At 35.9% G+C, this 70,192-nt stretch overlaps 8 protein-coding genes across 10 annotated transcripts; 3 read left to right on the plus strand and 5 right to left on the minus strand.

Moving 5' to 3' along the window:
* Nucleotides 1–6,219: 6,219 nt before the first annotated feature.
* On the plus strand, nucleotides 6,220–10,546 carry LOC140799019 (cation/H(+) antiporter 19-like). The gene is made up of 5 exons (XM_073153114.1): nucleotides 6,220–6,329; nucleotides 6,433–6,628; nucleotides 7,855–8,586; nucleotides 8,739–9,407; nucleotides 9,500–10,546. The coding sequence occupies exons 2-5, from the start codon at nucleotides 6,437–6,439 to the stop codon at nucleotides 10,310–10,312; spliced, it is 2,406 nt and encodes an 801-aa protein (XP_073009215.1). The 5' UTR covers nucleotides 6,220–6,329; nucleotides 6,433–6,436; the 3' UTR covers nucleotides 10,313–10,546.
* Nucleotides 10,547–12,682: 2,136 nt separating this feature from the next.
* On the plus strand, nucleotides 12,683–15,880 carry LOC140798475 (uncharacterized). Its single transcript, XM_073152315.1, has 3 exons — nucleotides 12,683–13,329; nucleotides 13,911–14,345; nucleotides 15,351–15,880. The coding sequence occupies exons 1-3, from the start codon at nucleotides 12,882–12,884 to the stop codon at nucleotides 15,530–15,532; spliced, it is 1,065 nt and encodes a 354-aa protein (XP_073008416.1). The 5' UTR covers nucleotides 12,683–12,881; the 3' UTR covers nucleotides 15,533–15,880.
* Nucleotides 15,881–16,620: 740 nt separating this feature from the next.
* LOC140798465 (protein LEAD-SENSITIVE 1-like) lies at nucleotides 16,621–18,874 on the plus strand. The gene is made up of 2 exons (XM_073152299.1): nucleotides 16,621–16,955; nucleotides 17,865–18,874. The coding sequence occupies exons 1-2, from the start codon at nucleotides 16,859–16,861 to the stop codon at nucleotides 18,542–18,544; spliced, it is 777 nt and encodes a 258-aa protein (XP_073008400.1). The 5' UTR covers nucleotides 16,621–16,858; the 3' UTR covers nucleotides 18,545–18,874.
* Nucleotides 18,875–19,356: 482 nt separating this feature from the next.
* On the minus strand, nucleotides 19,357–21,661 carry LOC140799423 (large ribosomal subunit protein uL3c). The gene is made up of 2 exons (XM_073153766.1): nucleotides 21,096–21,661; nucleotides 19,357–19,851 (listed from the first exon to the last, which is right to left on the minus strand). The coding sequence occupies exons 1-2, from the start codon at nucleotides 21,598–21,600 to the stop codon at nucleotides 19,562–19,564; spliced, it is 795 nt and encodes a 264-aa protein (XP_073009867.1). The 5' UTR covers nucleotides 21,601–21,661; the 3' UTR covers nucleotides 19,357–19,561.
* A 4,992-nt stretch (nucleotides 21,662–26,653) lies between these two features.
* LOC140798894 (ABC transporter G family member 51) lies at nucleotides 26,654–41,696 on the minus strand. Its single transcript, XM_073152976.1, has 24 exons — nucleotides 41,292–41,696; nucleotides 40,780–40,900; nucleotides 40,211–40,299; nucleotides 39,923–40,007; nucleotides 39,116–39,278; nucleotides 38,535–38,611; nucleotides 38,301–38,445; nucleotides 35,345–35,646; nucleotides 34,930–35,211; nucleotides 33,036–33,352; nucleotides 32,761–32,921; nucleotides 32,488–32,591; nucleotides 32,244–32,400; nucleotides 32,016–32,108; nucleotides 31,594–31,724; nucleotides 31,182–31,514; nucleotides 30,816–31,106; nucleotides 30,624–30,707; nucleotides 30,214–30,347; nucleotides 29,874–30,101; nucleotides 28,359–28,530; nucleotides 28,187–28,274; nucleotides 27,820–27,986; nucleotides 26,654–27,126 (listed from the first exon to the last, which is right to left on the minus strand). Exons 1-24 carry the CDS (start codon nucleotides 41,636–41,638, stop codon nucleotides 26,860–26,862), a joined length of 4,338 nt encoding a protein of 1,445 aa, XP_073009077.1. The 5' UTR covers nucleotides 41,639–41,696; the 3' UTR covers nucleotides 26,654–26,859.
* A 2,504-nt stretch (nucleotides 41,697–44,200) lies between these two features.
* LOC140799247 (high mobility group B protein 1) lies at nucleotides 44,201–48,063 on the minus strand. 2 transcript variants are annotated; one of them, XM_073153463.1, is made up of 9 exons: nucleotides 47,877–48,063; nucleotides 47,703–47,725; nucleotides 46,929–47,010; nucleotides 46,311–46,439; nucleotides 46,160–46,217; nucleotides 46,016–46,060; nucleotides 45,855–45,935; nucleotides 45,671–45,754; nucleotides 44,201–44,518 (listed from the first exon to the last, which is right to left on the minus strand). In XM_073153463.1, exons 3-9 carry the CDS (start codon nucleotides 46,988–46,990, stop codon nucleotides 44,489–44,491), a joined length of 489 nt encoding a protein of 162 aa, XP_073009564.1. In that variant the 5' UTR covers nucleotides 46,991–47,010; nucleotides 47,703–47,725; nucleotides 47,877–48,063; the 3' UTR covers nucleotides 44,201–44,488. The 2 variants fall into 2 exon arrangements, with proteins under 2 accessions (XP_073009564.1, XP_073009563.1); XM_073153462.1 differs by lacking the exon at nucleotides 47,703–47,725 and having other exon boundaries at nucleotides 47,877–48,060.
* A 2,624-nt stretch (nucleotides 48,064–50,687) lies between these two features.
* Nucleotides 50,688–54,987, minus strand: LOC140799462 (arginyl-tRNA--protein transferase 2-like). 2 transcript variants are annotated; one of them, XM_073153813.1, is made up of 6 exons: nucleotides 54,773–54,987; nucleotides 54,149–54,187; nucleotides 53,158–53,308; nucleotides 51,887–53,047; nucleotides 51,160–51,451; nucleotides 50,688–51,002 (listed from the first exon to the last, which is right to left on the minus strand). In XM_073153813.1, exons 1-6 carry the CDS (start codon nucleotides 54,927–54,929, stop codon nucleotides 50,847–50,849), a joined length of 1,956 nt encoding a protein of 651 aa, XP_073009914.1. In that variant the 5' UTR covers nucleotides 54,930–54,987; the 3' UTR covers nucleotides 50,688–50,846. The 2 variants fall into 2 exon arrangements, with proteins under 2 accessions (XP_073009914.1, XP_073009915.1); XM_073153814.1 differs by having other exon boundaries at nucleotides 53,158–53,286; nucleotides 54,773–54,853.
* Nucleotides 54,988–56,094: 1,107 nt separating this feature from the next.
* LOC140798933 (glycerol-3-phosphate 2-O-acyltransferase 6-like) lies at nucleotides 56,095–59,457 on the minus strand. Its single transcript, XM_073153025.1, has 2 exons — nucleotides 58,726–59,457; nucleotides 56,095–57,120 (listed from the first exon to the last, which is right to left on the minus strand). Exons 1-2 carry the CDS (start codon nucleotides 59,341–59,343, stop codon nucleotides 56,251–56,253), a joined length of 1,488 nt encoding a protein of 495 aa, XP_073009126.1. The 5' UTR covers nucleotides 59,344–59,457; the 3' UTR covers nucleotides 56,095–56,250.
* Nucleotides 59,458–70,192: the final 10,735 nt, after the last annotated feature.

The raw sequence follows: 70,192 nt of genomic DNA on the forward strand, positions 1-70,192 counted from the left end.
GATTTCATAAATTTTTCTTGGTTAAGTATATTTTTATCAATTTTTTATTAAATTATTGAGACTTAATTTGAAAAGTAACCAAATAAGTATTTATGCAAATAATATATATATATATATATATATTGAGAATATCAACAGAAACATATAAGTAAATAAGAGATTTCTGAAGAGTATATACATAATTTTTTTAATTAGAAAATAACTATTTATGTGTTAATTTGATACGATTCGATCCTCCACGTGTGACATTAGGTTCATGAAAATGAGCATATTTATCTAGTTGAGTATGTAGAAGCAATAAAATCAATTTTTGTCAAGGTGCGTCTGAACGCAAGGATCGCATTCGAACGCCTGCATCGCGTTCGCATCGACAGAGGACGAAAATGGCGCGTTCGAATGAAAACGGGCGCGTTCGAACGCACCGTTGCGAAAGTGTGGATTTTGTTAGGGATTGTTAGAGTTGTTTGGAGTGTTTAAGTTAATTAAGGAGTTCTTAGAGTAAGCCTCTATATATATGTGGAAGAAACCCTAATTAAGATCCTATCTTATTATTGGAATTGGCTTTAGCCTTATCTCATTCTCTATTTGTCTCTTGCCATTTGTGCCATCTCCCACCTCCCTTTTTTTACCGCCCAAGTTTTTGGTCGGTCTCTTCTAGCTTCTATCCCCTCTCTTCCACAACAATTTTTTCCCCTTCACACCAAGAACTAACCCTAGCATCCATCTAACCATTGGAGAGCTATCAAACTAGGATCTAAGTTTCAGAACCGTTGCAGATCCAATTAAATCGGTTCATAACATAATTGTATTGCACAAAAACTCTCTTTTTGGTACACATTACCTTAACAAGGGCATAAAATATTATTGGAAACTATATATAAAAAAAAAGGAATCTATTTGCAAATATTTAAAGTAGGAAGCTTCTCATAATACATCTAAAATATAGATGATTATTTGCAAAAATAAATCATCATCTGCACCATTCTTCAAAACCTTGAGACAATGAGATAGAAGGACAAAGTTGACATAGTTCATGATTTGTGCAATTGGGCAAACTAATAAAGGTACAAGTGCGTCGGATTAAACCTTAATTCAATAAATTAATGATTAATTAATCATATAGTAAACGATCCCCAAACTAAGAAGACCCAAACTATTTTAATTTAAATAACGTGTTATCCTAATTTTTTTTTTCTTTATTCTTTTTCCCCTCCAAGAACAATTAATTGAGTCAAAAACTTTTAGAAATTAGCACTTGCAATTTGTTTGTCAAACAAATGACGGAAAATTAATCTGCCACGTAGACATTTCCTTATCGAAACGCAGTAGCCACACAATTAATTACATTTTTAAAACCTATTCTGACCAACATTTACAACTTGCACTACTTTGATGACACATAGTTGGCAATTTTTTCGTTGTCTACCTTTGTGCATATATTTATATATAAATGAGAATTATTGTGGTATTTTGTCAGCGTTCGTTGTTAATGTTTAAGTTGTTGGCTAGTTATTTTGATATTTATTATGTAGTTTGCAAACAACTAAAAGAAAAAAAAAAATATTATCAAACTCTAGGATATATATCTTATCCATTTATGCTCTTTCCATGTATATATAGAGAGAGAGAGTAGAAATTTTATATTAAAATTTACAAGGAAGTTTAAATATTTTTATATTTCGCCTTGAAATATTGGGATGTAATTTTGTAAATTAACACGATCTACACTCGATGGTAACTAAGGTGCAACTCGAATAATTATAACTACTATTTCGTAGAAATATATCAAATCAGTTATTACTATGCTGACGTAATTTATCTTTATAATAATTTAAATTATTAATTATTTGTGTGATTTATGATTCAGTGTGGGTTGACTCTGTGCGAACTAGTCTAATCGTATCATTTAGTAAAAAAAGACGAATCGATTGTGTGTCATAAGATGTACTTAATTAATGCATTCAATAGTGCATCTCGATTGATTCACAATGAATCTAGCTCTCTATTTATGCCAGTGGTTGGGCCGCTCAAAAATAGACTTATCTCCCGAGATTTAATAAGTTCAAATTTAAATATAATTAAAAAGTATATGTAGCAGAGTTTAAGAGATAGTTTTCTCTTTCTCAGTTTCTCCGTGACACTCTAGATCCTTGTCACAGCAACTGGTGTCTTCTAGTGTTCTGATGTCAACTTATACAAATATTCAACTCCATTATTGGAGTTAAGATAATAGTATATTATCAACTTTCCACTTTTAGCACGTCCTCTCATTATTCTGCAATATAATAAATTCTTCTCGCTCTTAAAAAATTAAGAAAAAAAAACATAACATTAATCCATGAATCTACGACTAATCTCTCTGGATCTTCCTCGAGAAGAACAAATTATTTAGAGGCGTTACGAAATTAATTACCAACTAGTCTAAGGGGAGTATTCTTTCTAATTATTTTAGATATATATATATATATATATATATATATATATATATATATATATATAAGATAGCAAGAGAGTTTGACTATAGAGAAGAAGCCAATAGCTAATTACTCAATTGAAAGCTTTAGATGCTTGGATTTTTTTTATTTTTTTTTATTTTTTGAGGTTTGGAATTAATAATTATTGAGGAGTGGAGAGGTAGGGAGACGTGGATGGGTTTTTAATTAGGTCACAAGCTCTTATCAACTTATCGGATAAATATTTTATTAGGGTTTGACATTTTGCTTATAAGAAAGTTCTATGTGAGTATGTATGTATGCACTTACCTTGTACATTCACATGTTATGACAAGGACATATGGAATGGATAGGATGCATATAAAGTTAGTTTTTGTACAAGAGCCTTAGCCACTTGCACAATGCCACGTAGTCGAGATGTGTATGGGTTTTTTTTTTTTAATGTATATTGTTCCAAAGTTGCTTATTTGTAACTTGAAGAGGTGTTTAAATGTTAAAAAGAGGCCTAACCCTAGCAATTGTCTATGATTATCATTGAGAGAATTTTAAAAGAAGATTATTGGCTTTAGACGGAGAGATCGAGGGCTTTAATTTTGATGTTGTTTGTTCTCATATTACTGAAACGGTGAATCAATCTCGATAGTCACTGAGATTAAAAATCTGTCAAAGAATATAGTGTACTGTGGAATCTAGCAAGCAAAATATTTTAGACGGAGTTGTAAAAATCAACAGATGTTTGTAAATCAATCTTATAAACTATGATATTTTTATTCGTGACTGATTTTGATCTGAGTTTAGATTTATAATTTTTTACGTAGTTTAATAGGTAAAAATCTTAGTGTTTATTTTTTCGTTATTATTTTTAATAAGCAATGGATTAAAAAAGCGTGCCTTGTGTTTATAGTTTTCTTAAGAGATATAGACACATATACCAATTTTTGAGATGTAAACCCGCAAATATTTTTAAGAAAATATCACATTGTCTTACATTTGCAAACTTTATGCAATTAAAACGGTGTTAGACGACATGCAACAATCTTTACGTGTGATTTAGTTAGGACTAAAAAACTCAGCCATTTCCTTTGCATTCTATATGATTTTTGTCATGCCATAATCGTTTTTCCAACAAGAAGATTATCTTCTTGGCATTTACATAGCTTGTAGTCCAATTAATTTAACCCTTTTTTTAAGCATCACCACCATCTTGATCATCCGCCAAAAACTCACCTTAATTGTTAATTATAGCGTAATTAGATGCTACAAGCTACATAATTTTACCCCTCATTTAGTTTGTTTTTAATTTTTTATTATAATAATTTTCTACTGTAAATAAATTGCGAAATAACCAAACTGCTGGTATCATTTTTGAATCAGACTATATTTCTATAGAAATAATTAATCTTTTTATATATAATTTAATAATAGACTATCGGTTCTAACTTGGTCTAGCCGACGAGAAGGTTAAATATTTAAGTTTGAAGTACACGAGTAAATTTAAGAAATCAGGCCAAACTAATAAAGTTCTAATTAAATCGATGCCGCAAGGATTCAAAAGGGGATTCATTAGAAATGCTTAACTTATAGGAAGAGTTATTAATTTTCATCTATTTTTAGGAGAAGTTTAAAATTTAAACTTGTAATAAACCATCAAATAACAAGAATAAATATATGGATATAAGACCTTGGTATATATCTATATGATATCATGATGAGATGTCTTAACTAGTGGAAAAATACAACACAACCTAAGTAAAAACATTTCATATGAAGTATCATTAAATATTTCAATTAGGATATTTCCTTTTGCCAAATAACCACTGGACCTCTCTTCCGGAAAAGCTTCTCTCATCTAGTAGTCTTGCTATAATGAAAAACTTGCGTAACTTTCTTCCACTCTTGTTAGTTAACATCTAATATAATGTGACAGCTGAGATTTTAGCCACAAAAGAGTTGATAACTTTTTCTATCAATTATATGCATGGAAATGGTTGGACTAAGATTACAAGAGATTTTATGTCACTGACGTCCATGCATGTTGATGACAAGTCTATTTATATATATGCCAGGCTCAAATATTCTAAGTTTTCCATTGAAAAAATCTCGACTTTAGATGATCACAGTCTTTGATTTGGATCCAAAATTGCAATGTAACTTGTCATCTACCATTCATCATCTAAAAACCCTTTGATTCTTCTTCAGCATTGACTATATATGCATTAATGCATAGCAGTTGGTAATATGTCACTATACTCCTTGATATCTATGGCCAATTTGTTTTAAGATTTAGAATTATTTCACAGAAAAGGATGGTGAGAGTAAAATCATTAGGTCGGTAACCAAAATAACTTATTTTTAAAAATATTATTTCGACTTAAATAGAGCATTTTCTTTTTAGATTCTTGATGAGTTATAATTCATACAAATGATTAAATTACTTTATTTTAAAGAAAAAGGTAGGGATTTTTTAAGCAATAAAGCATAAATCGAACTAGAAAAGCCCATAATATACGAGATTTTTCACAAATTTCTCTAAGTTTTAAGAGTTTAATAACAGAACACTAATACCCGTTTACTTGTGAAATAAGAACATGCTTACTTGATATAAGTCTTCTTATATTACCATAACAAATAAAACAACAATTTAGGCTTCTACCACTATAATAATACTTGCTTTTCTCTCTAATATTTTTATATTTATCAATTACTATTCTTTATTTTTTTTCTTCGTTCATCCATTATAAAAAATATTTTAGTCACTTATTAAATTATTATTTTAACTCTATATCATATTAAATATAATTAAATACTAGTATAAATTCTCTAGTATTAGTCTTATTCCAGGAATAAACAACACTGGGAATACTTCATGAAACAATACCTAACAGTGGGATTCCCCTTTTTTTTTCCTTGTGAACTTAGTTTTCAGCTACAAAAAGTGTTAAACATTGTAAAGCTTTCTTCTTCTTCTTTTCTCTTTATCCACAGTTTGAATCATTCAATGGGTGTGATCATATTGTGTTTGTCCTACGAGTGTAACTTTCGTACAAGTATGTATGGAGGAAAAAATTACGCACATGGCATTATGTCATCATGCATATGTCAACGTACATAATTTGAGTCATATGCATCAATCGTATAGCTTATCTAATCCTAGAGCTTATCAAGTCAAGTCGACCTTTTACTATAATTTTATTTTATTTATTTTTATTTTTAGGGTTTAATTTGGACCGCGAATTGGGCTTCTAACTTTCTCGCGTATCAAACTCTACGAAGCATCGGAATTTAGGGCAGCATTTTCCTATCCGAATGGAATTTAAGGAGGGATGGATGGATGGATGGATGGATGGATTAGGGTTAGTTGGCTCTTGCTGTCCAACATGGCTTAATTACTTGAATACCCTTCTTAAATCCAAATTGCATATACACCCCCTCTGAAACGGCTATTTTTGGGATTTAATATTAGTTGGCTTACTCAGTCATACTGTGAGATTCGTGTCTACTCATACGTGTTGTGAATCTAGTTATTTAGAATGCGATCGAGATCATCAAATACACGTGTTCGATGGCCTACTTTAAAAATTAAATGATCGAGTGCTGATGTGGTATGCAAGAAAAATGAACCAATTTACAAGCGTAATTCGGGAAGAGGCTAGCTAATTTTGTGCTTGTGACACGTGGAACGGATAGAGAGGTGCGACCAGTCCAACCCCCCCCTATAAATAATCATCGTTCCTTTCCCCACACAAACTCCAAAGCAAGCATCAGACCCTTCCCTCTCTCCTCTCTCCTCTCTCTTCTGGAGTCCACTTTAGTTTCAGAGTGGACTACGATAAAATCTCTTAATCGCCATATATCTGGCCTCTTGATCGATAGAAGGTAAGAAGAATTCCTAACCCTAAACCTCGCCCAATTACATTAGTAATCTCTTTCGGATCAAAGTTCATCTTCTTAGTTTTCTAGGGATCGATATAAATTGCAGGAGAATGGAGGCGACGAATAGCTCGTGCCCGTCGCCAATGAAGGCGACATCGGAAGGCGCATGGCAAGGCAACAATCCGCTGCATTTCGCGCTTCCGCTCATCATCCTCCAGATCTGCTTGGTCGTCGTCGTCACTCGCTCTCTCGCCTTCGTTCTCAGGCCACTCCGTCAGCCCCGTGTCATCGCCGAGATTATTGTGAGTCCTTCTCTCTCTCTCGGAATCTCTTGCTAGAGGTAGTTTGCAAAGGAAAGTTCCAAAGCCATAGTGTGATTGGAAAGGAAGAAACGGACAAATAGGGCCTTTACTTAGTACCGCCTAAAGAAATGGAGTAGGGTTATAATTGGTACTTAACATAAAATCGAATACAAGCCAAGCTTTATAGACTTCGGTTAATTTGGCCAACTCTATTAAGATAAGTAGTGCACGCTAAATATGCCGGTCGTCAACTACTTTGCACTTTAACAAGAAGCTTAATATACTACGTAATAAGAGCTTGCATTGCATGTGATGTAGTACTCGATCCTTAGAAGGTCAACAAACTTAGTGGTTTCGATTAACAAATTAATCTCGTGACCCTTACGTAGTAGCGTATGAAGAAGATGCCCTAGTCTGGATATCTCCCTTATTCTCACAAATTATTCTCCGTCTCAATGCATGAGAACTGCGTGGCGATAGCATGATCCCAAAGTTTGTACTGTGTCTAATGGAATAATTAATATCTATCTATTGTGTTAGATACAAGAGTAGAGGTTATGTAGAACATATCCCACATAAATTAGGAGTTATAAATAAAATTCGGTTCGACCTAAAAGGATAAATCCTTATTATCATTTGGTTTTTTCTTATTGACCAAATGGAATAGGAATACAAGATCATGATAAAGAGAGATGGGATAAGTGATAAGCTCTCATTTATCACTGCTTTCTATCAATTTGGAGGTCGGATAAGAGATAAGGAATAATTCCTTAAACAAATATGCCCCTACCTTTTTCTCTTTGGATTTTTTTCCATGTATACCTTTTTAAATTAAGTTCTTGATTTATTTACACATATGCCCCATAGTTTACTTTTTAATAACTAAAAATTAAAACCTTATTGGTAACTAAAAAGACATAAATATCCGTAGGCAAAGTGATGTATGAAAATAAGAATAAGATTTCTTATATCTTTTTATACTTAAATGGTTGGTTAAAATTTAATAGTTAGTTAAGTTGGAGGATGCAAAATAAAATTATTTAAATATATATATATATATATACGTACAAATAGATGTGAAATCCATTTTCTTTTCTTACATTTAATTTATCTGAACTTCTGAACTAATCCTCACAGCTTATTCTACCCTCTTACTAGAATAATTTTATCCAGACTAATTCTCCTGATATCTTTTTTTTTTGTATTTCGTTGGTGTTGGTGTTCAGGGCGGCATCCTACTCGGCCCGTCGGCTCTCGGCCGGAGCACCAAGTTCCTGGACTCGGTGTTCCCGGACCGTAGCCTAACGGTGTTGGACACCTTCGCCAACATCGGTCTCCTCTTCTTTCTCTTCCTCGTCGGCCTCGAGCTCGACCTCCGGGCCCTCCGCCGTACCGGTCGGAGCGCCGTCGCTATCGCCCTCGCGGGGATCTCTCTTCCCTTCGTCCTTGGCATCGGCACCTCCGTCGTCCTCCGCTCTACCGTCGTCAAGGACGCCAGCACCGGCCCTCTCCTCGTCTTCATGGGCGTCGCCCTCTCCATCACAGCCTTCCCCGTCCTCGCCCGCATCCTAGCCGAGCTGAAGCTCCTCACCACAGACCTCGGCCGCATGGCCATGTCCGCAGCCGCCGTCAACGACATCGCCGCCTGGATCCTCCTCGCCCTAGCCATCGCCCTCTCCGGCGACGGGTCCCCACTTGTATCCCTCTGGGTCCTGCTCTCCGGCGCTGCATTCGTCACCTTCGCCGCCCTCCTCCTCCGCCCCCTCCTCACATGGATGGCCCACCGCTCTCCGGAAGGCGAGCCGGTTAAGGAGGTCTACATCTGCGCCACCCTCACCATCGTACTCGCCGCCGGATTCGTCACCGACACCATCGGGATCCACGCCCTCTTCGGTGCCTTCATCGTTGGCGTCATCGTCCCCAAGGACAGTCCATTCGCCGGTGTACTCATCGAAAAGGTAACGAAAAAAAAAAAATCATTGGACCCCCTACATTATATATTTATTGTGGTTTTAGTCCAACGTGTCCCTAAAATATTCACATAATATAGGGTGTGAAATGCACATATATATAAAACTTTTATAATTTTCAAAATGATTAATCGTTGTAGCTGGAAGACCTCGTCTCCGGGCTTTTCCTCCCGCTCTACTTTGTCTCGAGCGGTCTCAAGACCAACGTGGCGACTATCTCCGGCGCGAAATCGTGGGGCCTCCTAGTTCTTGTCATCACCAACGCATGCCTCGGAAAGATCGCTGGCACCGTCGTCGTCTCCCTCCTCGTCCGCGTCCCCATCCGCGAGGCCGTCACCCTCGGCTTCCTCATGAACACCAAGGGCCTCGTCGAGCTCATAGTCCTCAACATCGGCCGTGACCGCAAGGTTCTGAATGACGAGTCCTTTGCCATCCTTGTCCTCATGGCCCTCTTCACCACCTTCATCACCACCCCCGTCGTCACCGCTATCTACAAACCCGCACGCCGCTCCGCCCCCTACAAGCACCGCACCGTCGAACGCACCGACCAAGACAGCGATCTCCGAGTCCTCGCCTGCTTCCACGCCAGCCGCAGTATCCCCTCCATTATCAACCTCGTCGAGTCCTCCCGCGGGACCCGGCGGCGCCGCCTCACGCTATACGCCATGCACCTCGTCGAGCTCTCCGAGCGCTCCTCCGCCATATCCATGGTGCAAAGGGCTCGTCGGAACGGGGTGCCGTTCTTCAACAAGCGCACCAAAGCCGGGCAGGTCGAGGTGGCCTTCGAAGCGTACCAACAACTAAGCTCGGTACACATTCCAACTTAGAAACTTGGGCTCTCATATCTTATTAACTTACTAACTACACTAAAATCTTAAGCTGATCCATTTTATTTTACCAGGTGTCAGTCCGATCCATGACGGCCATCTCCGACCTCGACACCATTCACGAGGACATCATATCCAGCGCTTCGAGCAAGCGTGTTGCACTCATCATCCTTCCATTCCACAAGACGCTCCAAGCCGACGGTTCGCTCGAGTCTCTCGGATCCGCCTACCACCAGATCAACCAGCGCGTGCTCCGCGACGCGCCCTGCTCCGCCGCCATCCTGGTAGACCGCGGGCTCGGCGGTGCAGCCCAGGTCACTGCTAGCGTCGTGTCTTACACCGTCGCCGTGCTCTTCTTCGGCGGGCCCGACGACCGCGAGGTGCTCGCCTACGCAACCCGCATGGCGGAGCACCCGGGCGTCTCTGTCACCCTCGCTCGCTTCCGCTTCCTCCCCGCGGTAAGCGAAGACGTTACAACCGACGACGCGGCCATCGAGGAGTTCAGAGCGAAAGCTGCGGCGGTGAGCGATGGGTCGGTGAGTTACATGGAGAAGGTTGTCGCGGAGGAGGAGAAGAGGGGTGTTGTAGTGAGTACGATCGCGGAGATGAGGAGGAGTAACCTCTTCTTGGTTGGGAGGACGACGGCGATGGAGCCGATAATGGAGAGAACAGACTGCCCCGAGCTGGGGAGCGTCGGGAGCTACTTGGCGTCGGCGGAGTTCTCGACGACAGCGTCGGTGCTGGTGATTCAGAGCTACGACGAATCCAAAGCGGGGACGTCAAAATTGGCGGTGGTGGAGGAAGACGACGAGGAGTCGGTGAGCGTGGTGAGCCGGACGGTGGTGCCGGTGGCGTCGCCGGCGTTTAACCAGACTACTAGAAAATAGTAGATCTCTACGTACGTGCCAATCGTCTTTAATGGATTTTTCTCGTCGTCATCGATCGTGACGAGAAAAGTTTATTAAAAGCGATAGTTCTAGTTCTCGTTTGTTGCAGCTATGTACTAATTTGTACTACACTCGGCTTTTACTGTTAACCGTCTAATTGTGTATATATATATATATACACACACGTATAGGTATACATGGGTAAAATAAAAGAACAACTCTAATTTTCTCAGATTGAAGAAGTCCTCCCGGAATCCAAGGAGATCGGATCACTGAAGGAGATAGAATAGACTTTAGAAGAGCGTCGACCCCAGCTCTCCGCTAGTTTTTTTTTTTTTTTTGGTTGGTGTTCATAAGCTTTGATGCATGCTTTGTATGTTTTATGTTTAAGATTTCGGATGGTAGACCATGAACTATAGCTAATTTTGGCGTAGATTCTCTCTCTTTTTTTTTGTGACATTTAATTTTTACCTGTTCGACTATTAAATATCTCTCATCTGATCTCATGGGGGGCACAAAAAATAAATGAGGAAAATTCTACTAGTTAGACAAAGACCTCGCAATTAAATTAACGACGTTAATACAAAGATACACATGTGAGATTAAAATTAGGATTCATTTATTTTATGTTTTCTGTTTTTGTATAGTATGGAGGCTGAATTAATTATCTCACGTGTTCCTTGATGTTATGTGCACAAAGAATCTTAATTAAGAACATGTTAATCCATTTAAGTTAAAAGTCTCATTTAATAATCGACCCATATTTATGTTTAATATTCTAACCCATTAACATAAAGTTTACCTGATTTTAATCCCTATGTCACTTTGCACACAATGAAGACATGGCGTGTATACTGGTAATACAGTATTAAAACACATAAGCGCACAAAACTTGCTTGCAACTTGAGGAATCAATTGGAGTATATCTAAAGTCACAAACTTAGTCGTTAGGCTCTACCGATCACTAAAATAAATTATAAGTTCGATTCTTTCTATGTATAAACATAAATGACCTGACCTGACCTGAGTTGATCAGATTTGAGTCGGTTTCAAAATTAATTTTGAGCCCTAATATTATGCTAACTGCTATTAGCTCCATTGCATTAAAGTCAAGCCTAATGCAAGCTCAAACTAAGCTTGAGTGCGTAATTTTAGTGTGATGTGAATTCAAGTCTAATTCGAGCTTGAGCAATAAATAAGCCCAATTGAAGCCTTAAATTTGGCGGCTCAAATTCAATCCAAACTTAAATTTAATAATGATTGATTAGAATTGGAAGAATTGATTAGATCAATTCTACCCACCTAAGATTGAGAGAGCTAGTTTGTGTCCACGCTTAGCTAGAAATTAAACTTGCATCGACCTGCTGAACTTTAGCTATTGGACTTTATTTTAAATAATAGAATAAATATTTTAGTATTGCTCCAATTGCTCAATCTATATATATTCAAAGATTAATAACTTTTTTTTGTGTGGCCAAACCCAACTTCGAACCGGTCAATATGAACCCAACATATGATTCAAAATGTTTGTAAGACTATAATAAATGCACAAACCAACTAGAACTACCTACCTTACGGACGAGCAACTAACCCAATTTGATGACGTTAGGGATGACGGAAACCAGGTCAAAGTCAACCTTCGACTCCCTATATATTTTTCTAAGTTAATATGATAACCCTTTTTTTTAAAAATTAAAAATGTTATTTAATATTTATACTTGCAAAAGGCATCAATATTCTGACCGTATCAAAATGCCAAAATGTTATCCCAAAGGATTGCGATCTCTATTAAACTCGAAAAAGCATCATATTAATCTCTAATTTTTTTTAATAGAAAATATTATAGTCTCATGCATCCCATCTTCTCTTTGTACTCATTTTATTAGGCTAATAAATCTTATGAATTTTAATACAAATCCTAACGCGTGCAAGTTTGGTCATAAAATAATAGACATTATTGTTATTATTATTAATCAAAATAATGGTTTTGGGTCCACCGGAAGGGCCGCCTCGCAAAAAGATTTCGCGCCAACATTTGAAACAATTATTGGGAATTTTACAAATCAAACCTTTCCTTTTTTTTTTAATTCGAGAGAATGCTCGTATATAGATTGTTTATTAACTCAGACGTTTAAATATGATACATAAAATAAGAGGGAGATTCAAAGACACAAATCTGTCGTAAATTACCGACTTCATCCAACTTTTCAGCAAACCTACAATAATTTATATTTATTACAGCATACGCGCGGTAAAAAGAAACAGGGTATAAGAAAAATAATTACATATAATGTAGGGTGTGAAGTATAAAATGCTCATTAAAATTTGGTGACATTGGAAACTTCCCGTGGAGTGGACCAGGTTTGATTTGAATTGAGGGGTATTATTGTAATAAGATTATATATTTTTGGTTCTTTTATGGGTTATTAGATTTCTTGGTCCAGGGGCAAAGAAATATGTCTGAACCCAAACCTCCTACTAATCTTTTTCTCTTCTTTTTCTTTGTTTTAGGGTGAGACGTTTCATTTGCCTTCCTCTCCTTCTCACTATAACCTGCAACCAAGAGACGATGCCGAGTATGGCCGCCATAGCCCTCGACCGGCTCCTCGAAGCCAGCGAAGGCCGCGAAAATCCCAAGGCGTCTCTTCCTATTCGCTCGCCGGCGCTGTACGCTATTCCGGATCCCCTGCCCGTTTCGGTGGGCCCCTCGTTCCCCTCCTCGCCGAGCTCGGTCTCTCCCTCGCCTTACCTCGTGAACCGCAAGGGCCGGCTGGTTAAGGTGGAGGAGAAGGAGGTGGAGCAGGAGGTGGTGGTGGTTGTTGGTGACGGTGGTGTTAGGGATGGGGATGGGGATGGTACCGAGACGCCGCGACGGGAGGGAGATTTGGGCGGTGACGTCGACGACTTCTTCGATCCTTCTTCGAGCGTCGCGAGCTGCAGCAGCAGCGGCGCCGCTGGAGTTTGGAATCGGGCGGCGTCTGTGGTCAGCCATAGCGAGTTCTATGATGCCGACGAAGGTCATAGCAAACGCTTTTCTTTTGTTGATCAAATGGTTACAAAATTACATTTTTAGGGGTTTTTATTATTGAAGCGGATTAAGTTTGATTGGTGATGACTAATTGAACTAAAGTAAGTTTTTCGGATAGTATTTTTTTATTATGAACCACTTGTTTTTATTGTAAATATATTGGAGATGTACTTGGATATATATTATTATCAGTTCTTGTTTAAACAAAACTCAAGCATATATATAGCTATGTAATGTTAAATGTATTGACATATATATGTATTTTGGAATACCTATTTTAGTGTAATGCATCCTTCTTGTTCAATATAAAAAAGACATTTAACACGTATAGCCATTGAGTAGCCTGTTGTTATTCTTGATAATTGTTCCTTTATCAATGAAGTCTAGTATGATGCATCAACTGTGTGTAACTATTGCATTTCTTGAATATTACATTAATAGTGTTGGTTGATTGGTATGAGAAATCAGATTTTTATTCCTAAAATGGTCTGTGTATTGTTTGGAGCATTCTTTGATGTTAATCTTACTCACTGCATAAACTAATGATATCATTGGCTTGGGAATCTGCAGAATTCTTCTCTGATTCTGTTTCACAGTCCTCTCCTTCCTTCAGTAAAGATTTTGTGACTGAACTGTGTGGTTTAAGGCTCACTCTTCTTGAAGAGATTGAAAAAAGGAAGATAGCAGAGAAGGCCGTTATGGACATGCAAAATTGGTGGCGGCGGATTGGAGAATCTGTGTCGCACATGGGTTTACCGTTGCCTGTTGACCACCATGGTGAAAATGTTCAACTTGATGCAGATCCTGCAGAAATTTTCCAGGAGATTGTTGTTTCAAAACTTATTTCTGAACAAGTTGACAGGGGTCTGGTTCGAGCTGAAATTGAAGCAGTTGCGAATGAAGTTATTGATTCAAAGAACCATGAAATTTCTCGTTTGAGAGATCGAGTGCAATATTATGAAGCTGTGAACCGTGAGATGTACCAGAGGAATCAAGAAGTCATAGGTAAAAAAGCTCTTTGATTATACCAGTTCTATTTCTGTTAGCATTATATGATTTGAATGGAATTTAACAAGAACTATTGGTGTATAATAAAATATAAAGCTAGAGAAGCATATTAAAAAAAATTGTTCTCCTTTTATGCACTTATGGAACCTCCAAAGAGAACAAATTATAAGCCACATCTGAATTTTCACTGTGCTTGTCTAGAAGTATAGCCAGAATGCCAAGATATTTGGGAAGACTGGTTAGATCGGGGCAGTCTTTCATAATGAGGCCCTCAGTTTTGTGCAAGTGTCACGGGCTTGCTAGCTATAGCATCTTCTGGATTTTGGGATCAGTGCGAACTCATATACACAAAGGAAGTAATAAAAAATTTCCATTGCTCTTCTCTTTATTTCCTAATGGGATTTTGGCCCATAGTCTATGCCCCAATAAAGAATCCATATCTCTTCATCAATTCATTTCCCTCATTCTCTTCTTTTTCTTTTGGACTTGGTTGAAGTGCTTGGAGACCTTTTGGCTGAAAAAAATACTTTTAAAAGATAGCTGGGATAGCTGAAAATTGTCTGTTATAAATGTTTTCAGTTGTCTAGCAACAGCACTATGAGAGGCTTGCTATTTCATGGTTGAGTCTAATGACATGATTTAGCAGAAATGCTATTTTTCACTTAATGCTGAGAGGCCGTTGTTTTATTGCCCTCATACTGTACATTTATCTTGTATCTGCTAGTATCCATTTCCTTATACTTTTGTAGCAGTAGTTTGAATTGTTAGTCATTCATGTCAAGTTAACAATTAGGGTGGCCAATTGGATTTACATGGCCATATTTATTCATTTTGCTTGGTTAATGTAAGGAACTGCGGTTAAGTTTCTAAGAGAATGATATATTTTCTAAATTTTAGGCGCATACAAATGAAGTGGTCTATCTGATGCTCTATATGTGTAACATTAGTTACTGTATGAAGTCTAACAAGCTTCAAGTTATCTTATCATCTACGAATGTGCAGAGTTGGGTCGCCGGAAACGTCTGAGAAGAAAGACAAGGCAGAAGTGGATATGGAGCTGCATTGGCTTGTCGATTACCGTTGGTGCTTCTCTCCTCACTTACTCCTATCTGACGGACTCTGCTAAGGAGTCAATGATGATCTCCCAGGATTCTTCTTCCGGCACTGCAGAGTCAGAGGCATAGTTAGGTTATAAGCTGATTGATTAGTCGACCATACAGCTTTAGTTAGCTGAATGATGTCATAAACCCTTGGGGATTTGGGGGTACAAAATTAAGCAAATCCTGTGTAATCTAAACTTTTTTTGAAAAAAAAAAATGTTCTCTAACCATGGCTCTAAGCCTTGGATAAAGTAAAGACGAGATACCAGGTGAAAGATTGAAATAGCAAATAGCACAGTGACTAGAAAAATGTAGAAAAGCTATGTTTGTTGCTTCTACTGAAGTGTTTATAGGAACTTCTGATTGAATTATTCAAAGCAGTCGAGATGAGTGTACAAAGATTTCATTCTTGAGTTATTGGATTCATCTCCAGCATTAGCCAGAGTTGGTGCATCAGAAATCTTATGGGTTGCAATCTGTCCAACTGCTCTTTTCCTGAACCATGTTTGCTGTTTGTTTCATGCTTCAATGTGAATATTAGTAATACTATATATATATATATATCGTAAATTACAAATTCCCCTTATGACTTTAATTTAAACTTTCAAGACTAATGCTAAATGCTAAACTGCCATTAATAGAGCCATCAAATTACTATAATGCTTTTGCAATAATAATTATCTCATTATTTGAATAATTATGAATCTTTTACCTATGTTAAGTTTAAAGAATGTGATTGGTGGGTAAATTTAATAGAAAGATGACATCTTAATACTCAGTGGTGGTCAAAAAATTTAGTCTAGACCTTAGGTGAGCAAAATGAATACTTGATACAAGTGAAAGGTTAGAGTAATCCGTACGTAACATTCCCTACAATACCTAAAATATTACGAGATTAAGGAACAATAATAGAATAAAACCAATTTTATTCTCCTCTCTCTCTCACAAAAACAAAAAGAAAACGAATAGGATATAACCAATCTAACTCTAATATGCTGCGATAGCCGATACCGTATCTAACTCGGAGAAGCTTTGATCACAAGTGGTCTGGAACTAGGAATAATTCTTTATTATCTATCAACGGACAGGATTTTATCCCTCGTCATATCTGACGTCTATCAAGCTCCTCCTATTCCATTTAATAAATGGAAAGCGTACCCAAATAAGCGAAAATATTTAACCCAAACATAGACTTTATTCCCAAATCCTTCACGGTTAAGGAACGGCAATCGACGCCTTCGCCTTTGTCCTTCTTCTTCCTTCTCTCCTCCTCCGCCTCCTCCTCCTCCTCCTTCTCCCACGTCTCGGTGGCGTCGGGAGAGAGGAACTAACCAACCTTTGCGTGCGATTTGAAGTATAAGAGGAGAAGAGAGGAGAAGAACGAGAGAGAAGAGAGGAGAGAGAGTGAAGATGATGGGTGTTTTCTCGAATAAGATCGATAGGGAGGAGTTGAAGCCTGGAGATCACATCTATTCCTGGAGGAAGGCCTACATCTATGCCCATCATGGTATGCATTCTACCCTTATTCCCTTTATTCTTAATCTTATTCTGCACTCCTCTTCCCACCAAATCCTGCCTACTATTTTCGTGAGGTTGGTGTGATCGCTATCGGCAAGTGATTAGTTTATAGCAAAAAACGACGTTGTTTTGCTGAAGGGGTCGTGTTTGGTTGGATAATGAGGAATTTGTAGGTAGATCTCGAAAGGGGCATTAATGCATTATGCAGCCCCTTATTCACATTTTGTTTTTTGGGTAGAGAATAAGGATAAGAGTTTGGTAATCTCCATATAAGAGAAGAAATTAAAGAAGAGTGTTAACTATATTAGATTTTGCTACCTCAATGGGAGCAACAAAACGAAAGAAGAAGAACGAGGATGGAATTGTTCTTGAAAATATCATCTAGGTTTCTTTATCGTAGGCATCACATCATGTCTTTGTAACAACTTCTAATGGAAGAAACTTAGAAGGTTTTACAAAAGTTCCCATTGAGGAACACAATCATTGTGTTGAGGAATATGAGTCATAAATTCTTCTTTGTGTAGCTTGCGCCAATTGATATCTTTAGTAGATTCATTCTTCATCCTGGTTCATGAATTAATTGCATACTCAAATGCTTAACTCCTTCAACATTGTCTTCTAACATATTTCTCTGCCTTTTAGAGGAATGCTAATAAGCTTTTATAGGGTACTCGTTCACAGTCCTATTTTTTTTTTCTTTTTACATGTAAGTGATAGATGGATCTAAGAAATTTTTGACTGCCATGGTGAAATAATGATCTTCCAATTGATGCTGAATAGGTCGGTCAGGTGTTGCTGCTTCTGTCTGAGTCAAATGATGTTTAAGTTCGGCTTCTAAATGCTGTTTCAGTTACTGAAATCTGATGTCGAATTACTTCTTACTCTTTTTGTTTCCTAGGGATATATGTTGGAGATGGAAAGGTCATTCACTTCACTAGGGCTGCAGGGCAGGAAATTGGGACTGGAACTTCCTTAGATTGGATTCTTTTTAGTAGTTCCTCTCGATCTAATACTGGCACTATCTGTACGAGATGTGGAGATCAGAGCAAGCTCCATGGTGTGATAATGTCCTGCCTTGACTGCTTCCTAGCGGGAGGCAATCTCTACCGTTTTGATTATGCTGTCTCGCCAGCTTTTTTCTTTGCAAAAGCTCGAGGAGGAACTTGTACTCTTGCAGCTTCAGATTCCTCTGATGATGTTCTGCACCGTGCCAAATACCTCCTTAATAACGGATTTGGCATATATTGCCTATTTAAGAACAACTGTGAGGACTTTGCAATATATTGCAAGACTGGTCTGCTTGTGGTTACTGCCTTCAGTGTAGGAAGAAGTGGTCAGTTGGCATCCTTAACAGCTGCAGTCAGTGCAGTAGCATCTTCTCCTCTTCGGTTTTTGACAACTAGCGCCAGTGGATTGGCAGTGGTGGCCAGTGGCATGTACTGCATTGGCCGATATGTTTCTGATATTGGAATTCGGCGTGATGTTGAAAAAATTCCTGTCGAGAGTCTAGTTGCGAAGTCATCAGGATTGCAAGAACCTGAAGCAGCAACAGAGACAGTGGAAAGGAGCCAGCGATGAAATTCCCTTGTGTTTGTGTAGATTAAATATGGATGTCACGTTGGCATCCTGTCTATCATTACCAAAATTATGTATATTGGACTCTTATTTGCATTGTGTCAGAGGCGACCCATGTTAAAGGGTTTGTTTTCTCTACTCCTTTTGGGCTGGAAATTTAGTGGTATGTTGTGCTTGTTGATGCAATGATGCATGAGCAGAAAAAGAACAAAAAGATGGTATCCAGCACTGGAGATGTCACCTTTTCACTTCATAGTTCATGCTACATTGCAAAGGAATTAACATGACATTATGACAATAAGTACCTTATATTTTAGTTATTTCATTTGAACCTTTTCTTATATCTCTTACTAAAATCATTTCCTCCCATTTAGCGAAACAAAATTGGCGCAGGAAACAAAAGATCAAAATTCACATTTGAAATCTTTTTTGTTCTTTCCTTGCTGTGTCCATAAATATAGATATCTATATATCGATATATCAGATTGAAACATTATATGAAGCAAATAGTTTTACTTCGTGAGGAAATGTTGGTGCTTTTGTAATGGTAAAAAGAGAATGATCAAGTGAAGGCAAAAGCTAATAGTACAATTCTTAAGAAAATGATCCGCATCCATAGTATTAGCATACAGAAGCAAGTATGACATTAACACGAACATAAACTACCTGGCAGCTTAGCCCTCAATAACTTTTTATATGAGAAATTCCCATTAATCATTGTTGACAGCCTTAGACCATAGATCCCTTTCTTTAAATGACCGAAGAGCAGACCTTCTCCAGCATCATTCACAAAGCTTAATTTCAAGGAACAATAGTTCTAAATGAAAATTTAATCTCATCAATAGAGAGAAAAAGAACTTGCATATTCCCCATTAGGTATACATACTTTACAACAAAATGGAAGTGGATGGAAATTGACTGCAATGTTTGAACTACCAAAAGAAGGAAGGCATCTAGGAAGAAAAATGATAGAAGCGCAAGCAAAAGAGCTTCTGCCTGCCCTACAGATAACAAGTAAAACTAGTTTTTGGGAATGTTTTTCCCAACAATCTTGGCAGGTGCTATGCGAAGAAGATTTCCAGGCTTTCCGGGTACAGCACCTTTTATCATAACAACCCGCAATTCACTGTCTATCTTCACAATTTTCAGCTTCCGGATTTTGGTTTTTGTTCCTCCCATTCTTCCAGGCATCTTTTTCCCTTTGTATACACGTCCTGGAGTTGTTCCGGCACCAATAGAACCCAAAGCTCTGTGACTCTTAGAACCATGAGTCATCGGCCCACGTCGGAAATTATGTCTCTTGATTCCACCTTTAAAAGGAAGTTTAAAGATGAAATCACATATACATTTCAACTTTGTTCTTTTGATACATATATGACACAATTGACTAAGAGAAAATATTGGAACTTAGGCAAACATGCTAAATTTGATATGTGAAAGTGAAAACAGAGATATAGACATGGCAAATATAGTTGAAGCTCTTGATTGTCGAGTAAATGACTAAAAAAATGTCATATGAAGATTTAGTACGATTCATATCTTATAGTTCCTTCTCATAGATGCAATATTATACAGAAAGTTCATATCAGAAGATCAAGAAACATATAAAAATTGCTTCTAACAGCTTGTTACTTAAAAAAGCAATGCGGCAGTTTTGTGCTACACAGCAACCCTAAAACCACTTGATAGAATCCTAACCTCATAAAGTACACTATAAGATGACTAAAACTTGCTCCATATGGCTGCAACCAGTCAGGTATTTCTGATAAATGATGTACCACTGATGCTAGAATCTAGCTAGGTCTGATAAGCAAGCCGATTGTAAGTTGTGTTAAGCCAAGTTATACATAGTACTCAAATAAGAAGATTAGATAGCATCAATTAGATAATATAACTGAGAAGCATAAGAAGAATGACCTCAAAGTTGTCCTTAGAATTTAGAGTGCTAGGTGGTGCCCTATCAGTTAGTTATCTTGTGTAAGCCACAAGATCTATAATTCACCACTCCAAGGAGTATATAAGTATTATAATTTTTTAGCATACAAACATCTAGCATTTCAAAGCCGTTTTAAAGTCTGCTTCTACATTCCAGTGGTAAATACAATACTAAACGAAGAATCTCTCGGTTTCAACCTTAAGGTTTATGAGATTTCCACATCAATTGCTACTCTTGCATGTTGGAGAAATGAGAAGGTGCATGATTTCTATTGGTCTATCACTTCTGTTACGTTAGGATGAAGAAAGCATTGAACTAAAAGAACAATCCTATCTTACAGAGGCCATCTGATTTTAATCCTATCTAAGAACAATCCTCTTAACTATTTCATTGAACTAAAAGAACCAAACGATTTGTCATTGAAATATATCCTTCACATCTATTGCTGCCTTATCGCGAGCCACATTCTAACAGAAAAATAAACACACATCCAATATCATATTACAGCTCAATGTGCAAGCATAAAAAATTGGAACTTGTTGCGTATGTCCAATTCACTCGAGTTTCTCTCCAGAAAATAGAGAAATTTCAAATTTTGATAGAAGATACAACGCATACCTTGGAATCCTTTACCGATGGAGTTACCGGAGACATCGACGAGATCACCCTCCTTAAAGATCTCATCAATGGCGAGGGTCTGCCCAGGTTCGAACTCTTCCACGGACTGGAGCCTAAACTCCTGGAGGTGCCTCATGGCGATCGCCCCGGCCTTCTGGAGGTGTCCGAGCTCGGGCTTGGTCAGCTTGGTCTCACGGACGCGTCGATAGCCGACCTGGACGGCGTCGTAGCCGTCGGTGGCGGCGTTCTTGACCTGGGTTACGATGTTGCCCTCGCGGAAGCCGACCACAGTAACCGGGACCACCTTGCCTTCCGGTTCGAAGTAGGTCATCATCCCGAGCTTCGTCCCCATTACCCCGATTCCGGCCTCCATGCTCATCTTCACGCCGCCGCCGCCGCGAGTGCGGGTGACGAATGGGAGATGGGAAGAAGGGGAGGAGAGGAAGGTCTTGCGGTGGATTGGGGCGTGGATGGAGGTGAAGGAAGAGGATAAGGATATCGCCATATCTTCTCGCTCTTTTCTTTCCGTCTTTCTTCTCTCTGGTTTATGGATTTTGAAGCTAAATGGGGATGAGGATTTCGTTATCCTCTTTCGTCGCTGTGGAGCGAGCCCGAATTGGGCCCAATTTCCTTGTACATGGGCTGAGCCCAATACACCGTCGGCTTCGGCGTTGGGGTACTAAACTGCTTTTATTTAGATATTTAACAAAAACACCCCTATCTTTTATTTTTATTTAGCATTCACACCCTATCATATATCCATGTTTACCATTCAACTCTTATATTTTGATTTTATATATAGTTATGTTAACTCATCATCTACGATTATTAGATATGCAACATTTGTATATATGCCCCTCAAAAACCCTCATATTTGCAAGGATACTAAGAGTTTTTTTTTTTTTTTAAAATTATTTAATAAAAATCTGTTGAAAAATGAGACTAATCTCTATTAAATTGATGCAGCCGTAAAAAATAAGACTTATTTGCACACAAAAAAAATAGTTATTGAATATTTAACTTTTTTTTTTAATATCTTGCACGTTTTACTTTGCAGACTTCTATTAAACTTTTTATAAATAAAATTAAATGCCAATTTATTAATATTATGCCACATCTATACTGTTATAAAATATTTGTAAAGAATTTAGGTGGAAAAAAAAATATATCATTTAACTTGCTGCTCACGCTCTTAATATAATGTTCTTAAAAACCTTGGACTCTATGATTGTTCTATATTTCTTTCTCCCAGGGCTTAAGAATTGAATTCCATGTACATCATAGCTTATTATTTATTTGCAAAGTTAATTACACTTATACTCCTTGACATATAGCTTACTTTTCTTATAAGACCTGTTTATTTATTTATTTTGATAATTAAATTATCTTAAATATTTATTACCTTTACTCTCCCTAATGGTATTAATAAAATCCAATACATAACTAACAAAAGAAGGAATTGTAGAATTTTGCGGTATAACAATGGGTAATGGTTGAGGCGATCTAACAAACAATTAGTCCTTATTTGCAAATATTTATTGTAGCTCTCTCTTTATTTATTTCCTTAGATTTATTTGAGAATCCATATGATTGCATATTAAAACCTTATCATAATAGAGTAAGCATAAAAAAAAAAACTATTTATCCTACGAGTAGAGTGTAAGTGAAACTTTAAACATCACAAAAAAAATCTTAAAAAAGAATATTAAAACTAGTGACCATTTATATATATATATATATATATATATATATTGTAGAGACCCATAGACTTATGCAAGTCAAATGCATTTAAAGCAACATATAGACACATAAATGAATAAATAAATAGGAAATATTCAAAGAATACCTCATATTCTTATTATTTTCTATTTAGAACCCCATTTTGAGGATTTTATTTTTCAATAGTTTTTATATAATACTCTGTTATTGTTTACGTAGCTCTACTGATTAAATATGTCTAAGCCAACTCTACCAAATCAAAAACTTGTTTCTAAATATAATCATCATATCCTATCCCACCAAAGCGTAATCTAGATATTTTAGAAATTATCTTTAGCACTTAATAAAGTATTTTTTAGGTTGATATGCTTTCATTTTTTAGAATGTCATCCGGAAAATTATAAGGAATCGGGTTAAAAAACCTCCAAAAGGAGGTTAACCAAATTGAAAATATCCCTTAATAAATAAATAAAATCTACTTTGTTTAAAAAAAATAAAATTATTTCTCTCTCTCTCTCCAAGAAAGGACACAGAGAGAAGAAGGGTAGATAAGGATGACACACCCGAGCCAAGGTGCGCCACATCATCTTCGATTCGAATCAGATAAGCATCAAACTGTTCCTATCCAAAACTCTATATCCAAGTCATTATTAACTTAATAAATAGATCCATTCCTCGTCTCACCGACTAGAGACTTCCGACCTCTAACTATATATATACTAAGAGGCGAGACATCTCAAAGTCCATAGTTCATAATTACTACTGTTGCTACTGCTACTATTACTCTCATAATTGTTATGGGTTCTCTCGTGAGTGGTTGGTCTTCGCATGCACTGGACGATCGTAAAGGTATGCAAATTAACTTCCTAAATCTTTCTCTCCCTTCATGTTTATCATTGCTGGAGATGATTCTTAGTTAGTCCATGCATGCATGCGTTCGTTTCTCGTCAGATACAGTTCGATCCCGGAGGAACAGCTCGCTTACGAATGAAGAGATCGACGCTTTCTGGAAGCTCCACAAGAAGAGCGAGTTAGAAGAGTTCGAATTAGAAGAGGATTCTAAATCACCTAAGAATTCTCAGCTGGTATGTTATTTCCTCTCCCTGATATCATCCAAGTTTTTTTTGCATCAATCGATCTCGCATGCGTTTAATTATATCATATACGTACGTAGGTGAGAGATGTTAGTGTGATCAAGAAGTCGGCATCGCTTCGTGCTCAAAGCGAGCCCAGCTCTCCTCTTGCCTCTAAGGAGGTGGACGAGATCAGCAAACTATACGAGACTGGAGACTGGTAAATATAATAAGAGACTGATCAAAATTGAGGTCTCTTTCTCTTTGGTTGTCAAATTTGCTTGGCTTCTGAAATGATATGATTGGTGGTGTTGTGCAGGTGGACAAGAAGCAGCTGGGCTTTCCTGAATGAGCCACCGCCGGCCGATGAGACGGCCGACTCGGCTCACAAATATGCTTGGCAGTTGGACGTATAGTTTATACATGATACGTACGTATGATTTGAGTTTATACAGCATCCAATTAAGCGTGTAAATATTTGCCACCATGTAAATGAATTCACTCTGGAAAGGTGTTGTTTCCCATGCTCAAGTATATTGATTCTTTCATTTGGACAGTTCTTAATAACCGTTGAGTCGTTGTAAATCCTCTCTCCTGATCTCTCCGAGAGGATCCTCTCTTGTTTGGCCGTTGACCATCTTTTCAGCCATTATCTGGTAGCAATCTAAAGGATTTTCGGAAAGAGAGGGTTATTAGATCTTAATCCGCATCTTCTACTCGAATCACTTCTTCCTTCGGAGATTTGGATGTCATGAAATCCTAAATCTTCTTCTGCTCTTGATATGGTTAAAGTAGTAAATTTATAAAACTAGAGATCTGATTATTAGATCTTAATCTAACTGTTATAGTACATATTAATCAGTAATTAATTTTTAACCGTTATATTTAGAATGTGAAGGCTAGGACTATAATTTGAGTTATATCTGGACCAAATATGGCTAAGTCATGCTTGTGTTAGCCTCGTTTATATTTTTAGTTTAAATTTTAGCTGTTCAACTTATTTACATCCTTTGTTTTATTTTTAATAAAAGTTTATAACTGGACTAACTTTTATTATTAAATAAATAAAAACCATCACAAGTATGGAGATGCAACACTCTAGACTGTTTTAAAGAGATACAAAATACCACGTAACACTAATATCAATAAGATAATCACAGCTAAAACGTTCAAACACGAGTTATTTGTAAACAGCGAACTAATTGATAGTCCTCTGTTAGAACAGATATGCTTATTTTATCATGATAAGTTTTCATTCCCCAGTTAATCATACGCCTAGCTTCTAAAACCTAAGAAAATATATAAACTAAGTAGTACTTGCAATAATAAGTGATCATGTACGCAGTGTCCAATTCCCACAGAAACAAAAGGAAAATCACTATCACTGTCGAGTTTTCAAGAATATTGTATTGAGAACGTAAGCAGCACAAGTTATTATTTTCCGAGACTCCAACTTGTTGAAATTTGGCTCAAATTTAGATTTTAGCATTTTACAGGCTTGCTATGCCAGTGCGTTCGAACGGATTTTGGGGGCGTTTGAACGCGGTTTCCAAACATAGGCTATTGCAGGCGTTCGAATGCGACTAGGCCGTTCGAACGCAAATATGAACCCGAGAGCAAACTTGATGCATACGTTTGAACGAGGCCTTGGCATTCGAACGCCAGTCTGCATTTGCACTATGCGCGTTCGAACGCCCAGCTCTATAAATAAAAATGTTGGGTTTTAAGACTTAGTGTGGGCATTTTGCAAGAGAGAAAAATTTTGTAGGATAGAGCCACCTTTGTTTGGAGTGAGATTAGAGTTGTAAACTCTTTGTATTTGGTGATTTACATAGTGGATTAAAGATTGCTTTGTCCGTGGACGTAGGCACATCGCTGAACCACGTAAACCTTGTCTCTCTTTCTTTTCTCTTTATGGTTTGCATCTAGTTGGTGTTCGTATTTGTAATTAGTTTGGGAATTTAAAATTCTCTACAACTAGCATCTTATAGTTGGAGTTCTCATATTGATATTGATATTAGCTTTGCTAATATTTAGTTTGTCCTAAATTATTGTTATTTCATTTGGATTTATTTGAGAGAACTTTCAAGGATTGTGGGAGGCCGTGAGGTGGTAGATGGATGGCTGAGCTTAAGGTTCCCCTTCTCCCCTAATCTAGTGGGGTCATTCTTCCTTCAAGTTCTCTCTCTCTCTCTTAGGCGGAAGATCTCCTCCTAGTGCTTCTCTAAACTTTATGGGATGACAGACTCGGCTGGCTCACAAATATACTACTGAGTTTGATGTTGCCAAGTCCATATCACCATGCTACAAAAGAGTTTACGCAACACCCAATTAAGCATGTAAACATTTTCCACCACGTAAATGAATTCGCTCGTACTACTGTGCCCATGTTGGGTGTATTCCGTTAATTCTTTCATTTGGACAGCCACATGGTTTTAGTTAACTTTTTATCGTTTAAAAAAAAAGAAACGCATGTAAAAGTGTGTATCTGATGTAAATCCTACCATCAAATGATGAACACGAGTGAACCAATTTATTGTGCTTTTTTATTTAATTAACTCTACTATCAAACTCTTAATAACGTAAAGTAGTTATAAATTATCTACAGGGAGAAGTGCAAGTACCTAGGCAGACAGTTACGTCAAGATCTTCTTTCTTGAGTTCCAATTCTGCAACTAGAAGATTGAAATCGCTCAAAACTGGTTCAGAATCGTACGGACGTTAGTCTCTGATCAATAAGGAGGGAAGGGAAAGAATGCTGCATCATTGATCATCAACTCAGCTTGAATTTTTTTATCTTTAAAATCATCTATGTCTGAACATACTAAAATAGTGAAGTTCGAATATTATTCATCGTACATACAGAATCATGTATACTAATTCTTCTTGAGTCTGCACTTGAATGCTCCATTTAAGCAAGAATCAACTAAGTGGTGTCCCTCAGCAGGTAAGTGTCAACTCTAACAACGGAATCACCGTCTTTGAAAATTGAGGACCTTGATGGAGGTCGCATAAACACAAAAGAAAAACAGGCAGAAGCCAACGAGAACCACTGCGCTGATGCCTGTCATTCCAGATTCGAAGCCGAGGTATATATCCAGATACTGCTTCACTGTACCATCAAAACCAGGCCCTACTAATCTAGTCTCAACATCACCCAACTGTGATGTAATGATGCCTCGTAGGGTCCACGCCACTGGGCATACGTAATAAAACCAGATCCACCAACCCGGGATGCTCTGAGAGAGAATCAACATGAGATACCATAAGCCAGAACAATGTCATCGTTAGGAAACTAGATGAAGAAAGTAATCAAACTGGAAGGAGAAGAAAGTATTCCAGGAATGAGCAATACGACCAACAAAAAACACTTTTAACAGTCTGAGCAAAATGGACATAATATTAATTAAGTGGCACTTAATAGTTATAAAACAACCGATCCATATGCAGAGGCAGAGCCAGACTCCACTTTTACAGGAGGGGCATATAATATATCCAATAATTTTTTTTAAACAATATAGGGTTCTAATGTAAAAAATAGCACTATAGTTTAAAATTTTGCAGGGGCTGGAGGGCATCTCAGTGCATGAGGCTGGAGTAAAAATGTACACACATTACAGTCTATTCTAAAGAAGTTGCTTCAAGATGTAAACCCATGACTCTTCATATTCTTACTTGAACCCCAAAAACCAAGTTACCCAGTGGCAAGCTTTATTGTCACACTCAGCGGATCATATAGCATATATGTTAAGTTACTATACTTTAAAAGTTAAGCTGATAATGAACGCTTACTAATCATCAGTAGGGTTCTGGTGTCACTAAGAAACACACTACATAGCCCACAAGGACTTCTACGAAGATGGTCAAAGATTCCAGCAACTATTCAACAATGGTAAAGGATTTGGATTCTTAATAAAAGTTTAGAAACTTACAGGTTTAGGGACTAGAAAACCTGAAAGAAGATTCCACAATGAATAAAATGCTGATGAAATAACTGCTGCTAGGTGCTGAGATGGAGTCAAACCAACGGCCATCATTCCATAGAATGTGAAGTAGGTGAAAGTAAGAAACATGAAAACAAGGTATAGTAGGAGCTTTCCTGCAGAATAAATGGCGCTCGTGAGAATCTGATCAACCGTAATGGATAACTTATATTAATAGACAGAACATGAAAGCAAACATTAGTAGGATGATACATGGGAAAATTGTCAAGTAAAATTGTCAAGTAATTTCTCAGATCACCAATATTTGAACAGATTTTCAAGACTATAAAGGTACATTAAGGATTGCACCTCTTACCTATTGCCCTTTCATAGTTAATCATGAAGTAGGTGATGATTCCAAATATTAGTGTTTGTGCAAGAATGTAAGGAATCTCTACAAGCCCCTGTTAACATGAGAGAGTGCCTTTAACATTGTGAACATTACCAGCAAATAAGAAAGAATTTGTTAACAGATTAGAAGAACCAACCTGTGCAGCTGCATAAGGAAATGAAGAGTACATTCTAGCTGCTCTTTCTCTGTAGTATACAGTCCTCTCAATTGATACCACAGGTTGTACAGATGATGAATTATTAACTCCAAGAAATAGGCATGCAGCATAAAGAGATCCCATAATAATCATCAAGTCTTCTGTTGTCTCCCTGCAAAATAGTAGAAGTATAATTTGACAACCAGAACACTTAATATTTTATATTTCTTTCTGAAGAAAATGGAGAAACTTCAGATATTGTAGCGTGATTTTTCCTGCTAATTTAAAGGACTTACCAATAGCAAGGTGATCCATAAATAGGTTTAAGAGAACTATAAAGGAGAGGCAACTCTTCTACAGTAACACAACACAACCAGGAAATCCCCCCTAGCTGCTAGACTGGTGATTCACACAAGAATAATGGTGGCATCACTTGGAGCCGAGCGAATTGAAATTTATTATTTTTTTATCAGTTTAATCTTTTGTACTTCTTCCTAAGACCTGACATTTTTTTAGCTTATATTGTTATCTATACATCTGCATAATCTCCTCTGCCAATAGATTCATATATGAAAGTTAACATAAGGAAATTTAGAAAGATTTACTACAGCTTAAAGTTTTGACTTAGATACATGTGACGAAATAAGGATCTTCCTACATGAACTAAGGTTATATCTCGTGCTAATGATTGTCTATTAAAATCTAAAACATAAAAGTGGTATTATTAAACTACCTAGAAATCATTTGTTTTGACATTATTAAAGATGATCATGATTAAAAACAAAAAATTGATGAATAATATTAATAATTTAATCATAGTAATCATACAGAGATAGCTGTTTCACGGTGCAGCTTAATAAGTGCATGATGATCCATCACTAGACTGCAAAAATATTAAAGGCATAAATCATATAGAAAATGATAAAAAAAGCTGGAAAAAAAGACAAATGTCTAAACTACACACCTAATAATAGAAATGACAATTAAATCATTTAAAACTCCTCTTTATAGATGAGGGAGAGAGAAGCTACGTTTCCCTGCCTTATATGAATATGAGAGGGGTTAGCACTATTTCTTCCTTTCCTTCATAGCCCTTGTATCTGGGATTTCAAGGTATCCACAGTTTTTTAGCAGCAAGCATGTGATGCAGCCAACACTGTTAATTACTTACCAAGCTTCTCAAGACTTTCCTTGAATTATTCTAAAATTCAGAGCACAAAAACAAGCTTAAAACTACAATGTAAATGAAAGTTACAAAAGATATGGTGAAGCACATGGTTCTCTGCAGCCATACTCATTTCAAACTTCATATTCCTAATATCTCCAATTAACATGCTGATGACATGAGACATAACTCAAACTCCTTAAATTTGGTGGGAATAATCAATCTTGTTGGTAATACATATTATAAGATGATAAAAGCATATCTAAAGGAAAAAAAGAAAGTAATCAAGCAGGCAAAGTAGAAGTTGAGGCAAGAAATTTAAGTAAAAGAAAGCATAACAACTGTGATACCTTTTTGAACCAGCATTCCAAAATATTGAGCCAAATATCAGAGCAGCAACTGTTGTGAAGATCAACCGTACAGCATTATATCGTGGGCTCCTCCAATATACAAGATTTTGTTTAATATAGCAGGTTTTGAATTGAGTTATACCATCTTGTGGAAACTCGGAAGAGAACTTTAAAGTCTCTGTGCCAGCAGCAGGAACACTCAATTCTTGAATAAGAGCTTCAACTTTCCTGAGATAAAGAATTTATCACTTCTTGCAGTGCTAAGTTTCATCAATCATGTACTCTAGACATATGCAGGACCTCTATAAAAAAAGGATTAATATTGTTACATAAAATTCACCTGAACTGATCAGAATTCCTGTATATGGTAGCAAAATCTAAACCGAGCTTTTCTTCACATGCCTGCGTAGTAATTTCAAGCATCCAGGTTGCTGGATTATAACCATTTTGAATAGTAGGAACTCCAGGTATTCCCTGCATGAGAGATGTTATGATATTGATTGACCCATCAAGTAAAGAAAATTTTGTAAACTAATATAATTAATTATATCAAGGATTTCTGTTGTTTAGATGTAACCTAATAATAACCAAAGGACACTTCATCATTATATATCTTAATTTAGAATTGCATGGGAACTTAAGACTTTGGAGCAAATTAGCAAAACATGCAAGTGTTATTGAAGATCAATCCTCTTATCTTAAAGATAAAAAGAATAAACACAGAATGATAATATAACATATATAATCTACCTGAAAGTAATCAATCATATTCTGTGAATTCACTCCAAGCAAACCTCCGTATATAACGTGGCCCCCTCGCTTCATAAGAAGAAGCTGCGGCAAAACAAACAAGATATTAGAGAAAAGTTTGTCGGGAAATTAGAATATATGCAAGCCCAAATGAGTGATCAAACGCTCTTCAACAGAACAATGGCTAATAACCTCATCAAATGCTTCAAAGATATCAATACTTGGTTGGTGTATGGTGCAAACAACAGTTCTTCCTGTATCAACGGTGTTACGAACAGTTCGCATCACAATTGCAGCGGCTCGTGCATCTAATCCAGATGTGGGTTCATCCATAAATATAATAGATGGGTTGGCAACTAATTCAACTGCAAGTGTTAGACGCTTTCTTTGTTCTGTTGATAAACCATTACTCCCAGGCATGCCAACTAATGCATGTCGAAGCTGATCAAGCTCGACCAGTGACATCACTTCTTCAACAAATGCCTACACAGAAGAGTACTAGTATGCTTAGCAACTAACTAAAATCTGAGGGTGCAAAATAAGGAAATCATGACTAACATGTCTTTTTTCTCTGCTAATGTCTTTTGAAAGGCGAAGACTGGATGAAAACCAGAGAGATTCCTCAACTGTTACTTCAGGCGAATGTATATCATTTTGCTCAACATATCCTGATATTCTGGCAAACGTTCTCTGATCTTTTTCAAATCCAGATATCCTAATATCACCTTCTATATATCCGCCTGTCTTCCTGCCAGCAAGAACATCCATAAGCGTTGTCTTTCCTGCCCCACTTGAGCCAACCAATGCTGTCAAAACATGTGGTCTGAATACCCCACTAACATTAGATAGTAGTTGCAATCGTTTTTCAGGAACCCCTTGTGCTCTCATTTCCTATTATTCAGAAAAGGACAATTTTTTAGTAAATACTAATATATTCTCTTATAAAGTAGCAGGCAACAGCGGCATCAACCTTCGGCATATCAACAAAATAACTGACGTTATGGAATGTCATGGATAAAGGTTGAAACGGGAGAATCATTCCCCTGTTACACATGTCAGCAATCTCTCCTCCTTGCAACAACTCTTGTACATTACTTCTTACTGCAAAATATACATGTCAGATAATCACTTAAAAACCAGAACTTATGGTTTTAGATGCATATGATTAACATGATATGAAGAGAGTTGTTGATTCATCTGGTAAGAACTAAGAAAGTGCTTTTAGTTCCCATATGCATACATAAGATGAGCTAAAGGAGAGGATGAAATAAATGATTATGTTGAGATATTACGCTGATGTCAGCAGCAGCAAAGAAAAAAAAAGGTATATGTTTCCGTATAGATGCAAAGAGGAAACAAAAACATGCAGTTTTTCAAACACTAATAGTTCACCTTCAGTTTCCATTTCAAAAAGAGCAGCACCATTTTTTTCATCCTTTTTTTCTGCAGAATCAGATGGGATTACTACCTGTGCCTTCCCTAGCGCTTCAATGACATGGTAACTGATGTCAGATATTCTAGCTAATAGATAATAGAATTAAGAGAGAGCAATACAAAGTTGAGATCCTATATATCAGAAAGATACGACCATTTACTAAGGAATAAGGATATTTAACTTACGCTTAAGATATGCCAAAGCAAGAGTAAAGAGAATGTTGAAAAGGACAGCATAACATAACAGAACACCAGTGCCAAGCCAATACCAGTACTTCTGGGTGGGAAGACTATGTAGAATTAGAACATTATTTCCAACTGTATTATTTCCATAAGCAGACCTCTGTCATGGTTCAGAAGAAGAAACAGAATAAAATTTTGGTCACATATTAATTTAAGAATAAAAAAGTGGGAATAAAAAGGAACAAACCTTGGCCCATCTTGAGGCGCTGAACTCATTAACCGAGATTGCACGTTGCCCATAGCTTAATGGTGAAAGCCAGAAGGCCCAAGTCCACCATGGTTTGATTTCATCTGCTTTATGAATCTAGAGTTCAGAAACCATAAAAAAATTGGAAACAAAATATACAATTAATGAATCATTTATTTAACTGGAAAACTAAGAATGACATCAATCAACCAAATCGGGAAAATGTCATGTAAAATGTAAATTCATTCAGCTTATAAGACCAACAAATCTAACCTTTGGGAATAATAAATCCTCCCAACAGAAAAATGGCTAGAAGTGAAGCAGATCCAAATGTATTGGCAACAACTATATCTCGGGCAATAGCACCCATCATTCGGAAAAGTCCTAATGCCATTTGGTGCACAGAAAATAGCAAAAGTACGAAGCGGAAAAACCTGCAATTGTGAAGTATTTTGCTAATTTCAATCTCGGTAGAAAGTAAAAGTACACAACTGATTGATAATTGTCATACTAATTAAAAAAAAAAAACAACATTTGCATCTTCATACCTCCCAACACTTGGTGCAAACCCTACTGTATAGTATACTACACAAGACCACACTACAGCTTCGACAATGGAATAAGGAACACGTAAAATCCAACTAGGAATTGAATAGGCCCAAGCAGGATGAAAGAAATTCTCTCTCTGCTTGTAGAAAACCGGGAGTCGAGATATCGTAATTGGCAACTCGGTAAACCCATTGAAAAGCATATGTACCAATCCATAAAATAAGCAAGATAGATATAAATTTCCATTTATCTCGTCAACAGGATGTATCCTCGTGCGAAGAAACATTGTGCACGTGATCACTCCAACGAAAGCAACCTGCAATAAATAACATTCATCAATTAATGAATAGAGTATAAACAGGCATCAATAGATAAAATGCATGCAAGTGAAACCATAGTAAGACCATTGCAAAGTATGTAAGAAAAAGGAAATTCAAGAGACTGTCTCTGTTAAAAAACGGATGCACATTTACAAGTCTTGATAATTACAGCGATGAAGCAAAACATTTTTTTCTGCCAAACATATAAAGCTATATTTCATTTCCGTAGGGAAAGCATCTTCAGAATGGACTGTAAAATATAATTATACAGAATAGCCAAAATGTCATCAAATCATCTAAAATGGTAAAAATCTATAAGCCCTAACATCAGCATGACATTACAACCATCTTGGACTGAACATAGACAAGGATGCTGCCATTGTTCCTAGAAAAATTATTCGCTACAAGCGAGTTTTCATATTAGATCACTCCGGTTATCACACGCATCAGGGATGTTATGGTTTAGCTTCAGATACACGACAAAAGCTATGAAATTCGTACACAAAGTTATCAAGGTCAAGCAGGAAGCCGGCTAATTTATAGCATTCCAGAGAGCAACACTCGGATTATGGGATGTTACATTCTCTATCAAAATAATGCCAAGATAAAAATTAAATAAATAAAAAGAAAGACAGCCAAGTTTGACCGTTCTTGAACTTCAGAAAGGGTAAATTAGTTGTGCTTTGATGGCTCGCAGTAGGAAGCTAAAAACACGGAAGAATGAAGGTTTGCAGGCTTCAAGACTACAAGTAGTTGGATGTGAAAAATCTGGGTGAGACCCGAAGGCCGAAACTCGTTTCCAGGTACATCTGGCCTTAGTGCAAGTGCGACATTTTTGACTGGCCCAAGGCTGAAATGGCCTTAGTCCAGGTGGCTGAGCCAGGTAGGGAAAGGAGAAGAAAGAGAAACGAAAAAGACAACATAGAATGAAACAGGAAAATAATTTTTTGAAAAAAGAAGAAAATGATAAGAATCATGCGCTTCTCTCCCTCTATTGCATTGTTACATCTTCAAGATATATTAGGCCCACAGAGATCTCTCCATGATATGTTATTCTCTTTCATATTATTGCATGAGTACTGAACCTACAAGCATCTAAGATGAAGTTTTGATTATAGATGACCATCCAAAGAAATTTTTTTTTTTTTTTTGTTGTTGATTGAACGAGCTGAAATCAGCTAGAATTACAAAAGATATTTTATTTACTTGATTGATTGTTCTTATTTGAAACATGAAAAATACCTTTTGTGAAAACCTTTTTTTACAAATAGATATGTTACAGAACCTAATAGCATGGATCCAAACTTCCAAAGTTGGATCAAAGTCACCACCAATTTAGTGCACCACCTAATAAGCTTCTTCCAGTGCCTAGTTGTATACTTGAAGGTCCCTTTGGATTATAATATCATCGCAAACCATTTAAACATCCAACTACCTCTTTAACTTTTCATGTACAACTAAATTGACCAAAGAATCATAGGCAGGATATTTAAAGCTAATTCTAATTTACGAAAAAAGAAGTTGGGTGAAATTTAAACTATAAGCTAAAAAGAGGAAACCAAAGGAAACTTACTTGGCATGTTCGGAAGATATAAAGGAAACGATGTCGACTTAGAAGAAGAAGTTCCCTTGCGAAGCATGCCCGTAGAAGGGCTAATTTTGATATAGCAAACTTCGTGCTGGCAAGAGCTGATGCTAGAAACTTTGTATCATCAATAGGAACAGCTAGAGTCGACTCCACAGATTTCCCATGTTCAGACTCTTTAAAAGCTCTGGCCATCATTAAAACAGGAAGAAACACGTATGGCTTTGAATGGTCAGACCAGTACTGAGCTTGATCCTTCCTAGAGGTAACCTGAAGTATATATAAATTTGACTAATTAGATTTTTATAGCCTATATTCCACAAATAAACCTTCAGTGCAAGTAAATAACTGCAAAATAATGGATCTGAACAAATAATAAGAGTGCGAAAAAATATTCAAATACCTCCTGGAGAAAGTCAGCCACCCCTTTGCGAGGTGGTAATGAAAAGCCTAATGACTCAAAAAATTCAACGACATGCTTTATGGGACCTTGATATATGATATGCCCTTCAGATAATAGTATTAGGTCATCAAAAAGTTCAAATGTCTCAGGTGCAGGCTGCAGAAGGGACATCACTACAGTGGCCTCCATCTGATGAACAAAGTTCCTCATGCACTTCACAATTTGATATGTTGTGGAGCTGTCAAGTCCTGTAGATATTTCATCCATAAAAAGGGTTTTCTTTGGACCAACAATCATTTCCCCTGCAAGTGAGACAAAAGCAGATTCTCGTTTAGTAATTCCGGGGACAGTGTCTATGAAGTACAATACTATATGTCAGCATAACCGATTAAAGATCTAATCGTGCTGCAAAGTGCAAACCATATCCGTCAGAAGGATGTTAATACTTAAAAACAGCAATATTATTCAAAATTTAGAGAAGGAAATAATTTGAAAATCACAGTTTGTTATGTCGGTAAAGAAAGATTATAAGAGAAAAAAAAAACAATTTATGCTTGGATAGAATAAGAGTAGTGTGTTGACCTTCACAGATTCATGGATTTGTAGGCATCGAGATCTAGACAAACCTAACCAGAGACTTTGATTCTCTTCTTAGGATAAATCAAAGCAGGAATTACGTTGAAGACCATAGATACATCGACAACAGCTTCGTAGCAAGAAGAAGCTGAGCGTTTCAAGGACAAGTGTCCATAGATGCAAAAGGAGTGAATAGGACGATCATAGTTCGTCTTCAGTGGCATGCACATTGTGTTGAAGTTTTGGCTCAAATTCAAATTTGACCGGGGCGTTTGAACAAGCTCTTAGGGCATTCGAACAGGCACTTAGGGCGTTTGAATGTAATTTTTCCAGAAGATTTACACTCTATAGGCATTCGAACGGCCCCACAAGTATTCAAACGCTCTCTTGTGCTCCAGATTAGAGTTCTGTTGGTGTTCGAAGAACCCCACGGGCATTCGAATGTCAAGCAATATTTTCAGCAGCTTTAGTCAGCCCTATAAATTGAAATGTTTGGATTAGAATTAGGTGTAGACATTTTGCACGAGGAAAAAATTAGAGAGGAGAGCCACCATTGTTTAGAGTGATATTAGAGTTGAAAACTCTTTGTATTTGATGATTTGCATAGTGGATTAAAATTGCTTCGCCCATGGATGTAAGCATATCGTCGAACCACGTAAATCTTGTCTCTTTCTTTTCCTCTTTGTGATTTGCATTTAGAGTTCTTATATGTGGTTAGCATGAGTATTAGAAGTTCTCTATATTTAGCACTCTGATTAAAGATTTTCCTTTGGTATAAATATTAGTTTTGCTAATATTTGATTTACCTAAATCTATTGCTATCACATTGGTATTATATGGGGGATTTGAAAATCGCTTCCACTAGCATCCACCCAATTTCCACTTTTGAGTGCATCTCGTTAGACGGTGCACCTAAAAAGGCTTGTCTAGAAATCAAATTGAACTTCACCCAAAAAAACTCCCTCTACCATCTATCTTCAATAAAAAGAGAGAAAAAAAGGTAAGAGAAACAAGAAGATCATTGATATACGAATCCAAGGAAGCATGAAGTTACAGGTTTGAATATTAGTAAATTAATGAGAAAATAAAATAATGGAGAGGAGATGAGCAGTCTTCCCCTAACTTTCATAAGGTTGTTTTTAAGACTTAAACTTGACTCACCAAGCTTATATTTTATTTTCTAACATTTTCTCTTGTATTTTAGCTAAGACATTTTAATACTAAAAATAAATTTAACTTTTGAATGAGGGAAATTTTAAATTTTTAAATAAAAATGGATAAACAGAATTTGAACTCATAACCTAAAGTTTAGGGTTTAGAGTGAACTCATGACCTATAGTCATGACTTTGACACCATATTAAATTTACTAACTATTCTAAAAACTTAAATTATAATAATTTTATATTTTATATTCTAAGACAAGTTTACCGTCAAGCAAGTGTAAGCAAACAAATAAACAAGTTGTTGGACATTGTGTAATTTAATTATAAACAAGAAAGAATAAGAGAAAGAACTAAGGTCTTCAGTCAAAGAAGTTGGATTGAGGAAAAGATTTCATTTCTTCAGCAAACTAAGTGGCTAGAATCTTAGAATTAATATACTTCCCATAATTTCTTTTTATACATCTAATTTATTTTGAAAGTTATAAATGATAATAGATATGTTTGGAGATGGTTAATCTAGTTAGCGATTTTCAAATATAAATTAGTTTCTAGTTCAATGATTTTAAAATACAAAGTCAACAACTTATATAAAACTTTCTCGTAAGACTTGAAAATTATTAAGAGAATTTAATATGTTTATGGATTATATTTAAAATTATATAAGTCACTGATCCAGTTAATGGATTATATTTAAAAGTAGGTTAATAGTTTCTAAACACACCTAATTTTATATTTACATTTTAAAATATAGTATACATATAAAATAAATATTTGGGAGGGCTAGTTTGATCAAAAACTTGCATTTTTCCATCTAAATCAGATTTTTGAACATGCATACTTGCAGAGAAAGTTTACTGTCGCAAAGCATATGGCTACTCTATTTTCCTTGCCTCTTTTCCTCATTATTGGCTTGTCAGTAATGTAAGATAATTAGCAAAAGATCGTAGAAAGTGGAGTAAGAATAGAAAGAGGTCCTGTTTCAAAGAGGCCATAAGCAATTGGCAGGATAGATAGTTTAAATGTTGTAATTTTCTACTAGATCATAGGAAGCCAAGACATTAGATGGAGGCCTAAGAAACTTCAACAATAGATTCAGCTAATATTCCATGATTGTCCTAAAGAACAGCAAGTTCAACAGAAGTTCGATCAGAAAAAAATATAAAATGGGTGAAATAGATTGCAAACAATATATTTAGCTAAATGATGATCTGCACACCTGTTGTCACTCGCTTTTTCTGACCACCTGAAACACCTCTAACCATATCAGTACCAACCAGAGTATCAGCACAAACATCAAGGCCAAGTACTTTCAGGACATAATTTGTTACAAGATTGTTCCTTTCACCTCCGACAGAAGCAACCTGTTCACCACATTCATTTCAAAAGATAATTTGAAAAATAAACAATACTGGGTAATGAGTTAAGTAAAATGAAGATATGAAGTATTGACCTTCATAAATGCATCAATTTCAGGACTTGGATGCACATTCTTTTCTTTCTCGAGCCTAGTTAAATCCTTCATATGCTCTGCACATAGGAATTATACAGTAATTCTTGGGATTGACATGAAGAACCATTCACTTGAAATTACATGATATTACTCAGTGAAAGGAGAATGGTGACAGGAATTCTTGATCTAGTAAGACAACAAATAGACATGTTAGCACTTGGTGGTGATTTATAGTTAAGAGAAAATACAAAAATGTGACGCTTGATGGACAACAAGGGTGACAATATCTTTGCACTCTGCTCCTGAATATATTTTGTTCATCCAGTTGCACAAATGTATCATACATAAAGAAATCATGCGTAAAATTATCTATACAAGTACATGGTAGTACAAATAATTTCAGCCTCGGTATCAAATTTTAGAAGGAAGAATATTCTCTCAGGGTAAGTTTCTGTTAATATTAAACAGGTAAAGGATCAACCAAGCGGAGGAAAGAAAAAACGAAGTCTATTTCCACATTTCCAAGATGATGCTACTAACAATGAAGTAAAAACAATACTATCAAGAAAAGGAGCCCTAACCTTTCCAGCTTTCACTTGCACCCTGGCATCTGGCAGCAAAATCAAAAGTTTCTCTCACAGTCAACTCCCCAAGATGATTATCTGTCTGGCTAATGTATGCAGATGTTCTTTGTACAAAAAAATCATCAAAAGCACGCCCATTGTATGTCACTCGTCCACTTTGCTGAGGAAATAATTAGAAAAGGAAATAAGTAGAAAGGTATTCACATAATCAATGTGTTGAACACTTTCACAGTCCAAGTGACAACTGCAATTATCAAGGGAGTTATCAAAAGGAAATTATCGCCAAGTATATCTTACATTTTCCAATAACATTTCTACAGAACATTATCTGAATGCTAGTTTACCATAAATATGGACCAAAGATCAACCTGGTAAATTTCCTGATAAGATGAACTAACAGAAAATACAAAATGCCATTAAGTTCTACCATGACTAATTTTGTTTTGTATTTATATGAGTACTACACTTTGGGGTCATTGGGTCAAAGCAATTAGCAACCAAACCTTTTGGTCCTAACTATTGGGATCAGCACATGAAAGAAAGAATATATTATCAAAAGGCTCTCGAGAGATATTCACAACATTTGAATAGCTTCTTTTTTTTCTCTCAGAACAGTATGTGATGAGGAATGATTGAACAGATTTATTAAATGCGAAGGTACCTGCTATTCAGGGCATCCTGTTTCGTGGATTAAAACATGACTTATATAAGGGAAGGCACCATCTATAAATACATGAAAACAGTATGTCCTGTTTTCTTGTAATAAGTAAAAGATGATAAAAAGGAGAAGAAAAGAACAGACACCTTCAGCTTAGAATCCAGTTTACCAGCAAGAGCTAGCAATAGTGTAGTCTTCCCAGATGCAGGAGGTCCTAATAACAAAGTCATTCTGCCAATACACATACAAAGGAAGCAACTCAAGACACCAAATCACAAAAGGAAAGGCATATCTGTGCGCATTCATCATAGAGCAACTACTACCACAAGACAAGAATATGAATTGGGTTTCAGACTTCATGCATGAGGCCAGTTGGAATGTTAGGCATAGTCTATAATTTAACAAAAAGAAGGAAAACCAGTTTGCATGCTCACCTCCCAGGTTTCACGACGCCACTCACATTATCCAAAATGGTGAGAGTGTGCTTGTTGGGTTGTAGTATATGAAAGGACATGAGTACTCGCTGCATTAGATATCAGATTAAATTAATAGGTAAAAAGAGACATAGATACTTAGATATGGGGATTCAAATCTGTGATAATATGGCCCCTCTATATTCTCATATTAAAACATCCAACATGTGAAAACTTCATGAAAGCTAGACCCAACCAAATTCAATCAAGCATTCACCAAGATATTGCAAAAATTGATATCAATCAAGAATAGAGGAGATAGACAAATTGAACTTAGCAATGATCTTATAAGTAACCCTAATTGTATGTTGTTATTACACAAGTCATTTTTTATCTAACAATTCAAAGCAAATGAAAAAAGAATAATAAGGGCAATAAAATCCTCTGCTGGACATGTTTATGTTTACTGGTAAAAATTATAACCAGTCATTTGGTAAAAGATTCCAAGTTTTAAAAACAATATAGAATTAGAAAAAACTGAATCGTTGTACATTTCGAGCATCTTTAAGAGACCAAGATGTGCGTCATACCTCAGCCAAATTCCTGATGTAATTGACTAGAGTAGGCAAAGCCCTCCGACCGACGTGGACCTTTGCCGATACGTTCAGGCTCTCAAACCTCACTTCCACATTTGGAACCTGCAACCCAACCCTGTTGCATCCCAAGTGTCAAAACATCAAGATTGTTAAACATTAAATCAAATTTTCCAGCCTCCTAAGGTAACGAACAGAATGCAAGACCAAATGTTTCGTTACTCAACAAACGCACTCACATATTAATTTATCTTAGAAAATGAATAAAAAATAAGAAAAAACAACGGAAAAACAGAATGACGCTACGTAATTAATTCGTAAGAACCCTTCTTCGTCTAGGTTTCCAATAACCCATCCAATTAGCGATTCATTTGATATCGGGAAACGACTAGTGATCAAAAAATACAGAGAAAATAGGTGATGGCTCTACATATTGCGCATCTAATAGCAACCAAAAAGAAAGAATTTGATATCTCCTAGAAGCTATCGTGAGGGATCCAAGAAATTACGCATCGAAGCGGGCCTTGATGCCGGACAGGAGATTGTAGTTGTCCTGCTCGTTGGTGGCGAGGGCTTCGTCGAGCACGAGCTCCCGGGCCCGCCGATCGAGGCTTCTCACGTCGACGACCTCGAGGGGGCTGCGGCTCCGCTGGGCTGCGGCGGATATGGAGGTGCTCCGGCGAGGAACGATGGCGAAGTGGCGTCGTGATACTGAGGGGAGCCTCTCCATCGCCGCCCAGAGCAGCTCCGACTCATCCTCCTCCACCGCATCGCTGTTCGACGGCCGCGAGAAGCGGTCGCTCGACTCGCCAACGTCGATCACGAAGTACTCGCTACCGTTAGTCGCCGCCGCCATCTATGGCGCTCTCTTCTCGATCTCTACTGAGAAATGCGATTGGATCGAGATGGAGAGGCAAATGCTTTTAAAGAAGAGGGGAGAGAGAGAGAAAGGAGTGGAGCTCGTCCCGCGAGTTTTGAAGGAGGTAGAGAATGACGATAATACCCCTTCTAGAAGGCGCGAGCGAGATGAGCGAAGCACAGCCGTGCGTTAACTGCAACGTGCACGCGCGCGTGTGCAGTGCTGGCACGGCCACCCGTGAGAAGCGTCACTATCGGGAACGGGTTGCATGTTTCCTTTTTCTTCTTTTCAATTTTAGTTAATTTTATTTTTTCTTTTATTTTTTTCTCTTATCCTAATACATATTTTGGATAACTTTTTATCCTCTCTGACTATAACTCATTATCTCTAATGTGTATATATATATATATATAAAATGCATCATTAAATCTCCTTCTTTAATATTTTCATTGCATTATCTCTTATTGGAAGAGGAAAGAGACAATAAAACCAAGAGTGAGATCGTAAGTAAATTATAAGGAACTATAAAAGATTACTTCTAGAATTTGATATTAGAACAAGTTATTATACAAACCACTAGTGAAGAAGAAGAAGAAGAAGAAGAAGAAGAAGAAGAAGAGGGTATGCTTATAAACTGGGTTAGATGCTTTCCAAATTTCTAAGTTTTAGACTTTGATACTTGCACTTTACACCTTGAAATTAACCTTAATGGATCTATTGGGACGGATGCTTTCCATTTATGTTAGTCAATTAATGCCTCACTAATTTTTTTTTGCCAGAGCCATTAGTTGAATCTGAACCAACTTTGAATGTGTAATTACTAAAAATGCTAGTTGGTTCCAATACATGCCCAATGCGTCTGGCTATTTCCAATTTAGTTGTGTTTTATTTTCTAATTTATAATAACGGGTTCCAGTGTGTGCGGATATGGTAATATTAACCTCCTTTTTTTTTGGGCTTAGTGATATTAATAGCAAAGATAAATAAAGAAAATTAAATGCTAAACTTACGTAACAGAGTTGAAGCACTACAATTTAAGAAGGGGTGTAATAAATTAAGACGGGAATAAGGCGTCACGTATGACGTAGACAAGGAATAGAGATAAAATTATGTAACAAAATTATAGTTCGTGATAATCATAGAGAAAACGTACGAAAGGATATGAAGTATTTTTTTTTTTTTAATTCCTTCTGGAATTAATGGAGGAATGTCTACAGACATGAAACATAGCTAGCTAGCTCATGGTGGTGACTGTCTGGGTTCCTTGTCATAATTTACCAATTAATTTTTAATTTTATTTTAATTTAGTGTTCTCGAGCCTTGAGGCATTGGTAGAAATAATAATATCATGGGTCAATGAGCTAATTGGTAATTTAGCAGTTGAGAGAAGACATGCCATGTACTTATATCCTTGTGCTTTTTTATCTTATTGGCTATATATATTTGACTACATTAATTGGATGCATGTCACTCGCTTGATGTCATTGGTGACGAACGCATATTATGAAGCACAGAGATAACCTACATCCATCCATATTTTGGCGAAGACTTTAATTATATTATTACACTTTTGTCGTACCATAGTAATACAGGGTATTTATATTTTTAAAAAAAATTTGTTTTTAAAATAGTAAGAAAAAGAAAACTTCGTAAGCATATTTTATGTAAATCGTATTTATTTTAGTAATACACAATATCATCGAGAAAATAAATTGTGAACTAAAATTAGCCTATTTTCATAGAAAAATTAGCACAATTGTAAGACTCGATTATCAATTTAATTATTTAAGAATATTACCTTCATAGTCTAGTTTTACGCTCTACATATTTATGTCTCGTTTGGTTTATATTTTAAAAATATTTTAAAAATAATTTTACTCATATTTTAAACATAAATTAAATACATCTATAACTTTATTTATATTCTATTATTTAATTGCAAAACATAATAATTATACGGAATAACTTGTGTAAGAATTTGCGTCAGACTGAATAAATATGTTTAAAAAAGTTATTTAGAAAGCGTGCATAGATTTCACTCATCCGTCACAAGATTAACTTGTCATAGTATTTACTTTATGTACGTATGAGTGTCACATTATTTACTTTATGTACATATATAAGTAAGTGTTTAGTTATAAAATATATTTAAAAAAAAATCTCATTCATGAATAATTGTCATATATATATATATATATACGAACCAAATGCCAGCTTAAATTATCAGGGTTATAGATTTAAGTTTATCGGTATGAGAAATTCCAAAGTGTTGTATCTCTGAACTTTCTTTCATTTGCATGGGGATTGGAGGCAGAGCAGGAATGCATTATGGCTCAGTTACTAGCTTTTGAGGAGTGATTACCGTTGGCAATTAATATACTGCAAGTAAGATATTTATACATTCTTATCGCACCAACTACAATGAACAAATATGCAGTAATAAGAATCATTATTTGAGTATTATGTGTAATTTAACACATTTATGTAAGCTATCCCAGAAGTATAATTCCAATTCTATTATAGGCATTAAAATAGCTAAATATCATCCAAAAGTGCATCTGAAATAATAGAGATGGGTGGATATTAGAAACTTGGTCAATTGTCACAGATACTACAACACGTTCTGCTATGGTTTTAAAGTATTAGAAACTAAATAAAATGCACTTTATAGATACGTAGCACAACAGCATTTATACCCACTAAGCTATAAAAGCAAGCAACGAGGGTGAAAAATATACAGACTAACAAGGAAACACAGCAAGCAATAGAATAGTTAATATTCCAAATGATGGCAGCATGAAACTACGGAGCAATCACATTGTCTTGACCTTGATAAAGTGATCAGTCTCAGTCCTCATCGTCATCTTCCTCTTCTTCCTGCAGAGACCAAACACCACTTACATTAGATATTCAAATTGTTATTCAACAAAGCTATTGTTATACTGACGAAAATTTTGTTTGGTCATCCTTCTGTGTACAAGCACAAAAAGGAATTTGTTGCATGTTATCTGATCCTAGTTTCCATTTTAACTTTACCTCAAGCAAAAAATTTCATTGTAAGTGATGAAGAGAATGTCAAAATACCATCAATTGAGCAAACAGGCAGCTGCCAATAGATAGCATGACAAAGAGTGATAGAAGACCACTACATCATGATTCACAATGCCAAACTATGACAAATAACTTGCAGCTTGACGGTAATGTGCAACTTTCTGAGAGGACTACAGATGAAATTTGCAATGACTCGGTATTGACAGATTTTTGCCATTTGCCAGATGCAAAACCCTTAATCAAAGCCAACAGATGAACCGAAACAAGTTAGAATCCATGAGAAACCATGCTCTATTGCCTAGCATAAGGCACCAGCACATTCTTTCTCTCCTCCCCTCGGTCACAACAAAATCACATTCATATTTTACAACAGCTCAATAGCTCCAACTGCTCTAAAGAGAGCATAATAACTGAACCTTTCAAAAGATTCTCACTGCCTAACTTTTTTTTAATTGTTGATCCTCATCTCATGAATCACTGGATGAACAACTTTAGTACTTCTCAGAAGAAAACTAACTACTCTCTTCAAATGGTTCAAAAATATCCTTGTCAGATAGACAGTAAAATATCTTGCAAAGACAAGAAGAAAAGACCCAAATAAGGGAAATATCAACATTAAACTACAGACCAAAATTTAGGAGAATCCTAGCACTCTCATTATATGCACATACTTGCAGCCTGCAACCCCCTTTGGGGCACCCAACTAACGCACCCTTTAATCCTTTATATGCAAAACTTCTATACTGATTCTTTGATCATGATTCTTCATAAGGCAATAGATACAAACTCACTTCTCCTTAAAAACATGCTAGAAGGTTTGGATGTGAAAAGAGGTATAGTACCCAGATTCTCATGAAAACATATTACCCAGTGCAGAAATCTGAGAGAGCCACTCTGCAGATTCTCAGTGCAGAAAGTAAATTGAAAATGTACTTTTCAGTGGAATGCAATAACTTGCAAAGCTTTGAAAAAGCTTACTTCCCCAGTTTCTTCTTCATCCTCGTCATGAACCTCAGATTTTGACCTATCAGACTCTTCATCACCATCATCAGCCATGCTTTCCTGAAGGACAAAAAAGGACTGCAAATTAGTACCACCGAACTAAGATGAACAAATTTGTATGCTTCTATTGACATGGAAGAGAATGTGAATTATCCAGTACTTGTTTCTTATTATAAGCTGACATTTGCTTTTCATATTCACTCTTCCTTTTTGCAGCTTTAGCTTCGTAGGGAGCTTTCTCCTGAAAAAGACAGAAAGGCAAGGTTCTGCATCATCCTAGTTTCAAAAGGCTGCTTAATTTATGTCATCAATAGTACGTACAGCATCAGATAGTGACTTCCACTTCTCTCCCCCAGCTTTACCAACCTTCAGTAAAAAAATCCATTGTCAATCAAAACAGTAAAAGAGGAGCACGAGTTACTGTCCAACTATCTTGCTGGAATAAAATTCTGCCAATCTCCTTACAGCTGAGACAGCTTTCACATTAGGATGCTCCTGCTTGAATACCTTCCTGAAATCTTCACTGCAATGTTAAGTGGTCACTGGTCGATTAGGTTCTCAAGATAAAAATTGAAGCACCAATAATGGAAAGTTGTAGATAACATCGATGACTAACAGGAAAACAAAGAATGCACTCGGAGATCTCTTTGGTTTGTTAGGATCCTTTTTAGCCTTTTTGTCCTTCCTGGATTGTGGTTTGCTACTCTTACTTGCCTTCATAGCAGCCTTCCGCTTCCCAACTTTTCTGAAAAGAAGACCAAGAAAATTAAGTAAAAAGTAAAAACTAACATTCAACTGATAACTAATAAGATAAGATTACCCATGAAGAGATAAACAATCAAAAGAAATAGTAACAACAAGATGTTCATACTGCAACCACGGACCTAACTCACTATTGCCCTTGGTAATATGTATTTGACAACGACATGATGACAGACTTCATGCAGTTATTCTAGTACTATATTTATAACCAGAGATCCTCCAGATCTTTTGTTCACATATTTATGAGGAGAATATTCATAAATTGATCTCCATAAGCGATGGGATCTTAGCAAGAATGGGATCTTAATGTCAAATAACTGGATATTATATACTTTAGCTTCCTTTCCACCAGCGGTAATTTGATTTTCATAATTCCCAAAAGATAACTATTAGAGAGCTCCAGGATACTTAAACATAGGGTGGCAAGCTCAAAGACTCAACAAGGTTAAGCAAGCATAGAACTTGAAGTAACCTGTCATCAACTGGCTTCAGTGCGTCTTTCTTAATTGCACCTTTTCCCCTTTCCCCCTTCATTTTCCAACAGATAAGAGTGCCTGTTATGCAAATAAAAAAGGATGGTAAAGTCTCGAACAGTAACAGAATTAATTGGACTAGTGGAATAAAGTTCTTGATGTAGATATAACAAAGATTCAGCTTCATCAATGAGCAGGAAATTCATCCTACTAGCAGGAACATCTGAGGCAATATAAACTGCCATACAATAACAGTAAAAGAAAATAATCTGGATAGTTAACAGCATGAATGTAGGTAATATGTCTTGACATAAGCCAGACTATATGAGCAAAGAACTTCCAGATAATTAGTGGGAACCATACATAGCCTAGACGTTAACATAAAAATATATAATACATAAGAATGATATATTAGGTTATATAATTTTACGGGCAGATGCGTTTTTTTTTTTTTGCAATTATAATAGATGGAAAGAAAGATAAAAAAAAGGGCCATCTTTCTTCAGTAAAAAGAACTTTAAGTTATGAAAAGAAACTTAAAAATGTTCATCATTAAGTAGAAAAAAATTTGAAAACGTACAGTTTCATATCCTGAACTTGGAACAAATTCGATAAGGCACAATTTTCATAATATCAATAATCAGAACAAGAAATTTTTAGCTCACACCAAGAACAACACTAGCAGTAGTAATTTCACTACTAAAAATGATAATATAACAACAGCAACAACAGTAAGAACCAAGAAATAGTGAATCATTAGCAGAAAACCCCACCTCAGGAGAAGAATTGATACGATCTGCCAAAATTAAAGAAAAAAGTTAATGGACTAAGAAATTGCAACAAGCTCGTCAAATCCATAGCCTAAGAAGCCGATCCGAAAAAACTACGAACCCTAACGACGTAAAGAGAACAGCGAGATCAGAGAAGAGAGGGAGAGAAACCCTAACCTTGGAGCAGAGGCGGCGAATCCAAACAGCGAAGCGAAAGGCAGAGTAAGGAGGAACGGATTAATTTGGGGGAGAATAATGCGTACGACCGACGGGGCTTGGATTGGAGTTAGATTTTTTTTTTAGTTAATTACATCTTTGACCCCTCAACGGTTCAACCCATATTACTTTCACAGTTTCACCCCCCAAAAAATAAAATTAGACAAATATATACCCGTAAATTATTTAAACAAAAATTAAGCCTTCTCTATCTATATCTCATTATCTCATTATAAATTTCCATAAAAATATCTCTATTTTTATATCTTTTCACCTCCTCCGTTAATAATCTTCATGACAATTTTTTTAGATATTAAATTCTTCACTAATCTTTCTTAATTCTTTCAAAATTTATTTGCTCCGAGAGGGAAAGAAAGAGAGTAAAATATTTTTATTCACCTAATTAGTTAGCTAATTTTTAATATTTTTTAAAACCATTTTTTTTAATTTAGGAGTGAAAGTATTAAAATGTAATCAACGTTTGTTCGTTAAAAGGGAGTAAGAGAGAGAAATCAACCGGGAGAACCAGTTACCGGCTCATTAATATGCAGACACAGGGAGGTTAGGTGGCGCAGGTCGCGCAACCGTTGCGACCGGCTACTCCCCGTCGGCTCCTTGGGAGATTTTTCTTTTCTTTTTCAGCTCGGATCAAGCAGAGAAGTCGACAAGTGGAAAGCTAGTGAGGAGATATTTGTAATGTTCGTCATATAGATGGTCAGGACTCAGGAATGATCAAAGTCTAATCTATGGCTAAGGATTTTTCATGTATATTAAAGCGAGTTTCTGATCAAATTAGCCCTCTCTCACAAATTTTCTTTTTAAGAATTTTTATATATAACACCGTGTCTTCTCTTTTCACGAAATTAAAGTTTACGCTCTACTTTTCTACTATTTATAAATCGAGGCCTATTATTTAGCAAATATACGTAGAAAATATATTATTGTTAGATCTATTAATTAAATTTAACTAAATATCACAGTTAAATTAATTATACTACGAAAATATTTCCAACCAAATCATACTGAGAGTATTTTAGTTATTTTAAAAATAAGAATATTTTAAAAATAAAATATCTTTACTTAACATAATATTCTTGCGGCATTAGTTTAAATCTAACACAGAATATTTTCTGCACGTGTAAGACTTAATCTTAAAATAATAAAAATGTAGAGTCTAAAAGGTAATTTTACTAAAATAAATCACACATTATCCGGAAACGCCAGATATTTCAGTATTTATAAATGTAAGTTAACGAAATAAAAATAATAATTTTATCATCTGTTTATATACTTAAAAAGTGGAACTTCTCACCATTTTGTTTGAAAATTTTCATATAAAACTCTAATTAATAGATACAGCTAAGTATGTTTTAGTTTTAATTTTCTTTTTTGCTAAATATGAAACACCAATTAGACCAGCATCTTATATGTTAAAAGAAGCTGTTGAACTTGTCGATGCTTCATCTTCTTAAAAAAAAGCTGATAAGTTACTATAATAAAATAGACTTTTTTGGTATTAAAGTTTAGTGTGTTATATTTTGGTAAAAACTATTTAGAAGATGACCGGTCAAAAAACTCCTTGTTTGGTTATACTTTTTAATTTTATATTTACTTACAAATCTTTTAAAACTACTATTTTTTTATTCATTTTTTCTTATAAATTTTATTTAATATCCTGACATTATTTTGACTGACTGACATTAATTAAATTACTAAAATATTCTTATTGTCCCTCTCATCCTCACTACCCCTCCACCATCGTCTCCAAATCACCACCTCTCGTCATCACCGTAGCCACCGCACTCTCATCTTCTCCTCCTCTTCGTCTTATTATTCTTCTTCTTCCTTATCTCCTTTTTCTTCTTCACCTCCTCCTTTGTCTCTCCTACTTATCCTTCTCTGATCAAGGGTTCACCGAAGAAGATGCAACGAGCTGAACATCTGGAGACTCGATTTGAGGATCAAACCTCCAATTTGGTCATGATGAGATGGTGATGATAATGAGAAAAATAAGAGAGAATAAGATGATGAAGAAGATATGAGTAATTTATATATTTTTAAATTATTCAGTATATTATAATGAAATATTCATTTGTTGTTGTCTTCCAAGTTAACCTAGTTGGGTTATAAAATCCACAAAAATATGATGTGAATTATAAAATAAATAAAAATAGAGGGAGTGACTTATAAAATTCTGACTATTTTTCCATAGATATCCTTTTAAAGTTACATTTTAATAAACTAGATTTTAAGATGAAATGAGAGGAATCGAATAATAATATGTATATGTTAGAATATGATTGTATGAATGATAATAAATGCAAGATGTAGTGTTTTTAATACATTTTCTTGAAAAAATGTCACTCTTACTAACTTTTCCTACTATTTATGTGACAGCGTCATAGTGCCATACTGCCATGCAAGTGAGTATTAATTAAGCTAAAAATAAACTTTATTTTGGAGGGCATTTGCCAAAGACATTAAAATTAACTTCAATGATAAACTTAATACCCAACTTTTGACCAATGCAAGTTTATCACCAAATTTATTACTAAATTAATTCGCTCTTTGGAGCAATGATTTCTTCAGGTCATGCAGATATCACATAATTAACATGATATCCCCTTTATTTACAAGCCTCAACAGTTGCTGTAAGTTTGCCAATAGCAACTCACTGACATGGTTCATGGAAAACATTCCTAGGTTCATTAAAACTTAAATAGTCAACTAAGAAAAAGAAAAAAGTTATTTATCCAAAAAAGAAGAAGGAAATGAACAAATAACAGTTTGACAGCTCTCCTATTATAAACATAGCAATACACTATTCATTCAAAGCTGTGACAAACGGCAAAAAGAAAAAGATCAAACTAGTCATTTACAAATGTTTACATTATTTCCTTCAGTAAATAAGGTAAACAACGTCGTAATCGCTTAGACCCCAACAAAATCATCAAGGAAGTAAACCATACGATTGGCGAGCTCCTCGCCTACAACTTTCACATATAACTGCAATTTCTCTCTAAGATGTTTCTCTCTGATCTTAGAGGTCTTTCTCCTTTTGGTCCGACCAAGTACTCTGTGAAGCTCCTGAAAAGGAAATAGTACTTGTAAATGTGCCAAGAATATTGTACCAAGAAAACAATAGAGCTTGACAGACATTTCGCAAGTCATATCTCTTTCGAATGCATAAACATATACGATAAAAAGACCTCAGCTTTATGAAGACAATAGGCAGAAAGAGCACCTTGAATTTCAGAAGTGAACCATCCAAGTTTATCAATATGTTGCTAATATCAGTGTTGCTCGAATCATCTGTTATCGGTACAATATTAACTTCTTGAGCTGGTTCTTTGTCCACATGTATTTCTAAATCGTCATACTCACTAGATGATTCATCCAGGCCCCAAAGCCTCGAGCTATCAATAGATTTACCGGCTAACTGAGTTATTGGTGCATGATCTTGCAGGATAGCATCTGACAGGACTACATATGAGTTCCTATCAAGCAAAGGTTTTGCAATATCATACTGCACCCACCTGCAATAGCAATGTCCAACCATCATTTTGTAAACTAAAGTAGCCGATAAACCTACAAAGAAGTATGAATTTATGAAAACAACCAGCAAACATTTGTTCAAGTAAACTATTTGTATAGCAAAATATAGCAAGTAACCATGGCATGCAGAATGTTCTAAGTTCCTACTAACTTATTATTTTGTTATAATCCCACCAGTATATAGTCAAAGAGATACATGAAATAAACCATGCATCTTTCATAACCTTGCATCTCGCAGTCATTAATCCTTCACTTGCAATTATGGATCCTTTATACAATCGTATTCATTTCACCTAATTGACTTACATGTGAGTTGGTCATGTGTCAATACAAACACATCTTACCTAGGATGCAAATTGGCACCTGTGATACAGCCAATATCATGTCTAGTGAAAAATAATAAGAGATGGACATACTTGTAATGAACCGGACAGAGAAGCTCAGATGGTTGATATGCTGCTTTGTATCTCATTTTACTGCACGAATGAATGTAATAACCAAGATAGTAGTACTGAATGCTGGAACAGTTTGCTTGTATATCCTTAACCCATTTTATTTCCTGCAAAACTGAATACTTTCCAAGGGATAACGACGCAAAATCGGGATCCCAAAATAAGTATTTGCTTGACAAGCATCTTGGAAGGATGTCCACTACACCAACTGCAACAATTTTTCCATCAATAATGTATTGCTGATGAAAAGAGCCAAATCCACAAGGTGGAACAGTATTGTCACCTTCACGAGGTGGAACAAATATAATAGGAGTATCCACCAGAAACTCTTTGTATGACTCTTCTGTCACTTTCTTATCATTGTGCACTTCCATTTGGTACCTTCGGAAAAGAGCAAATTCTTCAGGATCATAATTTGACCTGTTCATCCTTATTTCTAGTTTTCTTTCATTTTGAGGCAGAACTACATTGCTGCTAGTCGCACAACTTTGGTTTGAACAAACTTCATTGCCTTTTAAAATTTGTATAGGTACATCAGCGGAAGAAAGTCTTGAGATAGTCTGCTTCGCAGCAGAATAAAAATTGAGGTGTCCATTGCAAGCTCTTGTTACAAAATTAGGGATATCTCCATGCAGTTCCATTGACCTTACCAGCTTTTCTGCAATAGTTTGTGGGGAAACATCTGGTGGTTTTCCATTCTGATTTTCATCTGATAATAAACCTAAACTGGCAGCATTCTTTTCTCTGGGCCAAGAATGTCTAATAGCCGCTGCTATCAGGAAACTGATGCTGCTAGTGTACAATAAATCTTCTGTCAGTTCCATTAACTTCTTTCTCATTTGTGGTGTGACCTTTTTCACAACAGATTTAGGGAGTTGGGTGATAAAAGGAAACTCACCACCTCCATAACATGTACTTATAACAGAATCAAGTTTGTTTGACAAATAACAATTAAACTCATCTTCCTTTGGCGAACTTTGACATGTACCAGCTGGAGAATCTTTTACTGATGCTTCTGAGATTTTTACCAAAGATGCATCACTGGCCTGGCTTAGTAAGTCTTTCGGAGAGGTCATCTTATCTTTTGACTCCTTATTCTTCAAATTGATTGCACCATTGAGGAACCTACACAGATTTGTCGCTGGATTAGACTAGAGTAATACTAATGTCGTAGACATGAAGTTGTCAATATAATTATCATTTTCTTCATGGAAGGGAAAGGCACAAAAAAGCACCTTTGCATTCTTCTATCAACACGAGCTTGCTCTCTGGAAAGAACAAACTCACTTGCCTTCAAACGAATAGTATAAGATGGGCAGCATGTTTCTTCCATCTCAGGCTTGTAAACGAGACAGCCAAACCTCCTCCAACCATGATCAAGAAGCTCTGTTAGCAACAGCCCTAAATTATTGGAAACTGATTTCCCAGAAAAGGGAAAAAAACATGTGCATGCAGACAGACATGCATGAAGGCACACATACACAACAACACAAACAAACAGAGCCACAAACACAGACACACATATCTAATATATGAGGGTCGCTCGTATGAATTACTAACCCAAGTTTCCTTCGGGGTACTTGTATGCTACCCATTACTGAGGAATACATGCATCAATTATGCATCAATTGTTCAGATAGGTTGGCAAATATAGTACCAGTTAGCGAGGAAAATGGAGGTAACATCAGCCATTCCATCTTACCAAGTTCAACGCTATAGATGTGTTTGTCTAAACTATTAAAAAGGGCATATCACTACATGAGGCTTCCAACAATGCTTTATCTAGTAAGCACAAGGCATATACAACCTTCCATTGATTACATCTTCTGTAGAGGTTGTATACAAGCTCGAACTCATGACCATTTGGGTACAAGGAGAATCGAGAAGCCTATGTTCTCGGTGGAGATGAGAATGGGAAGAGACCATACTGATGCACATCAAGTTAACAAATAGAGGATCCTGATAAATAAAATCCGGGAACACACCCAGGATTGAAATGCCCTGAATAATTTTACCGAACCAAGCCCAATTCAGGCTTTGTCAGGCACAGTCGTAACCACTAGATGTCTCTTACTTTTGAATATGTCAACATTACTAAGAAACCTCAAATTCATGAATTCAATTAATTCATAACATCTGTAGTTATCAACTGCTAAGTTTCTAATTCACTAATTTTACTGATGACGCATGTGAATAAAAATTACTCAAACAAGTAAAGCTACGAACCTTGATAGTCATCAGCTGTCATGGAGTAAGCCCATAAACCTGAAAAAAGTGTAAGTAACATGATAACTTTAACATAATACATCGCCAAATGTTAAACTAACTCATCTATGAAAAAACAAACTTGATTGACCAACAAAAATCAAGCTTCCATTTGTCATTTGTCTACGAGTATTTCAAGGCACAGGAAGAGCATAAACCGACAAGAATCCATGTTTAAAAAAAGTCTACTACTTTCTTATAAGAAAAGGTTCGTCAGCTATAAAATCGAGTAATATCAAGCGAGCCAAGAAGGAACCACACTGAAGAACTGAATCCCAATGGAATATCAAACTCCTTTAATTAACTAAAGAGATCAGAGTAAGTGAAAGTGAAACATTGTCCCAGTTGAGTAGTGCTAAGAAACAACCAATCATGAGAATTTCTTAACAGGCCATTAATTAGCATAAATATTGCCAACCAACAAAGATATCCGCAATAATCATATGATAAATCCATAAAGAAGAGTTGTCTGCGTTGACCCTTAAAAAACATTCAACCTCTGCTCATGAGACATTGTTATAGAGAGGATCATGACTTCAAATTTTTTTATGCTAAACAATCGAGAGAGAGAGAGAAGGGAGAAACCGTGGGCGATGCTGGAGCGAGTTGTCGATTCACAGTAGCCGCAAGACATATGGTTCCTGCCGCAATCGACCACCACCGTCTCTGATCTCCCCCTTCCTTGTTCTCCTCCTCCTCCTCCGCAGCTTCTATCGGTGCTGTCGCTTGAGCAACCCCCCATATCCGAACAATTCGACTTCTTCTTCTCCTCTTCTCCTTTTCTCTTCTTCTAGCAATGGTCTACTCTTTCCTATATTCTATAAATATTCTTTTATAGTGCATTGCAAGTTTGCAGCAACCCCCTTCAAATTATTTTTTCTTCAATTTTGGAATAATTGCTTTGTACACATATATTTCTAAACTCTTAAAATCTATAAATTATTATATAAAAAATTATAAACTTTATGCCCTTATTTTTATTTTTCGGATAGAACAAAAAAAATTAATCATTTCTATCTTTCCGCTTTTTCCATCGATGTTGATAGCGGACTGAATAGAGATGTAAAGGAGCTGAGTAGCTCAAGCAAGCACTCTGTTGGATAGCACAAGGTCAGCCACACTGTCTATAAATCTTCATCGAGATATAGATGCCAAAAGGGAGAGGTTTCATCTAAACACCAAGGAGTTGAAAGTGAGAAGAAAGGAATAACAAATGAGTCAAATCAACACATTTTTTAATAAAAAGTAAAAAAAATAAAAAAGGATTTATTCGTTCAATTAATTCTGTTCGATAAATTCTATTCATTTGTTAGGAATAAGATGAGATCAATTATGACGTTTACAAAAATAGTGGTATGATATTGGGCCTAATTTAGACCAAGGATGGAAACCCAATACAAACTTGGGCCTTGAATACAATTATACAAGTGTAATAGAAAAGTAGCGGTGTTAGTTAGACGAGATCTGGAGTTACAAACTATTGTACACAATAAATCTCATGCATCAATAACATGTTTGCATAACTGCCGCTGTAAAATTTTAATATATCATAATTGTCAATAATCACTGAGGTCAATTAAATCTCAATAATCATGATTAAAAAAATATCTAATATTAATTGACATTATAGTACAAAACAAGATCAGTGATATATTTTGTATTATAAACTTTAAAAACACCCTACCATCAGTTTTGTTAATATAATGCCAATTACCATATAGATGAGTTAAAAATAATTATAATGCTCTTGAATAATTTTTTTAGTTTAACATAAAATTAAGATGTATTTAGATATTTTAATTTTTAAAAAACAATAAAAAATTATTTATAATAATCATAGTTAGTAATGAATATTCTATTAAAAACTAACCATATCGTTCGGAAAGAATTAAATAAAAAAACAAGAGTGACACATCTTAATATATGCTTTATGATTAACGGACACCACAACTCCCATAATACATGAATTATAAGTATCTTTCGTGAGTAAAACAATGAAGAAGAAAACACTAAAGCCTTATTAAAAGCTTAATTAGCAAAACCCTTAGCTAAGCTAGGCCTTGTCATTTTTGGACGACACGTACGCTCCCATCCGTCCCAGCTAACATCCCATACTTGTCCTTTCTCGTCAAGTTCGTGCACTCGAACCCGAGCTGCCCTCCTAAGACCTTCTGAATGTAGTTCGCCACCTCGATCGGCGGCCGCCCTCCGGTGCATGTGAGCTCGACGGGGAGCTGGTTCAAGAACGTAATCTCGTACGTGGGTCTCGGGTTCATGAAGAAGAAGTACGGGTCCAATATCTTGTACCCTCTGACGGACGTGCCATAGAACATGGACTGCTTGGTGTTGATGGCCACCGGCACGATCCGGTCGGTGAGCTCGGCGAAGAGCGCGCTGAAGCGGAGGAGGAAGGGCTCCCTGCAGGTGGTGCCCTCTGGGCAAATGACGAGATCGCCCTCCTCGAGGAGGCGCTTGATGTTCGCGGCGTCCTTGTCGCGTTCCCTGGAGAGGGCGACGGCTTTGATGGGGGAGATGAGCTCGGAGAACTTGCTGATGCTGTAGGTGACGCAGCTGATCTTGCGGCCGAGGGCGACGGCGGTGACGACGGGGTCGAGGACGGTGCGGTGGTTGCAGACGAAGAGGACGCCCGGGTGGTTCTTTTTAGGGGGAGGAGGGGGGTGGCCTTTGACGATGAGTTTGATGCCCATCAGCTTGTAGGTGTAGAAGACGACGCGCTCCGGGAGGGGGATGTTGACGTAGACGCGGAGGAGGGAGAGGGCGAAGCCGAGGGGGAGCCAGAGGAAGGTGAGGAGAGCGACGACCGGAGTCGGGCGCTGGGCGAGGCGGCCGTCGTGGAGGATGAGGGGGGTCAGCAGGTCGGTCTTGGGCACCGGAGGGGGCCGGTTCTTGGAGCTACGCACGAGATAAGCTTCCTGGTTCAATGGAGAAATGACAAAAATATCCCTTACTGAGAAAAGTTTTTGAATGATATAATAGAAAAAGGAAAGGATATTTAATCAAACAAAGAAGAAGAAGTAAACAACTCTAAAGCAAAATGAAAGCCCATCATAACGATCCTTTTATAATTTAATTATATTTAATTTATCATTTGAGCGTATACATATTTTATATTCAATGCATATTATTATAACATAACGGAGTACACACACCAGAGTCCATTATTATAAATTAAAAAATTAAATATAATTAAATTATAAAAGTCTCCCATGATTACAGAGTTAAGATCAGACTCTCACAAAGAATGCATTTAATATATATAGTCTCTAATGCTAAACCAACATACTTCATAACTATTCTACAAAAATTATGACACGTCTATGTTATGCATTGATTAGGATGGTTGTAAGGTGTAGAGAAAAAAAAAAACAAGAGGAAAATAATCACTCTTTATAGAATGTTTATAAAATATTTAAAAGAAAAAAGAAGTGGGCCTCTGCATTTAATATTGCTAGGCCTTTATTGACTAAGTTTGTTAGACATTTATGGGCAACAAATATTGGTGCCAGATTCCATATGCATATATCTTGATGTCTCTTGGCAAACTTTACTTCCACACACAACCGAGTACTGCACCTCCTTTTCATCAGTATCACCATCCAGCATTCTAGTTTACACCCTTATCTGTCAATCACTTTTTATTTTCGACCTTTGCCGTCCTTCATTAAATCTTACAAAAATACTCCACTTGAAGTGTCCTCTGTTATTCCGAATAATTAACTAAAAGAAACAAGATTAATTATATATCTAGATTCTTTAAAAAAGTATCTAATATTTCTCACTCGTAATGGTGTTTAAGAAAGACATATGTATTTTCTCTAAAATAAATATGTTAAAGAAAGGAGTTTATATGAAAATGTACAATAATTTATGAGTCTAAGTGCAGCTAAATAACTGTAGATATTATTCGCCATATATGATGATATCGTCCATTAATAGGCCTCATTAGGATTGTTCACCTAAACTCCTGGGAAAAGGATGGACATGCAATAAAATAAAGGGGTCACACACATTCAATTCAGTGGGGTTAGGAGGTTAAAACTTAAAACCACCTACTCATGGCTTTTTCTTTCTTCCTCTCTCTCTCTCTATATATATCTTCGTTGTGTCTCAGACACAGGAGTTGTATCATACAATGGATTGTAGAGTAAAAAGAAGCTAATTAATGTGGTAAAGTGTAAAAAAAAACATGTGGGGTTGGATATGTAAATCTTTTCCAACGACGAGTTACTGTTGTTTGACGTCAAAAGAATATTACCCATTATTCCTCTAATTAAATGGTTGTTCAGGAAGTTGGTGAGAAGGATATGGCTACAGGAAAGAATTAATTGTAACTAAATACCAATTACTTCAGCTTTGTTACAAATGTAAATATATATATTAAGAAGTTTTTTTTTTTTTTTTGGTTGTGTCTGCAAGCATGTCAAAGCTAATTATTGAATGGTAAAAAGTTAAGAGTAGCTCGATTATCCATAGGAAAAAAAAACGGAGTAACGAAGAACATGGATGATGCTAATTACCTTGCAAATGGACATGAACTCGTAATCCGTCTCTCTATCTCCAATCCCCAGATCCGGCGACTCCTCGCCGAGCTCCTCCTGCAATGCCTTTTTCTTCCAGACTCCGACGAGCACCCCCGGCTCCAGCACGAAGCCCGTAGCCCTCCCAGACTTGGTCACCTCCAACTCCGTCCCGAGAACCTTATCCGCCCCAAGAAAGCTCTTCGCGAAAGGCTGCACCATTATCCTCGGATTCGCCGTAACTATCCACCTCTTTCCAAAAGAATTGAACACTCTCCAGCTCTCCGGATGCACGTCCTCCGCGTAGAACCTCGGCAGCACGGATCGCGCCACCACCTCGATGTCTCGAACTTTTAACCCAGCGAAGGAGACGTAGATAAGGATCCGGATAGCCAAGGACTCGGATAAGAATAAGTAGGTGGTATACACTAACGGGACGGAGAAGAGGAGGATAAGCGCTCTTATCAGGCTTCCCGCTTCGAGTGCGACCAGCATGTAGTAGGGGAAAGCACTACTTGAGATGAGAAGAGTGCCATCGAGGTCGGCTGCTATGCCTTGGTTGGATCTCCCCTTGGAGCTGCATTCCTCGATAGGCTTGAACCTACGAGAAGTACCCATGAATGGTTTAGAGAGAGAAAGAAGAATTAATAGTGGAGAGAAGGTTGAGAAGAAGAAGAAGAAGAAGAATTGGTAGTGGAGAAGGTTTGGGTGTGAGAATAAGAATATATATATGGGTCAGAGACGTGGGGAGGGGGGGTGAGCTAACTTGAGAGGCTAATATTTGAGAGAGTTAATAGCTTTTTTTTCTTCTTCTTCTTCTTTTCCTTACAAGATTTGAAATTAGGAGACGGATACGATTTTGCTTTAGTTGGTGGAATAACTTTGAGTGTGAGTTATTCGTTGGCAATTCCGGAGTAGTTAGTTGGGAAGATACCGGTTGTGGGATTGTCGAAAATTAATTGCATATTAGAGAATTTTATAATCTACATTCTTTTATTATCGTCTCCTTGTTATGCGAATAGGAATATGTTTTACTAGCAGTGATCTATAGAGTATGAGAATATTATGTTACTTTCCAAAAACTATGTTGTTCCAAATGCGAATGAGATAGATTGCCATTGCCATTGCCATCACACAGAACGACTGCTCTTTTGGAGCTGTTAGTTGGAAGATAACGGTTGTAGGATTATCGTACATTAATTGCAAACTGGCCAGTTTCTAGAGTTATATTTGTCTATAATTTACGGAGGACATTTTATTTTTATAATTATTAGAATTGAATTATATGCTTAACCATTAGTGCAAATGGTTGCGATTAATAACGTCAATTATGACCCGTTTTATAGGGTTGGCTAGTTTATATTTCCTCCCACTTGGTGTGAAATATAGTTTTAATTATAGATTCATCTCTTTTTTTATCAAATAAGAATCTTATTCATAATTTTGAATTTTTATTTTCTCTCTAGAATAAAGATAAAATACTCGTTTATTTATTTATTTTTTACAACTTTTTTTATCTCAAGTAAATCCACTTTGCCGATTAACCCTTGTTCTCTTTTTCTTGATCATCTCGATTGCTCCCTTGATAAGAATGATCAAGACGAAGACAAGTTATGCCAAAAGTGTTAGCTTAAACAAAGAAGAACATAAGCAAAACCTTAGGAAACTTGTAAGTATATGTTACTGATAAATTAAAATATATATTAAAAAAAACTTAGCAAAAATGTGGGAAAGTGCTTTTAGGTGCTCAAATTTTTATTAATAATGTACAAGATTAATTAAAAGTGTGGAGCCCATGGTGACATTTCCAATTATTATTCTACGATTAGTCCACTGTGGTGAACAAGGTGGCTCATAATGGCCACCGTCTCACTCTCTCTCTCTCTCTTTCTCCCTCGTACCAATATGATTTAATTAGGCAATGTAGATTTCTTACAATGCTCTAAGGAACAAATTTTTTTACGTCAAAAATAATATATGCGCTTTCTAAATTATGACTCAATATTGCATTCATTCCTTGAAAAATATAAAATTCATATAGAAATCTATAACAATAAATAAAAAAACACCCCATTTCTCGCATTAATTGTAGTATCATATCTGTATTTATTCTTAACAAAGTTGTTTAATTAAGAAGATACATACATATATATATATATATATATATATATAATTAACTTAAACTAAATATCAAATCCAAGGCCTCTATAAAGTAATCAAACGCATAATCTCTGTCAGCTCACTACAGTGATGACCTAAATTTTCCTAGTGTTTTTTTTTTTCATAAACAAAAAAAGTAGGGTGGTCCTAAGGAAACCCTAATTAATGCACTCAGAGATAGAGAGCATGGTGTGTCGTTTGGCAACAGTGTTTAATGTATATAACCAACTAGTATCTAGGCCTTGGTATCCAACCATACGCAGTAATGCCCATGACTGTGAGCCCTCGCAGCTCACCAACCTTCTATCACAATAACCTCCATGCATTAATGCAAAGATTCATCATCCAACTCACCACCCATCAACGACTTGATGAGGAGGAGATAGTAGTAATTACCAATTAGGGAGGATAGCGACTCGTACCAACTAATGTTTTGGCTAATTATTATTCCAATCAATGGGCCTTGTACCAACTTGTGCTTTTGGGTACTTGAGAGAACTTTTATCATTCTCACTCACTTCATGAAAATATATCTTGCACAAGTAAGTAGATTTGTCTTACATAAGGATATTGAAATGCCAAGCATCACCTAATTCTTGTTTTTAAGAAAAAGAAACTAGATTGGATTGGATTGGATTGGATTGGATTAGTAAGATTTCATGCAGCATGCATCTCGGACGAGTTCATAACGGTCCAAGATCGTCAAAAAAATTGTCATCTAAGTTGAATCAAAGTGAAATGGATGAGATTATACATTATTTTGGGTGGAATCGTAGTTCAGAGCAAAACTCGATATTGAGCTAGATGATTTTTTTGGCCAAATTTTGTTGTTTTAATCTTTTAATCTTCGACATTCATAATTTTTCTATTTAAGAAAAAAAAACTATTTTCTTAAAGATCTCAGAATTTGGATGGTGATCTTTTTAGATTTTCGATCTCTTCTAGCAGCTTTATTTTTCTTATATTTATCTCATTTTTTCTAAACTTATATTTTTACTCTTATAGATTATTTTATATTGTTGAGAGATTATAATCTAGGATGACTACAATTGTGAACAAGATAACTTCACTTAGAAGACAAATAAAGTAGATAGAATCAAGTAAGAATTTCACTAATTTTTATCTGCAAGTTATTATTGTGGTAGGAAAGTTGGTGGAACTGAATAGGAAAATTGAGCATATAGTTCACCACCAAGAGGCATTAAGACTTCCTTTCTAGGTCAAATTAGAAGTATCCTATTAAGTATCCTTGAAAGTCTAAACTTCTGAGTATTTGATCAAATTAGGCTTCCTCACAAAGCTTATTTATCCCTATAGACTGTAGTCCCATCTCCCAAACTTAGAGCATGTGAGTCTAAATTTTAAGTAAGATATAAAACGACTAAGTTTCTATTTAATTTATATTTATCTTATTTAGCTCTAAATCTACTATTCTCTTTAGTTTATTTTTAGTTTATCTAATTGACTAATAAATATAAATTAAGAAATAATGTTCTCATCCTCTAATTACATACATAAAACAATGATAAAGTTGCCCACAAGTTCAATGATTGACGTGTCCAATATAGACTCATTTTGATAGTGCCAAATTTGGTGAGAGACTCTTAAAATTCTTATAATTTTATAGATTCCAAAGATGGATTTGATATAAACCTTAAAATTCAATTTTTACTCTCCTTACTCCTTTCAATATTGGATTAAACCTCGTATATAATACTGTAGAGAAACTTTTCATGAGCCTCCTGCTGACCTTCGAGAATTAATATCTAATCCCTTACAAACCCTAGTCGAGGAGTTATTTTTGCATTATTCTGTCTTCTTCTTCTTCTTCTTCTTCTTCTTCTTCTTCTTCTTCTTCTTCTTCTTCTGGTCTCATCGCATGATATCAAAATTAGATGATCGCCAGATTGAAAAGAGAAAGTCCAAAGCCTACCTACTGTTAATTAATCAATTAGATTCACTGTTGATATAATTCTAGGAATCATATAATCACTATCATGAAAAGGAGGCCAAATAAGTCGTCCAGCTCCCATAATTACTGCACACTAAAGTATAAATCAGTAACTTTGACTTCCTACCAAAAGATATCCTTAGTGAGTTAGGTCATGATCCCTTGAGTTTAATTATTTGGACAGGCATAATCACATGAGTATAATATCGACTTTCACCCGGAATTCAAATGTGCCTACTTTAGACCCTGTTTGGAATCCCTAAATTGGTGAAATTCAATCGATTTGGGATTTTAGTTTCCATATTTACTTTTTCGACTTTCTTTTTCTTTTGTTTTTTTGAGGGATACCGTAGGCTAAGATAAACCATTGACATCCAATGATTACAATGATAAAGTCTGATACAAAAAGACTATGTGAGATAGAGCGTCAGCTCTCTAATACAAACCTCACACTTGGCATATAATAGATAGCATTATAACTTAATCAAGGTGATCAAACCCGGGTGCACAACACAATTTTTAATAAAGAATAGCTCAAGAAATTCTCAGGAGCAAAGAGCCTCGAGTCAGCTTGTAGGTTCTATTAGTCCAGCGGTCCAAGACACAAACCCTAATAATCCACAATGGTAGGAGGATCAAAGATCACAAACCTGGAACACAAATTAAAAAAAAACCTACAACACCCAAATTCTACAATAATTTTGTTGTCGAGCAAAACAAAATAGTACAATCACAGACTGCCAAAAATCACAACATCTATATCCAAACAAACACAAACATCGACAAGCAACTATGAATGGATCATGAGCACTTGCCCCAGCTAGAGGGGCCCCTCTCACCCGAAATGGCAGTAAGGCATGCAGGTAGAGTATAGCACTGAGCTAGGGAGGGTTCGTGGCCACAACACTACTTCACAAATAATAGATTAGGTCCGGCGAGATGGTGGCAACCAAGCTTGGATTCAACGAGGGAGAGGAGGAGGAGAAGAGCGGCGGTGGCGGTGGCAGTAGGGAGTGGCAGCAACGAGGAGTTTTTGGGTAGATTCGAGCCTGATGAGCGAAGCGATAAGGGGTAGGGACGCAACATCCAACGGGTTTGGATTCAGCGAAAGGGTGGCAGCCAAGCTTGGATCCGACGAGGGATGGGAGGAGAAGAAGAGTGACGGCGGTGGCGGGAGGAAAGCCTCACCGGCCGCATGGCGGGGGAGGAGATCTCCTTAGAGTGAGAAGGAAGACCCTGCACCAAACCCTCAATTGACTTTATGAATTTGGATGGACTTTAGTATATATAGCGAAATATGACGATTTGAGGTTAGATTTGGATGGAATCTATTTCATTTGTCGGTTTATGTTAATAAAAATGGCTAAATATATTTTACCACTTTATACTTATGCTCAAAATCACTTTACCTCAAGTACTTTAAAAAGTCTAAAATCAGTCCCTATACTTATGACTAAATTGAGACTATTAATTTTTTTTGTTAAACTTAACCAAGTACCATGGCTATTTTCATAATTTTGCTACATTATATCAAAATATGCATCCTTCTCTAACAAACACGATAGGGCATTTTGGTTATTTTGACATTATATCAAAATTTTAGGTATAAATACAAGGAGATAAAATGCATTTAACCTAAAAAAAATTGCAATTCTAAATTAACTCTTATTTGGTTGCACTATTATTGAAGTCCCATGAGTAAAATAGAAAAATAAAAATAAAATGAATTCTTACCATGTTCCAAACAATAATATTAGATAGATTTCATTTAATTTACTTATTTCTCAAATACTAGATAGAGGTGATCATCGAGCAAGCCGGACTAAGCTTTTCGGATTATCCGGGCTTAAATATATGTTCACAGCCTGACCCATCAATCACTCAGGTTGGGCTAGAATAGATATTAGGCTTAGGTTGGATAATATGGGTCTAACATAATGAGTTAAATATTAATGTGGGACTAAAAAAATTATAGAAATATGCATGTAATATGGGTCGGGTCATAGATGAAAGTAGTGAGTCGAGCCGAGCGGGCGGGCAAATGATTAGCCCATGCCGCCCACTAGAGATGGACTCAGGTCGGGCCAGACCCAAATCAGACTCGGGCCAGGCTTAGCCCTATTAAAATCGGGCGGGTTCAGGCCGAGTTTGAGCTAGTTTGGCCTAATGATCATCTCTAGATGGGAAAGAGGAAGCTCAAGTAGTGGAGTAACTATTTTTGTAACATTAGATAAGTTACGATATAAATTAGAAATTACATAGACTTAAATAGGATAAATAACTTAAGTTAGTATTTCTTACCAAGAAAATATAACGTGATTAGTATCCATCATCTTTCTAATATTGAGTTACTCGGGTTCAAAAGGGAGCTTTCTCTTCTTTCTGTTAAAAAAAAAAAAAAAACTCTTTTATGTAATCAAAAGTATAATAAGATTGGGGACAATCTTTTATCTACGAATTGGATATCTCAATTGTAACCAAAATTAGAAACTCTTCTAGAATCCATAACCACTTAGGTTTGAGGAAGCCTTATTGGCTTATTTCAACACTTAGCTGATTTCTTACTCATCTTCACATTTAATTGTTTTTTTTATCGAAAACCACAGAGATATATTTCTATGAAATGATATTTCCATCTTCTGCTAGGTTTTTCATTGTTAATTATCTAGGTCCATTTCATAATTTCTAATCCTAATCTAGATATTTTTCATACTTGGGTTAATTAGTAATTAATAATTATATCCATGCTTACCATAACTGTTCTTTTCTATTGTTTTTTTTAATATTTGAGCAGAGAAAATAAAGCAGAAATTCGTTCTTAATTTACAGAAAAACTGGAGCGATTCAATTGTTTGCCTATAAAAGATAACAAGAGCCTAATAAATTTAAAATCTAAATCCTAAAAACTCTAATATCAAGTAAAGATATATAGATATGTTGAGTGAGATAGAGAATTAGTTTCTATTGAAATACAATAAGATTTAACTACTTTGTAATACATTCTATTGTATATGATATGATTAATATACTTAAATGCATCAACCATAACCATGTAATAAATAAAGATGCATAAGCATACTAGTTTCCTAGTATACCTGCAATATCACAATGTTATTAACTTCTATCACACACTCATTTGTAATACTAGAAGAAGAGAGTTAATATTATAATTATAGTAATTAAGATATAATTAGTAACAATTATATTTGATGTGATATAAAGTTGATATTAAAGTAACGAAGAATAATAAAATTATATTGAGATTTTTTTACATTTTAAACTAAATAATGAAAATATTCTTAAGTAGATATAAAGTACTTGTAATAATTAGATGTTCACTATTAAAAGTTGTATGGAATAAACTAAATTATTATTTTAATTATTACACTACAATAAAAATTCTCCTCGTACCAAAATAAGCTAAGTGAACATAGCCAACTATATAAGATTAACTTGCTTGAAATTTCTTTATGAAATTCTCCTCGTATGATGAATCTATGATGATATATGAATGTAATAGAAAGATAAGTACAAAAACTACCTAAAATTAATTTCAGTTACTTGTCCAAATAGAAAGGATATAAATAGTATATATCAAAAGAGTTATCATGAGTAATTAATACAATTATAAATTTTCTATCCGTTATATTAACCCATTAGTAATAACTACTACTAACTTAATTACCTTAACATTAACCCGGGTTAAATGGCATTGCCAGAGGATAAAAGTTCAAAAAAAGCTTCATTGTAAACTAATGGCGCCTTATAATAATTATTAAAAGTGAATGGTATTTCGTCACCTTGCATTAATAAAAATGAATTAAAGATAAACAAAAATACCTTTGAGCCAGCCGACGGGCTTAAAGATTGGGCCGGGGGATGCGGCCCATGAACAAAACCGTCTTCTTCTTCTTCCTCACGGCAGACGAAGGTCGACGTCGGCGACCGCCATTACTATAATTTTTGCAGCTCACCGTAATAGTTCCAGTTACACGAGGATGATAGTAAGTGTCTATTCAGTTAACCCCGCAGAATCAAACAACATATGTGCAATTAGGTGACGTAGAAATGATTCACTTCTCACTTCTCAAGTAGTGGATCAGAGCTTTGAACATGACGTTCTGGGAACGACTGAATGATAGAGAAAAGTTGAATCCGGAGGGCGTCAATTAGAAGCAACGTTTCCAGGTGTGGATGAAGTGAACGATGCATGCATATAAGTTGAAATATCTGGAAGTCAAATTAGAAGCCATCTCTTTTAACTAGTGGGGTTGTAAATTTGTGATTGGCGTTAGTTTTGTTCAAAACTAGTAAGATTAGAGTTGGCTACAAATGGAGTATAAATGCACCGTCCTGACTAAAGACAACGACTTAGAGGGAGAGAGAGAGAGAGAGAGAGAGAGAGAGAGAGAGAGAGAGAGAGAGAGAGAGATCAAAGCAGCATAGCAAGCAAAAGAATTAAATTAGGAGCACAAGTTGCAGATCCATGGGCCCCGAAAATGGAGCAAATTAAGCATCTTTGTTGGATTTGGACAGAATTTAGCATCTGGAGTTCACATCAACATGTCATTTTGAGCCAGCCATGGCTCCCACTGCTCAGGTTTTAGAGATCTAGATCTAAATAAAAAATGTGGTCATTAAAACTTTAAGGAGATCTACGAGCCACTGTGTGGGGACTAACGAATCCTAATGTGGGTCCTTGATGAGGCATCCAGACACCATATATGGCAATGGACTTTGACATATTAAGGCTACTCACACACCCACCTACTATATTAGATGTTTCGCTATCCCATAATGATTCGGTCGCGCGCGTTCGACGGCTCTGATCATATCTGTTCTAATCACGAAAATACTCTTGTATTCAATTTTTAATATGTTCGGGTTGTCAGATCGACCGACTTAGACATAGACGGTGGAACTTGAGGTTACGAGTTCAAATTCTCAATGAGTCCCCGTGTTTCAAAATAAGAGAGAATCCGGCAGGAAGCATAGGGTTACTCGCATAGCCAGGATTAAAAAAATTTACTTGTACCTAATTTAAACATAGAAAATCTCAGTTATCAAGATTAAAAAAAAATAAAACAAGGAGAAAGCACTAGAGTAGAGAGCATGGACGGCGAATGAGAAAGGAGAGAAGGAGGGAAGAGATAAGGAGTCTTAGCATAGTGAGAGTTGAGCTTTTGGCAATTTGCCTAAGAAAAGTCGCAGTCCAGCGCAGATACTATAGAAAGCACCAAAACCACTTGTTTCGTAGTTAATGCTAGAATTACATCAGCAATATTTTCCATGCCTAGTATTTTATTAATATCAAGAATAAACGGAGAATAAAATACGGAATATTCGAAGTCTAGATTTTAGGTGGTCCTACCTGACAAAATACATACACATTGCCCTCCACTGAGTATTTAAAATACCCTCACTTTTTTACCCCTCAATTATCTTTTTCCGCCTCCTCCTCTTTTACCTATCCCACGGAGAAAAAAAAAAAAAAAAGGAGAATATAAGGATGGAGAAGATATAAGTAATTTAGATATTTTATAAAATATTTTTATATATTATAATATAATATTATCTTACTGTTATCTTTAAAGTTAATTTAAAATATTAAATAAAAATTATAGAAAAAATAAATAAATGTTCAGATTATAAAGTCACGAGTGTGAATAACGAAATACCTAAAAGAAATAGTGTGATTTTATACAATTCTAAAAAAAAAATTAATTTGCCTATTGGACGACAAAGACCGTACTTTATAGAATTGCAACGTGCGGTGGGCCGGATCATGTACAAGAATTGACCTTATTGATATATTAAAAGAACTGTATAATATATATATATATATATATATATTATATGTTTATATCCTTGTTGATATAAAAGAACAAGAGAAGTATAAAATCTAGATGAATATCTTATGGACACAAAAATCTTTACATGATTGTGGATTTCCGAGTTCGGACCGGCATTAATTAATTGTATTCAAAAGGGATTTTTCCTCTTCATCTATTGGACAATTACGCTGGACGGGAGCAGAAAAGAAAATTGGAAAAGACTTTAAAGGATTTTAGAACTTGAGATTTAGAGTTATGTAATCTTCTTAATAATTAGATATTAGTCGAACTATGTTGCAGTAAACACAGAATAGATTTTGGTGTCTATCCCTTGTCGGTATTAAGTTAGTGGCTTAGGCATGTTGTCCTAATCAACATTAGTAGAATTAGTGGTTAATAATCAAACAACGAGAGCAAACGAGTAGATAAAGATATATATAGAAGTCCGAATCCAACACACACAAGTCTATATATATATATATATATATATATATATATATATATATATGTTTTTGTTACTAAAAATTATCTATAAATTATATTTGTTTTATAAATTATTTTATATATATATATATAGGTTGAATAAGTAAAACAAAGTAGGGATTGAATTTGACTCAAGATCATACCAAACAACAACTCTCTTAAAAAAAAAAATAGATTACAATATGCCCAAATTATGCACAAAGTATCTATATATCTCCACTTTAAATTACTCTCTATACTTAGTTTATGCTTGGAGTGGGATTTGAATTTATGACTCAGTAATGATAATTTTTACTTAGGCTTCGATGCAAATAACTCATTTATTTCCAAAAAATATAATTATTATTTAAAATAATTTATATAATATATGAATAATATGTGTTAACTTACTTGATGACCTATTTATAACTCATATAAATCGTTTTAATTTATTTTATGTTTATTATTTCAACACATTTAATAAATAAATTATATTTATGTATGCTTTAGGCTTAAACATGATTGGACTTGTTATTCTATTTTTTTTAGAGAGAGAAAGTTTGTACGTTAAGTAAATTTATTAACTTTCAAGAATTATAGATAGACCTGTTATTCGATTGTTACCTCCAAATTCGTAGGAAAAAGAGAGAGAGAAAAATAAATTTCTATCCTCTATTTAACTACACTAGAAAAAAAAAAGGAGAAAATTCTATAAAAATGATAAAAATATTAAAATTAAAAAAGAAATCTCGTGGCTAATTCTCCATTCTAGTCTCTCCTATCGTGACCTTTCCATTGGTACGACACGACTTGGGTGTTCAATCTTAAATATCCTGACCAATTTCTTATGCTACTATCCCACCAAAATTGACGACTTTTTTTCCCCAAAAATTAAACCGGAAGAGAGAGATGGGAGGAAGACTGCATCCAACCAGAGACTGCCATATCAGCGACGTAGATCCAAGTAAAATTTGTCCACCTTGCTATCCTCATCCGTCCCTTCCATCCATGCACAACTTGTTCCACGTTTGATCCCCCTCCCCTCTGCTACAATCTCAGC

Source organism: Typha latifolia, chromosome 12 (assembly GCF_019914945.1).
Source record: "Typha latifolia isolate L0001 chromosome 12, TyphaL0001v2, whole genome shotgun sequence".
Taxonomy (NCBI): domain Eukaryota; kingdom Viridiplantae; phylum Streptophyta; class Magnoliopsida; order Poales; family Typhaceae; genus Typha; species Typha latifolia.

Bases quoted from the DNA above. Each gene is read 5' to 3' on its own strand.
- LOC140799019 (XM_073153114.1), top strand. From the start codon at position 6,437: ATGGAGGCGACGAATAGCTCGTGCCCGTCGCCAATGAAGGCGACATCG. The intron at 6,629-7,854 runs GTGAGTCCTTCT...GTTGGTGTTCAG, and splicing joins GTGTCATCGCCGAGATTATT to GGCGGCATCCTACTCGGCCC. The intron at 9,408-9,499 runs GTACACATTCCA...TTATTTTACCAG, and splicing joins CGTACCAACAACTAAGCTCG to GTGTCAGTCCGATCCATGAC.
- LOC140798475 (XM_073152315.1), top strand. From the start codon at position 12,882: ATGCCGAGTATGGCCGCCATAGCCCTCGACCGGCTCCTCGAAGCCAGC. The intron at 13,330-13,910 runs GTCATAGCAAAC...GGGAATCTGCAG, and splicing joins GTTCTATGATGCCGACGAAG to AATTCTTCTCTGATTCTGTT. The intron at 14,346-15,350 runs GTAAAAAAGCTC...ACGAATGTGCAG, and splicing joins GAGGAATCAAGAAGTCATAG to AGTTGGGTCGCCGGAAACGT.
- LOC140798465 (XM_073152299.1), top strand. From the start codon at position 16,859: ATGATGGGTGTTTTCTCGAATAAGATCGATAGGGAGGAGTTGAAGCCT. The intron at 16,956-17,864 runs GTATGCATTCTA...TTTGTTTCCTAG, and splicing joins CTACATCTATGCCCATCATG to GGATATATGTTGGAGATGGA.
- LOC140799423 (XM_073153766.1), bottom strand. From the start codon at position 21,600: ATGGCGATATCCTTATCCTCTTCCTTCACCTCCATCCACGCCCCAATC. The intron at 19,852-21,095 runs GTATGCGTTGTA...TTCCTTTTAAAG, and splicing joins CATCGGTAAAGGATTCCAAG to GTGGAATCAAGAGACATAAT.
- LOC140798894 (XM_073152976.1), bottom strand. From the start codon at position 41,638: ATGGCGGCGGCGACTAACGGTAGCGAGTACTTCGTGATCGACGTTGGC. The intron at 32,922-33,035 runs GTATGAAGATGC...TCACAATTGCAG, and splicing joins TTTGCACCAAGTGTTGGGAG to GTTTTTCCGCTTCGTACTTT. The intron at 31,725-32,015 runs GTGAACTATTAG...TATATTTTGCAG, and splicing joins TTTTGAAATGGAAACTGAAG to TAAGAAGTAATGTACAAGAG.
- LOC140799247 (XM_073153463.1), bottom strand. From the start codon at position 46,990: ATGAAGGGGGAAAGGGGAAAAGGTGCAATTAAGAAAGACGCACTGAAG. The intron at 46,061-46,159 runs GTAAGGAGATTG...TTTTTACTGAAG, and splicing joins ATGTGAAAGCTGTCTCAGCT to GTTGGTAAAGCTGGGGGAGA. The intron at 45,936-46,015 runs GTACGTACTATT...TGTCTTTTTCAG, and splicing joins GGAAGTCACTATCTGATGCT to GAGAAAGCTCCCTACGAAGC.
- LOC140799462 (XM_073153813.1), bottom strand. From the start codon at position 54,929: ATGGGGGGTTGCTCAAGCGACAGCACCGATAGAAGCTGCGGAGGAGGA. The intron at 54,188-54,772 runs GTTTCTCCCTTC...CACTTTTTTCAG, and splicing joins TCGCTCCAGCATCGCCCACG to GTTTATGGGCTTACTCCATG. The intron at 53,048-53,157 runs GTGCTTTTTTGT...AAATCTGTGTAG, and splicing joins GTTGATAGAAGAATGCAAAG to GTTCCTCAATGGTGCAATCA.
- LOC140798933 (XM_073153025.1), bottom strand. From the start codon at position 59,343: ATGGGTACTTCTCGTAGGTTCAAGCCTATCGAGGAATGCAGCTCCAAG. The intron at 57,121-58,725 runs GTAATTAGCATC...CCATTGAACCAG, and splicing joins AGTTCATGTCCATTTGCAAG to GAAGCTTATCTCGTGCGTAG.